The sequence below is a fragment of the Quercus suber genome, unplaced genomic scaffold (genome assembly GCF_002906115.3).
Source record: "Quercus suber isolate HL8 unplaced genomic scaffold, Cork oak 2.0 scaffold_41, whole genome shotgun sequence".
Lineage (NCBI taxonomy): Eukaryota > Viridiplantae > Streptophyta > Magnoliopsida > Fagales > Fagaceae > Quercus > Quercus suber.
Genome location: NW_027069506.1, coordinates 251,309 through 314,171, shown reverse-complemented (window position 1 = coordinate 314,171; position 62,863 = coordinate 251,309). Strand labels below are relative to the sequence as shown.

Sequence of the window (62,863 nt, the reverse complement as noted above, 5' to 3'; positions counted from 1 at the left end):
AAAAAAAAAAAAAAAAAAATTTAATACCCTTCAATAGTTGGAGGAGGGAAATTTCAAACAATTGAGCTATTATTTAAAACTAGCCTCTAAGCACGCGCTCACGCGCGTGCTTAGAGGCTCTTCTATTTTTTTGATAAGGGTTAATTTATAACATTTATTATAATTTGGGATTACTATATTTCCCAATCACGAAAAAACCTAGAGGTGTGATGAGTATTATGTGTGGTGAAATAATTTTTCATCACACCCCTAAGTTTTTTTTTTTTTGTGATTGGAAAATGTAGTAATCCCAAATTATAATAAATGTTATACTTTAATCCTTACCCAAAAAATAGAAGAACCTCTGAGACTTGGTCTTAAGAAAGGTTTTAGGAACGGCCAAGAATCCAGCATGGGAAAAATTGGGACCCAACTGGGAAGGGTCATATCGTATAACGTCAATAACTGAAATAGGTGCATATTATCTGGAAGATCTAGAGGAAAGAGCTGTACCATGCCCCTTGAATGTAAATAACCAGAGAAGGTATTATTATTATTAATGAAATCTCTCTTCACCATGTTCAGGTTTGTTATATTGCGTATCATGCATTCTATTTAAGTATCAAATAGAACCTTGGTCATACTAGCTCCTCGAATCATATACCTTGGAAAAATTGATATATTTTAATCATTGTATTAAGTATTAAACAGAACCTTAGCTATGTCTGGATCCTCGGACCACATGCTTTGGGTAAATTAATACTTTCTAACATTTATCTAAGTATCAAAAAGAACCTTGTTCATGTCTGGCTCCTCGGACCATATACCTTGGCAAAATTGATATCTTTTAATCATTGTACTAAGTATTAAAAAAAAACCTTAGCTATGCCTGGATTCTCTGACCATATGCTTTGGGTAAATTAATACTCCCTAACATCTATCCAAGTATCAAACAAACCCTTGATCATGCCTATCTCCTCGGACCACATACCTTGGGGAAATTGATATCTTTTAATCATTGTGCTAAGTATTAAATAGAACCTTAGCCATGCCTGGATCCTCGAACCACATGCTTTGGGTAAATTAATACTTCTTGACATCTATCTAAGTACCAAATAGAACCTTGATCATACCTGGCTCCTTAGACCACTTACCTTAGGTAAATTGATATCTTTTAATCATTGATACTTCCTATCATCTTTGACAAGTGTCTGAGCAAAGCTTTAGTTTATCTCTGACTTTTTGGATTACATACTTAAGATAAAATAAGTACTTCTTATTGATTACTTAAATATCAAATATGATTAGCTACTTTAAACAGCAAAGATCTTCACTGTGGTAACAAATTCAAGTGGATGTTCATGAGCACTACTTAAAGCATTTACAGGCTCATCTATATTTGTTTAAGAATTGATTATCCCTCTGCTCCTTTAAACTTACTAATAAGTAGGGAGCAGAGTAAATTAAACCTATATGCAAATTTTATTACTATGTATGTTCTCGAATTTGAAATTATGCCTTGCCGAGATGGTGGACTTCATATTAGATGGGATAAATCTTCTACTACTTATGCGGATTAATGAGAAGAGTTTTGCCTCATTACTACTTTCATTGAGTGTTAGGGAAAGATAAAAATTATATCAACACTTGTGTAAGAATCATAGAAATAAGTAAAATGTTCATAACTTTCATTAATAAAAGCCTTGAAGCAAGGCAGGTTGAATACAACATGGCAACTTGATTACAAATTATGAAAACCAAAACAGAAGTTGCCAGACAAAATAAAAAAGAAAAAAAAGAAAGTAAAAAGAGAACTATTTTAAATCCTACTTCTTTTTTATCACAATTTTTCCCTGAGGTGGGACCTGGGACTATGGAATAGTAGCTTCCAAGGATCCTTGGCCTGTGCCTTTAGGGTCGCCTTTGGCAGGTACCTGAAGAGTTGCGAGAACAAGCTCCATCTTAGATGCCTCCTTGTCTTTATTTGGATCTTGGGGAACAGCCAGGGGCTTGGTGGCATCAGAGACCACTCCCTTTGTCACCTTAGTCACTTTTCCATTCGCCCCAGGCTACTTAGCTACCTTTGGAAGGCTGCCAAAAGAGGGGGGGGGGGGGAACTTTGCTGGGGCTGCTCTTCTCAGGATTTACCACCTCAAGAGGGGCGTCTATCTTGGAGTTGCTTAAGGAGGAGGCACGAATGGATGGGGGGTAGTAGACACTTTCTATCTTCCTAAGCACAGAAGAAGCCTCCACCCCAGCTTGGTTGAGGGCTTCATACCATGTCAGGGCATAGTAAATCCTACATACCCCTGAGACCTCAACCCTAAGGGTTTTCTCGGTCTCAGCCAGTCCAATATCATATCGCTGCTCTGCCTCCTCCCGAGCTTTCTTCGCTTCCTCCCTGGCCTTCTCGACTTGATTTTGGCCTTTTCGACCCCTTCCAATTTTTTCTTCAAGGCAACTATCTGCTCCTTAGAGGCGGCAAGTTGATGCATTGCGGAGAAGTGTCCACTTTTTTCTCTCTTTCTACCTTGATCAACTTAGCCTTTAGATCCTGGTTGCTCTTCTCAACCATGTAAAAAGCATCCACAGCGGTAATTCACCTCGCTTCCTCTTCCTTCATCATACGATGGGAACTGTTCACAATCTTATCAGCCTTGAAAAAGCCTTGAACGGCTTGGAAAGGAAAAAAGGCATATTAAGGGGGGGAAAAAAAAAAAGAGAAGGGAAGAAAGAAAAGAGAAGAGATAATGATAAATTTCAATAAAAATAAAAAATAAAATAAAAAGGTATGAGAAAACTTACTATGGCCAAGTCCCTCTTAAGGCCAATGAAGACCTCATGTTTCCTCAAGGATCTAAGGTCGGCCATATCCTTGGGCAGTTGTAGGGTTTGCTTCACGGCATTGGCTACGTACCCAACCATGCCCCCCTGAAAGTCTCTGATGGAAGCATCACTTAAGAGAGGGGCTCCATCCAGCTCCAAGGGTGGGGCCCAGGCTGGGGTTGCAACGTGTTGCTTACCCCTCCTTTCTCCCTCATAGGCCGACCTTGTCTGCATGCCCTTCGGCTGCTTAGCCCCCCTCTAAGGCTCAACATCTTAGGAGGAATGGACCCTTCTAGTCTCCATAACTTCCTTGCCCTTGTCTTCCCTCTTCCTTTTATGGTTGGTAGGGTTGGCTCGGGTAGGTTGGGCTAGTGGAGGAGTAGGAAGCCTGGTCTAGGCTGTCTTTCCAGACGCTTTCCCTCTAGGCTGGGACTCAAGCAACTCTTAGAGGGTTGATCTTTGCTTGCGCTGGATTCCCATTTCCCCGGGAACAATGTTGCCTTCTTAAGGGTTGTCTACCTGCTTAAACCGGGGAAAGGTGGTTAAAGTCGCTGACCTGTGGCTCTAGAGAGAGTGGCATGTCGAAAATAGCAAACTCGTCTTCAAAATCAGTCAACTGCACCACTTCTTTATCTCCTTCCTCTTCCTCCTCCTTGACAATTGGTTGTGATGAAATGGCCTCCTCGGCAACGCGTTATGAAGGTGGGTCTACCTGTGGTATTCTCTCTAGGATAGGTGTGGTGGTAAGAGTGCATTCTGGTATCGGTCCAGTGATCAAAAATCCTAGAGCTGCAATGCTGATTCATTGTAGCCGAGGGTCCTTCACCTTAATAACGCACTTAGGCGCTAAGAAACTCTTGGAGATTGGGGTGTAGCCCAATATCAAATAGGCTACCCTAAGCTGGCCGTCTAAGTGGACAAAGACCTCGGCCTTCAGGATCTTGTCCAAACTCTCCTGGTTTACAAGGTTGAAGTTAGGCATAGCAGTGTGTGGGTTTGCAAAACCATCAAGAAAAACAGAAAAACATCATTAGCGAAATGCAAATCAGAGGAAACTTTAGGTATGAACAAAAGTTAAAGAAAAAGAAAAGGGGAATAACTTTGAAATTATGAATCTAAACCTAGAACCCCACCTGATTTCCCCTCCCTAGTTGGACAAGGGAGGCCATCATGCCACTCCCCTAATAGGATCAAAAATCTTTTTTCAGACCTTTATTGGAGTCGGGGAGGCATTGGATGAGCCTAACCTCAGGATACCTAAATTTTAGGTAGTACCCTTGCTCGGTTAGGTGGTGGAGGTTGTAAATCCAATTTATATCATGGTGGGTAAGGTTTAAGCCCATTCTCTCATTCAAGGTGTCTACACAGCCTAATATTCTAAACATATTAGGAGCACACTATGTGGGCGCTAACCTATGGGCCCTAAAGATAATCCCTAGTAACCGTTCCCATAGGGACTCTTATTCCCCCTTCTATGAAGGTGATCATTGGGATTGCTACCTCTCCCTCTCGCCTTTCTTCAAACCATTGTCCTTTCTTAAAATATCTAACGCTTACTTCTAGAGGGATCCTATATTGAGCTCTGAAGCTCTGTAAAGCCTCCTTAGAATCTACCAAGCTTTTGAATCTACCCATTCTTAAGAGGGCATTGGAGGTATTGAAAGGATAATAAGAAGGAAAAGGAGCCGTGGATGAAAAGACACCAAGAAAAGAAAATTATACAGAAAGATAAAGTGAAAAGATTTATGGAGACTTATAAAAAGAAGAAGAGTATCTTCAAACAGGCTTTTGGTACTTGTAAGGTTATGAGTGAGCTGGGGAGGTTTGGGAATTCAGTGTATATGCATTAGAACGAAATGAATGCTAAGATAAGGTGAATGATGCTAAGCTGTTGGATTTGCATCATGTCGTAGAACGTAGGGGATAGGGAGTAGTAAGAATTTAATGAAGACACGTCTCGAATGCCGCAGTGCCAGGAGCATGACTTGGGCAGTTAAAAAGGCATTTTCATAGGCAGAGGTGGGATGAAATAAACACGGAACCAATATAGTGACATCGAAATCCTCCTTTCTTCCCGACGAGCCAGAAAGAAGAATCTCGAGAGGCTATTGTAGGGATATTGGGCCCTGGAGTTCATTATCTATTTGTATATTGGGCCTATGGCCCAAGCCGAGGACGAGAGGTTGTTCGAGGAGGATAAATCTTTGTCAGAAGAGACTATGTTAGTAAATAAAGAGGTTAGTTTTGGTCATAATGGCTCAAGAGGGTGGGCTGAGGATAAATGCCTCATTGGCTTGCTTAAGCCGAGATCTGAAGAGGTAGTCTATTGACCAGGGTAACGTTCCAGGAAGTTTTGTTGGGGCAGATAAGCATTGCAGAGACATTAGGCAAGGAGGAGTCCTAAAATATCTTAGGGGAAAACTGCTACCACTACATTAAATGCTCTACAGCTAACTCTCTGGCCGCATTAATGTGAAGGTGATACCTGAATAGTGATCTTCAGCCTTACAGCTACTACACAAAAACTTCAAGAAGATGCTGATGGAACAAGTATCAACACTAATGATCTGACATACACGTGGAAGATAGAGATGAAATGGGAAGATAGTATGAAAGAAGAAGGAGGCAATGAGAGAAAGGGATGGAGAAATAAAGAGAGAAATATTGTAGCATCAAGAACTGACATTGTAATCAAACTTGAAAGAAATATAGAAGAACAAATCTCCTCAGACTTTGCCGAGGATGGTTTTCTTCAGCGTAAACCTGTCTATTTTCATTCATTTGTCATCTGAATCCACTTTAGTGTTTGTTTAATTCATTAAAGTCCAGTTTTCCAACCCATTCTCTACAAATTCATTGTTTTGGGCTTTTTGGGTCTAAGTCCATCCACCTTTTAGGCTAAGGACTCAAATCTGGTCCTTACAATACCATTTTGAGGACTCACAAAAATACCTCAAACTCGAATGATATCACAATCTTTTTTACTAAAATGCTGTGTGGAGGTAGAAGGTGATGGAAATAAGTATGTACGCAATGGAAAATTAACGGATCTACTTCATTCTCAATCTATAATATGCATTATGTAAATTTCAAATTTCAAGTATAAGAAAGCGTATCTTAAAGCGGTGAATTTCAAAACTCACAGATCGAAGCACTTGGGAATAATTTTAATCTTCACTCCAATTCCGCTAACGCCTAAGAAGTATGAACTCTCAATTAGTTACAAAAGGAGAATTAAAAGGTGACTTACACTCACATACACACCATTTTACAATGATATTTTTCTCACTTTAAAAATTCTGTACGTTTTTCCTTTTATATCTAACCAATTATCTAATTGGGCTGGCCTTTTGGGCCTTTCCAATTAGGCTTAAATGTGTGGCTCAGAGTGTGACCAAAAGAGACCAATAAGACACTAGCTCCAATAGGCCTTGAGTTTTTCTGTCAACTCTTGACAAGTTCAAAGTTACCATTAACTATATTTAATAACACTATATAAATATAGTTGCACTCTAGGCCTTATCTATAAATTATATCTCAAGAATTTATTGTACATGCAAACCCCTTCATAAAATATTCGTAGTAATACAAAGTTATAAATGTGGACTGCTACCTTGGAGATTATTACATCTTAATCCTTGAGTACCCGATTTAATCCTTTTAAGTTATTCATCATATATTTATGAAATCTAATTTCATAAATATATACTTTAGTAATTTCTCACCAAAGTAGTTAGGCCTAACTCTCTGAATAACAAACTCATTAAACTTATTTCAAGGGAATATTTTATATCTCTGTTAAGAGACTATGAATTCTATTTTGAGAATATATGTTTCATCATCACTAAATGTGGATGTCCAACATACTGAGATTTTGACCGTTACTTTAGATCTCACTCCTGATATATCAAAGCAACCTATAATTCATGATCAAGTTCATTATTCTTTCAGAATTAAGAGTTCATGCAAATATAAGTCATGAGATTTATTATTCCTTTGACAGTCCTTAGGAGAATAATAAATCTCACAACGGTCCAGTTCAATATGTTTTAATTCTTAAAACATATCAACACATCAACTAGAAGCTTCCACTTCAATGATCAAGACAAATCATCGTAGTTGATATGTTATAGTCTTCGCAAATGAAATGCTCAATTTCATCACCGACTACGAACTATAGTTCTGAGTTTACAAAGAACTTGTGACTTATATCTTCTGTGACCACAGCACATAAATCACATACTATGCATCTCATAGACTATGTGATAATGTTTGAATATTCATGTTACAATTATTTCAGATAATAATAATAAAACAACTTTATTTAACATAATATTAAGTCATACATAATATCATACACAATGTCACACTTAATATCAAAGCATCATACAATAGAATTTAAGGGCATTAATCCTAACAGAAGGCCTGTAGGTCGTGAACTTCTTTATATGCACTATTCTTTTAAGGTTTTGTTAACTAGTACTTTTAGGGCATTTGTTAATAGATAATTTAAGGAGAATTTTGATATCACTATCATTGCAAATATAAAAACTATAAAAATAAATAAATAAATAAGTCGATTACTTTTTTTTTTTTCTTTTCCCATAAAAAATTTCTAAAATTATTCTTTAAATTAATGACTTCAGGACATCCGTTAACTTTTCTTATTCTTTTTACCAAATAGAGATTTAGGGGTTGACATTCTTAATTCATATTTGTCATTGTGCAAACCAATCATTTTGCCTCATAAATTTAATATAAACTGATTTGTCAAATGAGTGAGTATTGCAACTTGTGGTTCTCTATGCGTAAACATCTTAAGATTATAGATTATCAATCCGGCCGTCTAGTATAGTTATGTGGTGGAGGTTAAAGTCCATAAAAGAGTCAAATTGTTACTTTGGAGGATTAAGGATAACATACTACCAACTAAAGACAATCTTCAACAAAGCTTGGGGATAGGTGAAATAGGGTGTGTGTTGTGTGAGGAAACAGTGGAATCTGGCCAGCACATGTTTTTCGATTGCCCTGTGACAAGGGAAATATAGTTTGAATGTTGGGGAATATATGCTGATAAACTAAATGTATCTAACAATTTAGATATAGTGAAGGTGATCTTAGATCCTCCAATCCAGCCTATGTCTTCTATTCATCAGTTTAAGTGGCAGAGTTGTGTACATTGCAAATAAACTAAATGTATCTAACAATTTAGATATAGTGAAGGTGATTTTAGATCCTCCAATCCAGCCTATGTCTTCTATTCATCAGTTTAAGTGGCAGAGTTGTGTACATTGCAAATGACCTTAGGAGTGGAATCCATTTGGATCCTTTGAAATAAGATCATTCACGATGGTGAACAGGTAGTTAATATCACAAACCATATTTGCAATCTCAGAAACAAAGACAAAGAGTATGTGCTGGCCTTAGAACAATCCAAGGATTTATAAGTTGGCAAGGTAATCTCTTGGAAACCTCCTATTGCTGGAGTAGTCAAACTTAATGTTGATGTAGCTGTCCAACAAGATTTTACTACCCTAGTTTTTGTTGCTCGAAATGAAGTTGGAGATGTCATTAAAGGTTGGGCTAAAGTTTATGAAATATGTGATCCTGTGCAAGCTGAAGCAACTTCAATTTTATGGGCATTACAAATTGCCATGGCAGAATATATGGAGAGAATTCAAGTGGAGGGTGATGCTAAAAGTTGTTTTGATGCTATTAAAGAAGGCTGCTCCATCGCTACTTGAACTATCCAATCTATTATTTGTGATGTTGTAGAGTTTAGCAAATTTTTTTCTTAATTGTAATTTCAATTGGGTTAGAAGAGAGTTTAACACTGCAACTCATTATCTAGCTAAATTTACAACTGTATATAGGTCTACTGTTTGTTATGATTCGCATATTCTTCTTGCTGAAATTTTGGATTTTTGCAGGAGGAAGGATGTTGGTTCTACTTTGTTTTAATAATATGATCGGTTTATTAGCAGCAGCAGCAGCAACAACAATAACAACAACAACAACAACAACAAAAACTATAAGATGAATTAGATATAAGATGACCAGTAGTAATTAACTTGGTTGTCCAAGTGTTTCTAATTTGTTATCATAAAACCGTCAAATCATTATTACTTGAAATTTATTGGCATAATTAGCAAATGTATAAAAATAAGCTTATTTTTACTTATGAACTAAATTACTTATTGAGAAAACCAAGCACCATTAAGTGGTAAGAACTGACAAGTTCCGTTGGCTTTACAAAGCCTAAACTTAAATTTCAACAAAGTACTCACAAGAAAGAGAGGAATGAAAATTTTATTAGTGTACTTCAAACTCACAAACAAATAGATTAGGCTACTATCTTAAGAGCTCACTACAACATTTTCTCTCATACACTTTCACATCATACATCTATCTCCTTTTATAGGGTGAAGTTACAAGAGTTGTCATTATTGTCATGACTCTTTGTTTCATAACAGAAAATTCTAGAATGTGGAAAACTCAAAGACACAAATGTTTTGGAATGACAAAAGGCACAAACAGCTATGAAAAACAAAATACACAAACTATTATGAAATATCAAGAGGCACTTTTTGGTTTACCACTTCCAACACTCCCCTTTAAACCAAAAGCATCTTCACACCAAGCATTTTCCTTAATCTTCTAAATCTATATCAACAGGTAAGGCTTTGGTAAAAATGTTTGCTACTTGCTCTTCTGTATTGCAATACTAGAGCTTCATGACTTTTTGTTTCACATAATCTCTCAAGAAATGATACTTCAAGTCAATATGTTTGCTCCTTCCATGTTAAACTAGATTTTTAGAAAGTTCTATGGCAGACTTGTTATCCACATAAATAATTATGGATTCTTCTTGTGGATGATCAAATTCTTTTAATAAATTCTTCAACCATATAGCTTCACAAACAAAAGAGGATACTATCACATATTCAGCTTCACATGTTGACAAAGCTACAATACTCTGCCTTTTAGACATCCTAGTGAAAGTTGTTGATCCAAGATAGAAAACATATCCAGTAATGTTTTTCCTTTCATCTTGATCACCTTCCCAATCACTATTTGAATATCGATATAATGCGACATCATTATTACATGAATATAAAATACCGAAATCCATGATATTTTTTATATATCTTAGGATCCTCTTTGCCGCAAGCTAGTGAGATTCCTTTAGTTTCTCCATATATCTGCTCAAAAAACCAACACTATAAACAATGTTTGGCCTTGTGATTGAGAGGTACCTTATACTTCCAATCAAACTCCTAAATAGAGTTGGATTTATACATTTCCCTTCTCCTTTTCTTATCAATTTTAGATCCACTCAAATTATTGACAGCATTGCAATTTTTCATATTAAATTTGTCAAACAATTCCTTTGCATATTTTTTCTGACATATGAAAATGCCATCTAGTTGCTGCCGTACCTTAATCCTAAGGAAAAATGACATAAGTCCAAAGTTGGTCATCTCAAACTCCTTAAACATAGCTTGTTTAAACTCATGGAACATTTGCTGGCTGTTTCCTATGAATAACAAATCATCAACATAAAGACAAGCTATAAGAATTTCACCATGGGCATTCTTCTTGATGTAGACTGGATGCTCATAAGGACACTTGAAAAAACTACTTCCTTGAAAATAACTGTCAATACGAGAATTCCAAGCTCGAAGAGCTTACTTTAGCCCATATAGAGCTTTCTTTAAAAGATACACCTTTTCTTCTTCTCCTTCAACCACAAAACCTTTAATTTGCTCTAGATACACCTCTTCTTCAAGTATGCCATTTAAGAATGTCGATTTGACATCTAGTTGGTATATTTTCCAACTATGATGTGCTACAAGAGAAATCAACATCCTCACTGTGTTAAGTCTTGCTTCTGGAGCAAAGACTTCTTCATAGTTTACCCCATACTTTTGCTTGTGACCTTTAGCTACAAGTCTTGCCTTATAGTGCTTAATCCTTCCATCAGTTGTGTGCTTAATCTCTTACACCCATTTCACACCAATGGTTCTTTGACTTGGAGGAAGTGTAGTCAATTCGCATGTATTGTTTTTCTCAATGGCATAAATTTTTTCTTGCATGGCATTCCTCCAACAATTCTCTTTCACAACTTCTTTCAAAGTAAAAGGCTCATGGTCCACATGCAATTCTCTTCAGTTTATGCATAGATATCTTCTAGGTTTCTCATTTTGACTGGTGATGGAGATGGAGAAATGCTACCTGGGCTTCGGATTGATGAACTTCCTGTTAATGATGCATAACAGTGGGGTGTTGAGGAAGGTCTCTCTAAACCATCATAATTCACATATTCTTCTTGCCATTCTAACTCAAGTGGCTTCTCTTTACTTGTGATGTCATCATTCCATCGTCATGACTCATCTTCGCTGAAAAATGACATCTCCACTCACCACTACCTTGTTGGTAAGTGGATTGTAGAGTTTGTAAGCTTTTGACTCCTTACTATACCCAATGAAGATGCACTCCATGCCTCTTGTGATGTTATATTCTCAACACTTTTTGAAGGACATCGATTGAGTAAATAGCATGTACATGCCACTGCTTCTGCCCAAAAATTCTTTGACAAACATTTTTCTTTAAGCATGGTCCTTGTCATATCAAGGATAGTCCAATTTTTCCTCTCTGTAATGCCATTTTGCTGTGGTGTGCATGCAATTGTAAACTATTGCTTGATGTTAATTTCCTACAATAATCTCGAAATTCATTTGAGGTGTACTCACCACCTTTGTTAAATCTAAGTATTTTGATCTTATAACCACTTTCCACTTCAACATGTACCTTGAAATTTTTGAATATAGTGAAAGCTGCAAATTTTTCTTTGATAAAATAAAACCATAATTTTTTGTTGAAATCATCAATAAAGGAGATGAAATATTTGTTACCTCCAACAGAAACTGGATCAAATGGACCACAAAAATCCATGTGCACCACCTCTAATGGTTTAGGTGCTTTCCATGATTCCCCACTTGGAAAAGGACTTCTGTATTGCTTGCTAAAAGTGCATACCTCACATACATATTCTGGCTTTTTAATACTAGGTAATCCATGCACCATGGTTGATGTGGATAATAGTTTAAGGCCACTGAAATTGAGATGCCCAAGGTGAAGATGCCACTTCCATGACTCACTTTTTCCAAGCCCATGGAAACATTTCTCCATTGTTGAGTTAAGATGGAGTGGAAACATACGATTATGACCTATTTGAATTTTTGCAACAAGCCTTCCTTCAGCATCCTTCAAAACAAGAGAGAGTTTCTCCATGTGTATAATATACCCATTTTCTAGGAGTTGCCAAACACTAAGAACGTTGCTTTTCATGTTGGGCACATAGTACACATTGGAGATGAATTGCAAATCTGCCTCTAAATGTTCCTCTTCCACAACCTTTGCCACGGTTGCTATTAGCATATCCTTTACAAAAGCCATCAGGCTTCTCCTCTCTTAGAGTCAATTTTGATTCTAATGCTTGCTCAATGACTACAAAGCTAGAATTTTTTTTTTCCATACACTGCTCATACACTTGAAGAGATCCTATTAATTCCTTAATTGAAAGAGTCTCCAAATCTTTGGACTCTTGAATAGCCACCACGACATGCTCAAATTTATTTGCAAGAGATCTTAATATTTTCTCCACCACAAGAACATCTTCAAGACTCTCTCCATTACTTTTCAAACGATTAACATTTACAAGTAATCGTGAAAAATAATCAGAAATAGCCACCATCTTTCATGTGAGCAACTTCAAACTTGGCACAAAGTGTTTGCAAATGAACTCTTTTCACATGAGCGACACCCTTGAAGAAAATGCCAAGAATCTCCCTTGCTTCTTTACTCGACTCTGCTTTGGTAATTTTCTCAAAAGTTGACTCTGTGTTGTAGGTGGCTTCTTGCTCACTTGTGGGTTCTACATACCCATTAGTGACAAGCTCCCATAGCTATTGTGATCCTAACAACGCTTTCATTTGAATTTGCCAGCTCCCATAATTTTCTTTTGTCAATTTAGGAATTTGTGGTTGCACCATGTTAGAAGACATCTTCACTAATGGTGTAGACAAAGACTCTAGGCTTTAAGAACTTGACTATGATACCACTTTGTTGGATTTACAAAGCCTTGACTAAAATTTCAACTAAGTACTTACAAGAAAGAGAGGAGTGAAAATTTTATTAGAGTACTTCAAACTCTCAAACAAAGAGATTGCTACTGCCTTGAGAGCTTACTACAACTTTTTTTCTCATACACTTTCACATCATACATCTATCCCCTTTTATAGAGTGAAGTTACAAGAGCTGTCATTATTGTCATAATTCTTTAATTCGTAACAGAAAATTCTAAAATGTGAAAAACTCAAACACACAAATGTTATGAAATGACAAAAGATACAAATAGTTATGGAAAAACAAAAAACACAAACTATTATAATATATCAAGAGGCACATTTTGGTTTACCACTTCTAACAAGTTCTACCGTCTAGGACATCAATAATAGCTCCACCAACTGACTAAAATCTTTTGCAGCGGTGCCATTCGGGCTAGCAGCGACTTGTACAGTATGTTTGAGGGCTTGGGCCTTATCTCTCAACACCTTCCCTTTTTCATGTCCCAAAATGAGTTCCAAGCTATTAAGCAATCCACTCTTAGTGAGAATTCCATCCTCAACTTTAACACCAATCTCCCACACTTCCTCTACCATTCTTCCAGTCATGTGATGGTCAGCAAAGAACGGCCTGCAAATCAGTGGCACACCATTTGCAATACTTTCGGCCACAGAGTTGCTACCACATTGTGTCACAAACACAGCTATTGAAGCATGCGCTAGTACTTGGGTCTGAGGTGTCCATGCCACTATTTTCCCTTGCATCCCAATTCTCTCAACAAACTCTTTGGGCAACAGATCTTTTATGTTATCCTTGAGAGACCAAAGAAATGGAATTCCACTCACTTCTAGTGCCTCCGCCAGTGCTATTAACTCATTATGCGGTGGTGTAGCCACAGTTCCAAAGCTTATATACGCGACCGACCTTTCCTTTTGCTCATCTAACCATGCCATGCACCCCGTTAAATCCAAACCCGACTGTGATGGCAGCGATGCTGTGTAAAAACCCACATTAAGTACCATTCGAAACTTCAATTTGAGATCACGATTGAGAAGAGGAGGGTTTAGTTCTTCATAAGAGTTCAACACCACAGCAGTAGCTCGTGGTAACACCAATCCAACTTGATTGAGCATGCGTGAGAAAAGTGACCCTTCTATGTTCTCTGACAGCACCTCCTTAGGTAAGTCCGAAACACGCATCTGTGACAATCCTGGAATGAATTCCAAGGTTGCACCTTTAACTTCAAGTTCAGCACCAGACTTATTGACAAAATGTTCGCGGATATGGTCTTTATAAAGGTGAGCTGAAAGAGAGCCTGGCAAAGGAGCCCAAACTGGGATCCAAGGAACATGCAAATCGTCAGCAAGCTCCACAGCAAATGTCAAGAATCCATCGGAGATCAAGCAAGAGATTTTCTTGCCAGTCTCTGACACTGCCACTTCTAAGCCTCTTTTGAAGTTTTCTGGCGAGGCCTTAATGAAAAGTTCCACAGCCTCAATTGGATTTTGGGAAAGAACATGGCCCTCTGGCACTCCATCGGCCACATCATAGGCTTTTATGTTGGGGGAGATCATCATGTCTGGTTTTGCTGTAGAGAAGAGTGAATGATTGGACTTTTGTGTGTTTAAGAATGAGAAGTGAACGCTTGGAGCAACGTTTGCTAATTTGCGAGCCAGAGTCAAGAGAGACAAGGGGTGGCTGCCGAATGGGAATGCCAGCACAGCCACATGTTTGTGCGGAGAGGTTTCCATCGTCACTGACATTATGATGGGTTAGATAGACTCTGTTGAATCAAGTAAAGTAGAGTAGTGTGCGTGAGATATTGCTCAGTACTCTTCTCTTACATCAGTTTTATAGGAAAGATGAGAGAAGCTCATAACTACCAGTCCTATACAAAGATCATGACCAATTGGTGGAGACATGTTACAATTACCTGTCCTATACAAAGATCAAGGGACCATTTTATTGATTATGTTTTTTCAACTGTATTTAAGAACTGAACCAACTTTATACTATGTGGGTTTGGATAGCAATTAATTCCAAGTCTTTTTTTTTTTTTGTCTGCATTTGTTGTCTTTAAGAGACCATATTTACTATTTATGAACAGTGTATTATTTATATACTATGCATATACTGTTCACGCATTAAAAAAATATTAAAAATGAGTCTCACGGTACTATTTATATATTTAAAAATTATTTTTTTATAGTGTTTTCAACAACAATAAGTTTTCAGCAGTAATAAATTGTATCCAAACAGACCTTATATATGAGCGAAACGAGTAGGTATTTCATTGGCGCCCTTGTTGAGCCCACTTGCCAATGAGATAAAGGTTTCAGGCATTCCACGTATACAAGAGTTTTGCATGAATGAAGAGAGACAAAACATAAAAAGTGGCCGGGGACGGTGAGTTGTTTATGAAAGCTCAAATCACGGTTTACAGTTTATATGTGTTTTACCCCACACCAAAAAAAAAAAAAAAAAGAATTGTTTATATATTTTATCACGTGTATGGTTATGAGCCATAAATTGTGGCTCTGGATGAAAAAAATAAAAATAAAAAGTTGAAAAAGTAGAGATGGTGTAGAGGTAGCAAAATGGGCGGGTCATGTCAGGTTCAAGTCGAGTCAATCAGGTCACGAGTTAATCGGGTTGCGGGTTATTTTTAAATGGGTCAATTGTGTTGCAGGTTAAGTCGGGTCGCTGGACGAGTCGAGTTGACCTGTATTTTTCAAACAAGTTTTTTTTTTTTTTTTTTTTTTTTTTTTTTTTTTTTTTTTTTAAATATTTNCACCTCAATCTCAATCTACTCAACGTCTTTTACGTCCAAAAAAAAAAAAAAATCTACTCAACGTTGGTAGACGTGGCAAAATGAGCAGGTCGGGTCGTGTCGGGTCAATCGGGTTGCGGGTCAATCCGGTCGGGTCGGAAACAAGCTCAAAAAATTATTATTATTATTTTTTTAATTAAGTAGAAACAAACTCAAAAATTAGAAGTGTTTTGAATGTAAAAAGTTAACTGTCAAGGTTGATGGCTGAATGCATCAACAAATAATTCTAGTTATGTGGTGGTCCTGGTAAAGGGAGATTGAGGAATCACAAATTAGTAATTGTTAAGCAATAGTGTGAGACCAAAGAGGAAATAATGAGGTACGATATTGGCAAAGGAAGATTAACCCTCATCGGGCTCTGAAAAATGAAACTTTGAGAATAATGAGTCTGTTTGGATAAATTGTTTTAAAAGTGTGGTTTAAAAAAATAGTATTTTTAAAACATGTGCTTTAATAACACAAATTTTAAAACCACAAATACGTGTTTGATAAAAATATAAAAAAGTGTGTTTTTTACTTTTAAAGTCAAAATAAGTGTTTGGATAATGTTGATATAACATATAGCTATATTGGGTGTAAATTTCCAAAAATGACTTAACTATTCTTTCTCTCTTTATCATCTTTCAATCTCTTCTTTTCAAATCCCCCTTGACTATGGTGCTACTCCATATTGAAGTTTTGCTTCTTTCATTCCAATTTTTTACCATGCCCACAACTTTTAGGTCATGAAAAAGGTGAGGATGGTGACAAGGAAACAACAAGCTAGAGAGGAGAGACGACAACTAAAGAGAAGATAGACAACAACAAGGCATGGTGACAAGGCAATTCAATTGTAAGAAAATATTTTAAGAATTTCACAGCTAAATGAAACTTTGATCTGGAAATGCAGTTTGGGTTTTACACCAGTGTTTTCTATGGAACTACTTGTTATTGCATTTTGAAACCGTGCCTTTTTGCCGTTTCAAAAACATGATTTTTAGTAAAACACAAAGCCAAACACATGGCTTCTAGTGTTTTCTTCCAATAACGTGCCTTTTAATTTAGAAAACAAGGGCCAATTGAGAGTGAACAATTGCCAAAAAAAAAAAAAACCCAAAATCATGAGAGAAAAATGAGTTTTTATCTTTAAAATATAGGTAAACTTGTTTGACAAGCAAGTTAACCCTAAACCAAGCCACTTTTTAATGGTTAGATTATGACAAGTTAACATATTTGGGTCAATTTTTTTTCTAGTTTACTAGTGATTCATTTACATTAATCCATAATGGATAGCCTTGTTGTAACTTGGTTGTCCAAGCTTTCTTTAACTTGCTATATCTCTGAAGTTTCCAAAAATTATCAGGTACATGTAGATAGTTTCTCTTAGTTCGAGCAATACTTCTTAATATTTTTAATGGAGACATCTCGTATTTGAATTCTCTTTCCACTTAAAACGTATAAAAGGTCATTACGATGACATATAAAGATATCTTGAAATCTCCTAAAATATGTAAGTATTCAAATCCCTCCCCTCTTAATTGTCAAATTAAAAATTAAAAATTAAAAAAATAAATAATAAATAATTTTTTTTTAAAAAGGTCAAAGTTCTACAAAAAGCAAGCCGTATTCGTGGAGCCCATTGAAAAGGAGACACGAAAATTGGTGGCCACAAAGGCAAAACGCTCATTGAATGAAAGCCGTGAGTTGCACACCTACCCTTGGGAATTCATGAGATATTCAACTACTCTGTGAAAAGCAAAGAATTTTTACACTGAGTCCCACTATTAATATTTTTTTTAGGTGCTAAATTCATAATATTTTTATAATATTTTCATAATAAATTATAGATGATTAGTTGTTATAGGTTTAAATTTGAACCTAACACTAAGATTACTTTTTTGCCCCAATAATAACAACCAGTAACAATCTGCCACTTAGAATTTGTTGTAAAAATGTTGTGGACATATTTTTTTTTTTTAATTGAGAAAAATGTTAAAATTATTACAAATTTTACTACATAAAAGGTTTATAAAATACAAATTGACATGACAATTAACGTAATTGGTAGATTTCAAAATATAATAAATGAATGTTTGAATTATTTTTTATGGTTGATGACACATTAATTTATAATATTCATGTAAGTTCTAGTTAGCTCAACTGGTAAAGTCTCTGATGGTTGTATAAGAGATCTGGAGTTCAATCTCCGCCTACACCAAAAACTTATTAGTGTCTTAGTCTGATGATAAAGAGCTATCATCGGGAATGAACGTCATAAGTTGAAACTCTGAAAAAAAAAATTATAATATTTCCAACATCATTGTATAAAGTATGGTTTAAAAATAAAAAAAAAATCATTTTGACTTCAAATATGGGATATTTCTAATTTGTTATAGGGGCAAAAAATTTCTAATATAATAGAGCATTATGAGGTCCAACCAAAGTCTGTCTTTATGATCAAACGTAATACAGTATTTGTGTGTGTCTTTATATATATATATAAACTGATTTGTCAAATGAGTATTGCAACTTGTGGTTCTCTATGCTTAAACATCCTCAGATTTCTAAAAAAAAAACAGCAGCAACAACAACAACAACATCCTTAAATTATAGCTTATCAATCCATCCAGTATATTATGTGGTGGAAGCTAGAGAATATAAAACTGTAAGATGAATTAGATATAAGATGACCTGTAGTTACTTGGTTGTCCAAGTGTTTCTAATTTGGTATCATGTAACCATCATATCATTATTACTTGAAATTTATTGCTATAGTTAGCAGATGATAAAAAATAAGCTTATTTCTAATTACTTAGTTATGAGCTTAATCTATATTATATATATATATATATATATATAGGCTGGGTTCAAGTTACACCATCCAATAACTTGTTATTGAATTAATATTTTGAAAATCCAACCGTTAAATTATATGTTCTCTATGTTCTTAACATGCATACCGATTTTCATATCAATCGGATGCTATTTATTATTTAATCTATAAATTCATCTTTTATGCATTATTTTAAACTCCAAAAATTTGAATTTTAACAATTGATTGATGACATAACTATTAATCTTTAATCACCTCAAAATTTGACAAGCATGAAGAATATACAAAGATCATGTAATTTAACGGTGGATTTTTCAATATTCGCATCCAATTAAAAAATATTGAGTGGTATAATATTGCTTAGAGTTACACCAAGTGTAACTTGAACCCAACCTTATATATATATATATATATATAAGCTAAAACATAACACTTATTGTTGCTACGCTCATATTAAGCCAAATCAGTAACCACGTCATTATTTCCATTAATTAAAAAATAGTTTATTTCCATTATTTTTCTATTAGTGTTTTAAAAGTTTCCACTTCAGCTTCCATAACACCCCTGACTCTAAATCTTCACTGTTTTCAACTTCCCATGTAACTTCTTTAATGTTTGAGACTCTTCATCTCCCCCTTTCTTGTCTCTTCCTCTCCTCATTGAACCCAACCAGTTTATACATGTTCAGTTGCCATTGTCCCTATAAAATTCCTCACAGATTAGTCTTGCAGGGAGCTCTGCAGTTAAAGCTCTTGAAAGGACAGAACTGTTATGCCTCAGGTAGTCCAAGATAGTCTAAATGATGAGCTTCATTGGAGAATCCAAAATTCAATCATTTCTTCCTCAAAACAAATTTGCAAACAAATGCAATCAGTTACTCTTCCCATCTACATATGGATAGCAGTGAATCACAACTGGCTGTAAGCAATTAGATTTGACCAACCCCGTTCACATGAATATGTATCCTTCATTACTCATTACTTTAGGCTTTTGCTCACATGAATATGTATCCTTCATTAATCATTACTTTAGGCTTTTGCTGTTGTAGCAAGCTAGATGATATTGTCGGTGATCATGATAACATTAATTAGCTGGTGTTTGAAATTTCTATTAAGAAAAATAGGACTTATGAATTAATTAATGAATTAGCTTTTAAGTTTTTTTTTATTTATTAAAAAAAAAAAAAAAAAAGATGGATTATCCAAGTATAGTCTCTTTTCAAAATGTTGTTTGGCTTGGTTTATTTAAAAAGTCTCTAAATGAATTAGCTTTTAAGTTTTTTTTTATTTATTAAAAAAAAAAAAAAAAAAGATGGATTATCCAAGTATAGTCTCTTTTCAAAATGTTGTTTGGCTTGGTTTATTTAAAAAGTCTCTTGTATTCTAAATGTCCTCGGAAAGTTACATTCTGACTTCAAATGTCAAATTGCTGCTCCTCAATCATCTCTAATTAGCCTGCCATTCTTTGTGTTGTTTTGTGAACCATTCATGTTGAACAGGGGTGATTCTCCCCCTGGGCCATTTAGTCAATTGTCGAATGCTCCAAGTGGATGGTCCCATGATTTTGCATTGGCTAGATATGTTCATGTCCAATCACATTACACCATCTAGCTAATAATATTCTACTTTCATTTCAATTTTACACACTCTATCTCTCGCTGAGGCTTAGCTTTTATTTTATGGTGAGCTATGGTTTTGAGGTTTTTAAGTTGTGACCTACAAAGATAAACTTTTTCTTCTTGGTCTCTTTGGTGCTTTTTGGGTGGTTTTGTGAGGTTTTCCCATGTGGGTTTTTAGAATCAGGTTTATTTATAAGGTATGTGTATGTGGGTTTGTTTCAAAGTTGTGCTTTTTGTTGTGATTTTGTGGCTGTAATATTTGAAATTTTAAGGTTTTGTTATGTGGGTATTTGAACTTTGACCTCTACATGAGATATTTGTAAATTGGTGCCCTTCAAAAACTTCAAGAGCTATTTTTTATATTCTGTATTGTTGGACTGCTTTGGTTTTGAGGATTTTTTATCCTCTGAAAAAGGAAATATCGAATGAATGGTTTTATATTGTAGTTGGTACATAACGAATGAATGGTTGTACATTGTAAGATCATACGATTTCTGCCTAGTTCTTAAGAAGATATTAATTGTAGAGAAAATCAAATTTTCATGATATAATTTGAAAATTCAAACTTCTATTGTACCCAAAAAATTTATGCTGGTTAGACTCATTAGCGAAAGTCATCAAATAATTTTGTTTATACATTGTTTGCAATACTTATGTAGGAGACTACACTTATAAACAAGTACAATTGAAAGGTTGCGTGGTTCTACTCATTTGCTGTATGGTTTTGTGTGGTAGGAGTTTTGAATATGTGTGTGCTCCATTCAGTTTCTTAGAATGTCTAATTCGGTATATTTCCTTTAGTTTTATTATAACTTAGAAGTGGAGAGGAGGAAAACAAATCAATTTGCATATTGGCTTTTTTGAAACTTGGGTTTTGGAAACCAATGCGTTATAGAAACTTAGGTTTAGAATATGTTTTGCCTTCGCTATATAAGTTCTCTCAACTACCTTATGTGAAATAGGGAAAATGTTTTGTACAGAAAATATTGTTAATGCTCAATTTATTATGTCAATTTGAATTTTTTGTAAAATCCATGTTTACTCTACACTATATTTAATTATGAAATTTCTAAGGTATACTATATATTTGATGGCTGATTGAAATGATTTCTTGACTAAATTTTGTTTGAATAATTTGATAAGTTCTATTATACTTCTTTGATTTTTTTTATTTTTTTTATTTTTTTGGTAATGTAAGTTTATTAACTTATGCCGTAAGAATTTTCTTCTGACAATTCACAAAATGATTTTTAATAAATTTTTATTATAAAATTTTTATTTTTAAATAAGTTTAACTACAAATAATCATTAATAATATTCTCACACATAACGTGGGCGTGCGGCTAGTTAGCTTAGTTGACAAAACCAAGCCACATTAAGTGGTAGGAACCAACAAGTGCTACAGTTTAAGACCCAGATAGTAGCTCCACCAAATGACTCAAATCTTTTGCAGCAGTGCCGTCTGGGCTAGCAGCACATTGTACAGTTTTTTTGAGGGCTTGGGCTTTATCTCTCATCCCCTTCCCTTTTCCATGTCCCAAAATGAAATCCAAACTCTTGAGCAATCCAATCTTGGTGAGTATTCCTCCCTCAACTTTGACACCAATCCCCCATACATCCTCTACCATTCTTCCAATCATGCGATGATCACCAAAGCATGGCCTTCCAATCATTGGCACACCATTTGCAATACTCTCGACCACAGAGTTGCTACCACAGTGAGTCACAAACACAGCTATTGAAGCATGAGCAAGTACTTGGCTCTGGGGTGTCCATGGCACTATTTTCCCTTGCATTCTAGTCTTCTCAACAAATGCTTCGGGCAAGAGGTCCTTTATGTAATCCTTGAGAGACCAAAGAAATGGAAGTCCACTCTCTTCCAGTGCCTCTGCTAATGCTATTAACTCATTATGTGGTGGCGAAGACACAGTTCCAAAGCTTACATACACTACTGACCTTTCTTTTGCTTATCTAACCAAGATATGCACCCTGATACATCCGAACCAAACTGTGATGGATTCAATAGTGTGTGGAAACCCACGTTAAGAACACTACGAAAGTTTGTTTTGAGATCATCATTGAGAAGAGGAGGGTTTAGTTCTTCATAAGAGTTCAACACCACAGCACTAGCTCGTGGCAAAACCGATCCAACTTCACTCAGCATGCGTGAGAAAAGTGACCCTTCTATGTCTCCTAAGATCCCTTCCATAGGTAAGTCCGAAACACGCATTTGAGACAATCCTGGAATGCATTCCAAGGTTGTATCTTCAACTTCACTGTTGACAAAACGTTGGCGGATAAGGTCAATATAAACGTGAGCTGAGAGAGAGTATGGAAAAGGAGACCAAACTGGGATCCATGGAACATGCAAATCCTCAGCAACCTCCACAGAAAATGTCAAGAATGCATCGGTGAGCAAGCAAGAGATTTTCATACCATTCTCTGCCTCGGCCATTTCTAAGCCTCTTCTGAAGTTTTCTGGCGAGACCTTAATGAAAAGTTCTACACCCTCAATTGGATTTGGGGAAAGAACATGGCCCTTCGGCACTCCATCTGCCACATCATAGGCTTTTATGTTAGGCAAAATCTCGTCAGGCTTTGCTGTGGAGAAGAGTGAATGGTTGGACTTTGGTGTGTTTAAGAATGAGAACTCAACGTTTGGGGCATCTTGTGCTAATTTGCGAACCAGAGCCAAGAGGGACAAAGGGTGGCTGCCGAATGGGAATGCCAACACAGCCACATGTTTCTTAGGAGAGCTTTTGGTCTCCGCCATGATGATGGTTAGACTGTTTTATCAAGTATATTTAAGGGAGAAAGATGAAGCATATAAGTAGTACAATAAATATCTAATTAATGGAAGCTCCTCCTTTGTCTACTTCTGTACTGCTTGTTGAATCAATAAAGCTTTTCTTTTCATCAAAAAAATAAAATAAAATAAATGGTTGAGATAAGAGTGAATAATGTTTAGATTACAGGAGGCTTTTTGGATTTTTGTGTGAGAAGTTATAGTACCCAATAACTTGCCACAATTTTTACCACAATTATCTTATATGTTGACTAGTTATCTGTCACTTTTACATAAACTTATTACTTTTTCTTCATTATTTACAATTTATCATGTGAATAGTTGTGGCACAGAATGTGTCATATTATTTTGGTTTTAGAATTTTTCTTTTTGTGTAGTTATCATATTTTTAAAAGAGCTTAGCTAGGTTATTTAAAGACTACCAAAATTAAGAAAGCTAAAATAGATTATTTAAAAACCCACCAAAATTCTTAACGTTTAATTATGTTCCTATAAATTAGGATATGAACATTAAACAATCACAGCCTTCATTTTATTCCTACAAATTAGGACATCAACCTTAAAAATACTTCAACATTCTCTTATCCTTCCATTTCATAACTTTATATCTTTGAGAGATCTCAATTGCATATTTAACCAAGTCAAATCCCACACAGCTAATCATGGCCAAACATGAAATCCTATTATTCATTCTTACATCAACTTTATAGGAAGAATGTCCATGATTAACGTATGAAGCCAATTAACGCCACGTTGTTGCTTCCAAAAAAAACCTATCCTAGATATAAGAACTTTTTTTTTTTTGGGGGGGAACTAGTTAGAAATATTACTACAATTTGACTCAACTCACCTGGCCTAGATACAAAGAGCTTGACCATTGGAGTGATTGCTATAAATGGCATTGTGAAGGAGATATTACTTCTGTCTAAAGTAAGATCATGATGTGATTGCAAATAAAAAGGAATATGCTTTTTAGAAAAGAATGAGATGTGTTTAGGGGATTGAGATTCAGTGCATCCTGCAATTATAAATTTAGGGTTGAGAATGAATGTTAATATTTTCATTATTAATCTCAATCCTTTGATATTTAAAAATTAAAAAAAAAATTTAAAAAGCTTTTTACCTTTTTATTTTTCTTAAATTCTCTCTCTCACATTAAAAGGCAGTTACATCGAATCCAACTCTATGTTGTTTATTAATAATATAAAACAATCTATTTGTAGTAAATATTGTATACCATTTTTAATGTGAGGTTGGTGAATCGAATGTTTATAAGTTCATAACTGAAAATCATTGTATCAAATTAACTAAAATAATATAATTTCAACTATAAATTAGTTAACATTAATTATTAGCATAAATTTATGAAAGGTTAACAAATTTTAGTTATGATTTTACTATATATGAAAAAAAAATAATCAAGTACTTGTAAACAAGTTTGAGCTTATTTGGCAAGAAAATTAACCAAATTTAAATATGTAATCTTATTTAATAATGAATTTGAGCTCGATTCATACTTGAAATAAAATTAAATAAACAATATTCAACTTGGCTCGGCTCGTTTACTTACTTACGCATTTTTATAATAGATTGTGATATCTCTTAACGGTAAATATGTAAGCATATGGGTTTTTTACTTTTAACAATATTGACATAATTATCCACTTTCAAAAATATTGAATTGTTTTAGTAATAGGATAGGAAAATAAAAATAAAAATAAAAAGAGCACCTACGAAGGATCAACACAAATAGAATTTTCAAAAATTATTATGATTGGTATATATGTATTCCCAAAAAAATTCATACGCACCCCCAAAATATATACTTTTGGCCACCCTCCTCCAGAAATATTTACAAATTGACCCAATAGACCCAAAAAAAAAAAAAAAGTATTTGCTGGTTCTTGCCCAATTGCCCCATGAATAATAATATAAAAATTAAAAATTAAAAAAAAAAATCCTCTAATAAAAACAAACCCAATTATCCCAAAAACAATAAGAATGACCTCTAGATAAACTAAAATTAAAAACAAAATAGAACATAAATCTATTTTCTTTTTGAATCTATATCTGAATCAATTCAGGAAACTATATTTGAATCTAGCTAGATGCCAAATAAATTCCTATAAACCCCTATAATTAGTATGACTTTTATTTTAACAGGAAACTAAAATATTTTCTATTGATACATTTTTTTAAAACAAATCATTCAAAAGCCAATATTAATGATGTAGTGTTGCTAGTATCTAGTGTTGATGTCCCAAAATTTGAAAATCCTTAAACAAAATTTCAAAAATTCATCACTGATGGAATTGGTATTAGTTTATTGCCACATGATTTTTAATTGTATCGGCAAATATTGGATTGTAATGTTAATTAAGGTGATAAAATTTGAAAATTCCTCAAACTTTTTTTGGTCTATTCTTCGCCTCCCCCCCAACTTGAATCCTGGTTCCGCCCCTAGACACAAACGTTTCAAAACATGCATAACATGCATATACTACTAAGTTACTATATAATTTACCACTGCCAATATAAATCGGTCGGTTTTAGTTTGGTTTAGTTGAATATTTATAGGAACAGAGACTGAACTGTAGAATTTTCAATTTATAAAACCGGTCTAAATTGAACTATGAAAAAAAGTAGACAAATTAGTTCAATTCATGGGACACTCACCTACTCGTGCGGTGCCCCTGATTTTTAATTTCACCCATACAGTAATTTCAATGTTCATGCTACTCTCTAATCAAAATTCAAGTTTATAGTTTCTCCAAAAAAAAAAAAATCAAGTTTATTGCACGTTTTGCTGTATGGGCACATGGCACATTCCCATTGTATGGGCACATGGCACGTTTTGCTGTATTTGACCACACTTCTCCAAAAAAAAAGTATTTGATACCACGGTTGCCCAAACTCTTAACAGTGTAATGGGTCTATTGTAGAGCCCAACTAGAGCAATTCATGGATTGGGCCTCTAACTAATGGATTTTTCTTAATGATGTGGGCTTTATAACCCATTAACTTCATTTCACAATATGAGGCTTTGCAACATGACAATTTTTCTTACTATCATGGTTTGGATTAATCATTAATGGCTTGCTGTCTTCTCTTGCTTCATAAATTAGGCTTATGAGTGGGTCTCGCTTCTACACATGATTTGGGCTCACAACTCACAACTCATAATGTTCAATTTAGACAGATATAGCCCCACTCTAGAAGCCATTGCTTTCACAAAATGAATTTGTTTGAGAAATGCCCAAAACTTCAAATGCTTCACAACAAGAAAACCATTTGGGCTTACTCTTACTGGGCAACAAATCTACAAAGCTCATTAGTATTCTAGATAATAGTAGGTTAATCCTAGACTACTCATAGTCTAACTCAACGTTAATTTGCTTGTTTTACAAGTATATGAACTTACAATTGGTTTGAACCACCTTAGTCAAATGGGTTACGAGATTTATTACTACTACTATTATTATTTTATAAGTATCAAAAGCATTCTTGGAAAAATGCAATAACAAATTGTACATTAAAGGAACCTAAACTTTTCTTAAATATCATAAAAGCTTTTGCTCTAATACTTCCTCGGAGCACTTGTCTATTATAATTTGGTTTTAGGCATGAAGCAAACTCTTATTACTTATGGATCATGGTGGCTTCCTATACATGTAAATTATGCATGGTGGCTTATCCAAAAAAGCCATATAATAATTCAAACAAAACAAACAAACAAATTGGCCCTCAAGTCAAGCCCATCCCTGTGGGACTTTCCACAGATTGATAGGTCTAGTTTTAGCTACAAGATACCATTAATCATATCTATAGTTAGATTATTTGGGTAGACAGCTGACCCTACTCTGATAATGAGTAATGACAATCATGCAAAATAATAATAATAATAATAATAATAATAATAATAATGAGTAATGACAAATGACTTAAGGAATGGTAGGAAAATGAAATCTCTCAGTGCCCTTGAATTCTGAATGCCTTGTTTTCTTTACTATACATGACCGTAGTTGGTTCTCCCACACCTCCATTTGCATTTTCTTTTACCAAATTTGTGATATGGATAAGCACCTAGCTTTTTTTGTGTTTGTTTGTTCTCCAACTACACAACTTATTTTTTGGTGACAAGATTTGTATCACACAACAGCACCTCTTTTAAGCTATTGGAGCACAACCTGCATTGCTATGAGCTTCTTCCAATTATCATTTTCCTATGTGATCTACAAAAAAGTAAAAACCATTTATTTGTATCACTACCTTTTATTCTCTTCCTTACTTTGACCGCATAGGCCAATAACTCATTGGTGACTTTAGTAACGTAATTTTTTGTCACAATTTTGTCATAACTTTGATATAACAATCTGTAAATAGTTATTTATCATTTTCAAATGAACCCACTATTTTATTTCCATCACTCACAATCTACCATATCACAGTTATGGTAATAAAATGTTTGTGGTCATAAATTTTCTCATAATTCATTACAGGCAATGATTTTAATTTACTGACCATTTAAAAAAACTACAATTCCATTCTTTTTATTTTTAAATTGTTGGTAAATTAAGATCATTGACACAAAAGAACGGAGGAACCTTCCCAATTCATTCTACAATATCAATCGATCATTCAGGGGCTTGGATTGGAATTGGATGTATGACTCCAAGTGCATCTCCTTCAATTAATATATTTGTCAAGTCCAACTCCCCGAGAAACTACTTGGAGTGCTGCCTTTGCCTCAGCTTTTAAAGGTTTAGCTTTCTTTATCAATTTTGTGCACACACAGATTACTCATTCTCTATGGTTTCGGCAAATTGCAGATGGATAAGCTTCACTTGGTCTCCAAGCAATGTCAAAGTTAATTTTCACAAAGGATAAATTTGCCTGATGATATTCTTTAATTTTTCAGTCCTGGTTGGATTAGAGGATTGAAAGAGTTCATTGAAATAACTTACAAAGAAATTGCCAATATCATCCATACTTGAGACCCAATCCCCACTATCCTTTTTGAGAAATAATAGAGTTTCATTTTCCTCTCATTATGATTGTACTTTGAAAGAAATTTTTTTTTGAGAAATAATAGGGCAGTGCTGCATGGCTTGGTCTTGGATGAGTAGAGTGTGTGGTTGAAGATTAATATTATTGATTGAGTTTGTCTTTTAGTTTAGAATATCTTTTTTCAAAGATAAATATAAAAATAAAGAGTCCAGAAACGCAGAAAGTTTTGCTTCTTAGTTTAAAATACTTCATTAAAGACATAGATAAAGATTAAGAGACAAAAATAAAATAAAAAGTCAATAATCAAAGATGAAGACAACTACAATTGCATGATAAAATAAGAATGTCACTCAAACTTAAAATAATAAAATTGTCATGCCTGCCTACATTCTTAACTCATTGTGCTATAACTCATTGTGCCTGGATATAAGTCTATTGCTAGCAAGTGCTTTACATAAGCTTAATATGAGAATAGACTCTTTGATATTGTGACTTCCTACCCCTTTTTTTTTTTTTTTTTGATAGGTCCTACCCTTTTTTTAATCCTGTAAAGACAATGATTTGCTGCAAAAAGAAAACAAAAAACATAGATCAATTAAATTGGACTCATTCATGACTATTAGTACCCATAGGAAATAAAAAAGATAGGAAAGCATATGAAATTTATTGTTGGATTTGAACCAATCCAATGTAAAACGTTTTCCACCTCATTTTCTTAGCTCAATCACAGGTGATCATTACTAACCAAAAATTATAATATCATAAAGATTCTGGTAGCATACGTGTATGGCACCCATTTGCTAAGTGGAACACGTGACTGTGACCAAAAGTGATAGAAAATCACGTGAAAAATTCCATTTACTTGCCCTGAAAGAATACAGTCAGAGTCAGATCACTACTGCGGAATGGAGGATGACACAGAGTTCAGACCAAAACAGCAAAAAAAAATTCATAAAATTTGGCATAGAATTATGCATGTTTTGTGACTTTCTGTCTATTCACAATTACATAAGCACCCTCTACACCCTAATATAATTGGTTTTTAGGTTCTTAATCATAATTTGAAACCTTAATCTGGCCTTATTGACCATTTTTTTTTTTTTTGGGAGAAACTATTGACCATTTAATCTTAACCCATCATGCAATATTTTTTATTATAAAGAACTTTCTGAAAAGCCTATAGTGGTATACCAGGTTTTTTCATTTGTTTAATGGGATAACTTTTTTGGAAAGAGCAACCCCATAAACTTCCATTACCACTTTTGACAACTTCCATACCATAACAACTTTTTCATCATGGTGCCTATCTACGAATTTGAAATGATTAGGACAGTGATACATGTGTATCAGATAATATATTTAATTATAATGGTTAAATAAGATATTTAAGATTCAATCTTCGCCTACAACTATATAAAAAAACTAATTAATATCTTGGTCTGATAATAAAAAACATCTTCAAGAGTAAATGCCATAAGTTAAAACTCACTCATAAAAAAAATAAAAAATAAAAATTATAGAAAAAGTTAGAGGATTACCTAAAAGTATTGGTTTAGAAATATTTTTAAAAACTTTTTCTAAGAAAAAAAATAATTGATTTATTTAATAACTTTTTATATTTTTCATAAAAGTAGTATAAGAACTTTCTGCAAATACTTTATTAACAAATGCCTTAAGGGCACTTATTAATTAGACCTTATAATTATATATATACAATGAGCATATGACTATAATTTTATAGTTAAAATAAATTTTTAGTGTCTAAAATATAGGTTAGGTTGATTCATGGCCCATACAGAACCTATTAATCTTAAGAAAAAGGCAAATCCACTTAAAAAGAATGCACAAATGATGACAACCGAACAAGCATACTCCTTTAAAGAGATGTTGTTCTAATCTGACATCCCTTTATCGAAATCTAGGCACCAACCCTACTGATAAAATTGTATAAACACCTCATAACATCCCACAGGCAGGTATGGATTTTTCCTTTAAAAAAAAAAAAAAAAAAAAAAAACAAACAAACAAACAAACAATCATCATTGTTATTGCTTAATCTAGATATCTAAAACACTTAATTTTGCCATCGGAGGTTTCTCCCTTAATGCTTCTTCTATGGCAACAACAACCGCTACCTCATGACGATACACCAGAAGCTCCCTCAATGCCATGTACCACCTCAATTTAATGGTAGTCTAAGAATTTGTTACTTTTGTAGATTTGGGTTTACAAAATTTAGGATGTTATGCATTTGTACTTGTTACTGACTTCATTTTTTTGTGTTTGATTGGTTCTTGTAGACTGGTAGTATTTTGAAGGAATTATAAAAAGTGGGGGAAAATTGGAAATTATAAAAGGGGAGATCAATTTATGATTTGTCCTTTGATATATTACTTTTATCTTTGTATTGATGGATTGATTTTTTTTTTTTTTTAAAGATAATTTGATAGTTATAAAGATGTCAATTGAATGACAAGACTCCTAGCATATTGATTGATTTATGTGATTATGCACAAATGTTAAAGATTATGTTATACAATGCCTTATACCTCAACTGCCACATTTTGATATTTTTAATAGAAACGTTTAAAACTAAAATCTTCATCCCTAACTCACAAATTATTAAAAAAAAAAAAAATCCCAGCTTGAAACAATAGAATACTCTATGATTTGTGTCAGTCCAAGACTTAGAGGAATAAATCGTGAGAAGATTTTTTTTTATATTATAAATTAACATAAAAAAGTTATATTTTAAATAAATAAATAAATAAAAGGCCTAGCAATTTTCTTACTATTGAAAATTGAAAGGTAAAATGAAAATGTTATTTTAGGAACGTTAGCTTTTTAAAACAATAGAGAACTAAATGATTACATTGAAAATGTCTGCAAAGTTAAGGACGAGAGAACTTCACACATATACACTTAAATTAAGTTAGAATAAAATTTATATTACAGATGATGATGATGATGATGATGATGATAATAATAATAATAATAATAATAATAATAATAAGAAAACCTATAAATATCAAAATGACAATTACCTCAAATTGAAATGATGTAATTTGAACTCTAACCTAACTAAAATTATTATATGTTGAACTCATAAGAAGTAAAATGCTTAAAATTGATAGTCCTCTATAATTTATTCCATGTTGATTAGTATTTAAATTAATTTTTATTTTATAATTATAAAAAGAAAGTAGAAAGTAAAACAAAAATAAGAAGTAGAAAGTAAAACAAAAATAAGAAGTAGAAAGTAAAACAAAAATATTTTGGTGTATTTCTTCCTAACAATTGATTGTCTTACACTTTATTTTCTTTATTATCCTTCTTTATGAACCAAACATGGAGAAAGGGAAATTTATTTAAAGTTTTATTATTTTCTTTTGTATTGGGTCCAACCAAAGATAATATGCTATACAAGTGTTAGTTGAGATTAAAAGAATGTATTAGTATATTCCACTAAGGAGAGATTGGCTATACGGATTTCCTTTTTGCATGTTTTTTTCATACAATCTTCAATGTCAATATAATAATTCATTTTATTTTTAGTGTATCATAGACAAGCGAAAATCATAATTGTGAGACATGCTTTTCTTTTTTTGGTTATTTTAGTCTTGGTAGAATAGTTCCTAAAAATCAGTTGTAATAGTAATGAATATTAATATGAACCCCAAGATTCACAGAACAAAAGAAAATGGTTTGCCTCTCTTCTTGTGAATTTTGATCCCTCAAGATTTAGTTTTTTTATTTTTTTTGAATTCCCACCGCAAAGTTTAGTCTATTCTAATTACCCAAAATGAAGAAGGTACTCTGTGACCCCTCTTCTTTGCAGGAGTCCCTATTTGATTATCAACATTTTGGCTTCAAAATTATATGGAATTCATTCCATCATGATGTCATAAATAGGACAACACAAGATAAAAAAATCATTTCATGATATTGGCCTATCTCTCTCCTCCATAATTGGATTGAGACTACCATGGAAGTATATAGATAATAGATCCTTAGTGGTTTTCCTAGTTATCAAAACTTTAGTTGATAATAGCAGGAACCACAATGGGCAAATGGGAATAGTCACAATGAAACTTCACCAATCAAAGTCAGAGCACCTTATAATTATATGCTTTTAAAGTGGTTGGAAAACTTGGAATGTTATATGCCAATGAAAAGGAAAAGATTATGACTAGGAGTAACTATTATGACTAGGAACAAAATTATGCTTATTAATTTTTTACAGCTTAGCTGAACGGACTTGGATGAGTTGTGATTGTATTCAACAATTTCAATCACCTAAACTTTTTGAGGAAAAGATATTTTTGAAGAGATATTTGACAAAAACAAGAACATATCTTTTATCTTTTTCATACATCATAAACTGTTTACTAAGGAATAATTTTTACCCTTAAAATTTGGGATTGTTTTCATTTGTCACGTTTTAAAATTTTTCACTTTGACCTTTCAAGCTTGATTTTGTTTTCATATTAACCATGTCATCCATTTCTGCTAGTAATATGATCATTAAATGCACTTTGTGTTTCACTATTTTCCACATTTTCTAGAGATCCAAACACTGCAATTACGAAAATCCTTCAATCTTTCATCTAAAAAAAAAAAAAATTTTTTTTTTTTTTGGCTGGGTAATTGCGGGGCATAGAACATTTTATTAAAGAGGATATAATAACCCGTCATTCTTATAAAAAGAGTATCCATCAATACAATTCGTAGCTTGTGAAAATGTCTCACAAACCGCAGAAATCAAAAGTAAAATGTCATGATCAAGAAAAGACAATGATTAATCACTTGTGTTAGCTAATTTTGTACATACAAATTTAAAAATAAAAATAAAAATTTGAAAGGACATCAGTAAATGACAATAAATATTTTTGTTTTGACCAAAAATAATATGGATAACAAGATATTTTCCATTCAAAAATCAAGATGGAGTAAAAGTTGTAATAGTATATAATTTGTTTTATCTTTTCAGTTTCAATTGTGGTTACAATTTTCCTAACACCGTTTCTTCTAGGGCATTGAAATATGACAATTGACTTGACTCATAAAGAAACACGTTGTCATCGAAGATTCGAAATAGGGGCTATGTCATGTGTCCGTCAATTAGCAGGTGAGTGACACATTGTGGACCAAATGGAGGGAAAAGGAGAGAGTATTGGAGCCAAAAGACATGGAGCCTTTGATAAAATCAAGTTTTTGTTTTTCATTTTTTATATTTAGAAAAACTATTAGTTACTGTCATTTAAGTTCAATATATTTGATTCTCAAAAAAACATGTTCAATATATTAGATTCTTCAATACTAATAATAAAAAAAGAGTTTGGCCAACAGGTACTTTTAGAACTTTTGTTAATAGAATAGTTTAGAAAAGTTTTGATATCACCATTATAGAAAATATAAAATTTTATCCAAAAATAAAAAATTTTCCTATAATTTTTTTTAATAATTTTATAAATCTTTAAGGCATTAGTTAACATTTTTCATAAAAAAAATGTTATTTTTTTTATGCTTTATTAGCTAATACAATTATATATTTAAATTTAATAAGAGAGTTTAATGTACTGCACTTAAATTACTGGACAGTATTTACACAAGTTTTATTCCTTTTTATTTATTTATTTTGTTGAGAAATCTAATTAAACCTCTAGCACGCTTGTCAACTACATGTGTGTTATATATTTCTGTAGAAGAACATGGAGAATAGAAGGCTTGGAGAAGCCTCCCTCTTTGACTAATTCTTCTGATAATTTCAAGAAGTTGTGACCCACAAATTAAGTTCTCAAGGTTAGGGGTGTGCAAAAAACCGACGAACCGAACAAACCGACTGAAACCGACCGAACCGTTGCCAAATTTTCGGTTCGGTTTCGGTTCAGTTCGGTTTCGGTTTCATTTTTTAAAAACCGAAATTTTCGGTTTCGGTTTCGGTGCTGGATTTTTTCACCCGAAACCGAACCGAACCAACCGAATATATATATATTTATGTAGTGATAATACACAACTGACCAGTTGCCTTAATGGTATGCTCTTTATGATTCAGCTACCTGATCCCAGGTTCTAGCCTTCGCGCTGGACGTGTGGGTATTTTTTGCTTCTTTAATTTTTTAAAACCCTAGTACTAGCATAAATACTGAAATACCCTTATTTATTTTTCCCTTTTGCTTTCTTCAGCCGTCCCTCTCTTTCTTCAGCCGCCCCTCTCCATTCTTTCTTCTCTCAATTATTTCTTCAGCCGCCCCTTTCCCCATTTTTTTTCTCTCAATTCTTTCTTCTTCAGCTTGTTCCCTTCGGTCCTTCGATTTTTTTCTCTCTACCCTTCGGTCCTTCCCCAGTTTTCTCTCTGGTCTCTGCCCTTCTCAGTCCAGCCGCCTCATTCTTTTCTTTTCTTTTCGCTCTCTAAGTCCCATTGGCCATGGCCATGCCTTTCTCTTCTCTCTAAGTCACATGTCTCTGTTCTTTCTTCAATTCAGATTGAAAAATCATTACAGAGACATGGTGGTAGGCTCAAGCATGGTGGTAGGATCCTGCTATGGTGCAACAACGGTAAAGTTTTGTCTGGACCCTTTTGCTAATTAAAAATATTTTCAATTTTTTGTTGGATTCTGTATGTAATACTGTAAATTGTTGAACAAATATTGTTGGAAATTTTTCTTTCTCTGTCGTTCTGATTTGTTCATCAGCTCTCTCTCTGTTGCTCTGTTATTTTGTTTTTTATATGAACTTTAGTATCAATTAAAAGAAAAAAAAAAAACACACAATATAAAAAATAGAAAGCTTAAAAGTCATCATTGCATACTAAAAAAACAAATAATAATAATAAGTTAATGCAAATAAGTTATCATTCTACCCTAATAAAAATTCAAAAATTAAAAAACTAAAAAAAAAAATTAAAAAAAAACTTTTTTCTGTACCGGCCGGTACGCCTAGTACCGGCCGGTATTGCCCGAAATTGGCCGGTATGGCCGGTACATAGCCGGTATTTAAACCGGTACAAAACATTAATGTTTCGATACCGGTATGCAACCGGTACGGTACCGGTACGGTATCGACTTCCTTGCTTATTATACATGCTTTTTAAAAGAATTCGGGCAAGTCGGTTTCAACAGGTTTTATCCATGGAAACCTAACATCTGACTGGTCTCAGGCGGGTCTATTAGTCTGCTAGTTTTTAATCCATTGCCAACTGATTTTGCTTTCAAATCCAACTACTTCAAGTTGAATAGAGCAGGGTCGGACAGTTTTCTTCAGGTCACAGTTACCTTGGACAGGCATGAATGTCATAAATTATCATCAATTTCAAAATTTTCCTTCACGTACATGTTGATTGAATTCTTCTCATATGGATTTTCAGGGAAAAGTTCTATTATCTTACTCTAATACCATAGGTCCAAAACGCATGTAAGTGAAAAATAAAAAAAATAAAAAAAATAAAAAAATCAAATAATCATTTGTATTATACTCTTAACAACATATGACCATAGCAGAGCGTGTACTAAACTACTAATCATTTTGTCGACATCAGAACTAAATACTAAATGTTTGCTGAGCCCTACCTGAGCCTCTCAAATGTTAATCGAAATATTTGATACAATGATGCCTTCCTTTTCCGGCCAAAAATGCACAATTGTACCAATTGTCATTGATAAACATGGCAAGGTGTAACAAGAAGAGAGGATGAGTAAAGAATATTTGGCCTAATGTACCTAAGACAATAACATAATGTCATAAACACAAGGATGTTAAAATTTTTAAAAAGTTTGATCATCAAATGGACATATGGTTGACCACTGAGGACATATGGCACAATAATAAAAATTTGAATAATATAACAACTCATTTTCGAAGGGGTGGTCAGCAGTGGATTGGTGGGTGCCAAATGTAAGCCATTGGGACTAGTTATAGTATTTCAAGAATTATTTAAACTAGTCGCAGACCTACACGATTCATGGGAATAGATCGTTATTTTATAATTGTGGTATAAAATATAATTTGTTTTCTAAATTTTGTTGAAGGTAATTTTGTTCTCCATAAAAATTAAACAATTTCCCAAATTATTTCATCTTTCTAACTCTACCAATATATCATTCTATTATTTTGGGTTGTGTTTGATTGATATTATTTTTTTACGAGGTGGTCCATATTATTCAAAATTATGTTATATTGCACTATGTTTTTCTAATTTTTTTTTTTCTTGTGCAATTAAAATTTTTAAGTTTTGAATAAATCATTCAAATTCCTCATTCTCTTAAAGAAGATTATTATGATAATAAAAAATCATAACATAATTGCACTTAATGTTACTCAAATAATTGATAAACACACTCAAATGCATAGCCAAGACTTTTTATATTCTTATATAAATTCAAATTCTCACTTACAAAATAACTAAGTAACTCAAACAAAAATCAAACCAAAACTATAATAGGGAGAGAGATTACTTGTGATGGAAAACTCGTAAAATTAACACTTAAACATACTAACCCAAAAAAAAAGTTATAAAAAATACAATGATTCATCAACCTAAAGTAGAATTGCAAGAAAGAATAAAAAATAGAGAGAGAGAGAGAGAGAGAGAGAGAGAGAGAGAGAGATTTGTAAAAAATAAGCAGAAACTCATCCAGGGACCTAACCACTGTAGAGACACAAATTGTTCATATTGCGCTGCCATGACGACCTTTTGAGGAAGAATTCTTTTCTTGGGGTGCTGAAGCTGAAGCAGCCTTTAATCAGTTGAAATTAGCTATAGCCAGCCCACCTGTTTTGGCCTTACCTGATTTTACTAAGACCTTCACTGTCGAGTGTGATGCTTCTGGCAGTGGCATTGGTGCTGTTTTGATGCAGGAGCACCATCCCATTGCCTTTCACAGCCAAGTCCTTAAGGGTAGTGCTCTAGCAATGTCCACTTATGAAAAGGAATTTCTTGCCTTAATTTCTGCAGTAAAGAAATGGAGGCCTTATCTTGTGGGAAGACCTTTTGTCATCAAAACGGATCAACAAAGTCTCAAGTACTTGCTGCATCAAAGGATTGGTACTCCTCTCCACAGAAATGGCTGTCCAAATTGTTGGGATATGCTTTTGTGGTTGAATATAAAAGGGGGTCTGAGAATGTAGTGGCAGATGGCTTTGTCTAGACGAGGAGAGGGGACAGAGCATGAGGTTCATGAGGTTCCACAGATGTCAGAATGATCTTGAAGGTACTGTTTTTTAACCTTGATGGATACTGATCAAATTAATGAAGAGTTGGACAAGGCTGATGCGCCTTACCTTCTCTCTCTGGTGCCTTATATATAATTTCTTTTCCTACTCCAACTTGGGTGGCTGAGCTGAAGGCAAGTTATGAGACAGATGCAGCCATTCAAGCTATCTTGTCTACGTTTAAGGAGAGTGGTAATCCCCTAAAGGGTTTCTTTAGTGGACGGTTTGTTGTTCTTTAAAGGCAAGGTATATTTGGGTCCTAATAGTTCTTTAAAGTCATCCATTTTGCACCATGTTCACAATGGGCCCTTGGGTGGGTCATTCAGGATATGTGAAAGACTTTGTATAGGGTTAAAACAAGATTTTTATTGGCCTGGTATGAAGAAGGACTTAAAGCAATACATCAAGGAGTGTGATGTGTGTCAACGGGTCCAAGCATGAGAATTGTAAACCAGCTGGTTTACTCCAGCCCCTACCTATTCCTTCCAAGCCATGGTTGTCTGTGAGTATGGATTTCATTGAGGGACTGCCTAAATCTCACTTGAAGTCTGTCATACTGGTGGTGGTGGATAGGTTGACTAAGTATGTTCACCTCATGGCTTTATCCCATCCTTACACTGCCTCCAAAGTTGCTTCTGTTTACATGCAATTTGTGTTAAACTTCATGGTATGCCTGCTTCTGTAGTAAGTGACAGGGACCCATTTTTACTTCTCATTTTTGGAAGGAACTAATGAAGTTTCAAGGGGTAGAATTGGCTATGTCATCAGCTTACCATCCCAAACAGATGGCCAAACGGGTGGTCAATAGAAGCTTAGAGCAGTATTTGAGAGCCTTTGCAGCATCTAAACCTACTGCTTGGGTAGAGTGGCTGCCTTGGCTGAGTTCTGGTTTAACACCACTTCCATTCCTCAACCAAATGACTCCCTTTGAAGCAGTATATGGGTATCCTCCTCCTAGGCTCTTGGATTACATCCCTGGTACCACTTTGGTCGAATCTGTGGATGATCATTTGCAAAGTAGGCAGCAGGTCATATCCTTACTTAAACAAAACTTAGTACTGGCTCAGGAGAGAATGAAGCTTCAAGCTGACAAGCACCGGGTAGAGAGGAGTTTTTCAGAAGGTGATTGGGTCTATTTGAGATTGCAAACTCATAGGCAGAGGTCTTTGAAGTCTGCTGCTCTTGGAAAGCTTTCTCCCAAGTTCTATGGGCCCTTTCAAGTGCTGCACAGGTTGGAGAAGTTGCCTACAAGCTGGCCTTCCACCTGAGTCCCTTAATTCACCCTGTTTTCCATGTCTCTTGTCTGAAGGCTAAGATAGGACAACATATCACTCCTATTTCTCATTGCCTCTGTCTCACCTGAAGGAATTCCTGTGCTTGAACCTGAGGCAGTCTTGAAGAGCAGGTCAATTCAGCTGAGACGCAGGACCATCACTCAGGTTCTGATTAATTGGCAAGGCTGTACTACTGATGATGCCACTTGGAAGATTTATATCAGCCCAGCAAAGATTTCCTCACCTTGTGGGCAACGGTGCTTTAAAAGGGGAAGTATTGATACATGGCTGAGTTGGGAGGCACGTGAAGGCTGAATGAGTTGAATAAGGAGGCAGTGATGAAGTGTTGATTTAGTTAGGCAGTTACACAGACAGTTATCAAATAATGTTAGTTGCTTAGTTGCTCATTTACATATTCTGTCAGTTGCTTACCGTTAAGGAGGGATAATCAAGCATTAGGGAATTAGTTACACCAATTGGTTGCACCATTGCTCCAATGATTTGGGGGATAAAAGGGACTGATCTGTAATGGTTTTGGGATTATGAAATAACAGAATTCTTGATTTCTTAGACTCTGTTTCTTCCCTTTCTCATCAATTTCCTTTTCTTTCTCTCTCTTGGAAGTTGACTGACTTGAATTCAGTTAATTCCTTTTAGGATCTTATCACTTTGATTGCATATGTTAATTAATTGACCAAGCCTTACCTAATAACAACTCATCCTTTATGAATAATGAAAATATTTGGATCTATGAATGCTTTAATTTTGTTTTAGAATATTCGTTGGTGTGTTTGAGAAACAAACATTGAAACACACCTGTCGTATTAGGTTGCAAAGTACAGTTAACGCTACAGTGTTAAAATCTTCAAGTCATGAGCTAACTACGTGATCACTATTGTACAAGTGTATTCTAAGATAGTTAGTAATTGACTTTCTGTTAGTTTCTTGGCTAGATTAGTTAGTTTGTTATTTTCCACCTCTTTGTATTAGAGTATATAAATAGAGGATTAGTTGAAATTATTCACTCTTTTTAATTCAATTAGTCAATTAGCTTTGAGCTTTTGTACTAGCCTTATCACACTAATTTATCATGTTAGAAATCATTACATCCAAACTTAAGCCATTACAAAAACAGAGGATTAGTTGTAACTATTCATTCTTTTCAGTCCAAAATCTTTAACAAGACAATGCTAATAATATAATCAAACATATTGTAGACATGTAAATTTGTTGGTGAAATATCTTTTAATGATGCAAAGTTTTTTTTTTTTTTTTTTATAATTTTTTAAATTTTATTTTATTTTATAAATAAAGATAAAAATGAATGCAATAACCATTCATTTAAAGATTAAAAAAAAAAAAATAATAATAGGATTGAGAAGCTACTACCTTCATGAAGCATTTTGAATTACTATCAGATGTAGTGCAACTTTGGAGAATCCATAAGTATACCACTATTAATTGTCAATTACAGTTGTTGTTTATGTTATCATTGTTATGTGTTGAACTGAAGTAATGAATTTATATACTTGGCCTAAATTGAACATGACCGTGCCAAATTTTGAGATGCATATCCTTTTTTTTTTATTCAAGATGCATATCCTTTTGAGTTATCAAATATGCCTAGACCATATGAGTTTCTAAGTTTTCATTTTTTTTTTCCCTTTGGTTGAGACTATGAGCTCCTTTCCAAAGTATTATTAGATAATTGTAAATTGAAAGTTTCATAATTATTTTCCTTTTTTTTATATATATATTTTAATTTCTTACATCTTATAATGTGGTTGATGTGGTATGGCTGGCCTCATATTACACTATAAAAAAAAATGCAAGTATATTTTCAGTTATTGAATAATTAATGTTTTGTTGTAGGTTATTGAATTATTTCAGTCTCATATTATCAACGTAAGCTGTTTTCAAAGCCTACTTTAAGTTGATGAATTTTATGATTTTTAAAACTTTACTTTAGATTGATGTGATTTAGTTTTGTATTTTAATGATGGTATTTTTTTTCTTTGATTTAATAGATGTCATCTTATTACATTATAAAGATAGTTTATAAGAATATATCATTATTATATTATATAGAATGACTTGAATAATTTGATGTTTATTATTATATCTTATATTTTTACTCTTTTTGTTCTTATCTTATTTTTTACAAATCTCTCTCTCTNTATCAAAGTGCCCTTCAGATCTAGAACTATGTCCTCGGCCAGGACATATTTCAACCATAACCAAACCCCAATCTCTCAAAGCTATTAGGGATATCTTGCGCCCATATCGGGTTTCAATACTTGTAAAAAACTTGCCACCATAGGTAATCGTATAGAAATTCCGATAGCATGGGTGATCTACTCTAGTAATTTTGATTGCTTAATGAAGGTAGTAGCTTCTCTACTATAGAAATTTGATACATACACAGATTTCTCATCCCACGATCACAAAGGAAAGCTGCTATAGTATTGAAAACTCTAATCGAATTACCTTAGGTATTCAGAACAAAAGAGGCAGCGATAAAATGTAAAAAGGGAATAAAAAATATCAAGCAAAAGAATAGAGCACAAAACAAACTGGGATTTAGATATACCTCAATTGAATCATCCAACTTCTGTTAGTATTTATATATTGTGAGGAGAGAAGGAAGGAAGACAAAGAGACTGCCATTAGAAGGTGGGGAAGGGAAAGAAACTAAATTTGCATGAGAAACAAAAGGCAAGAGAAAGGGGAAGGAGCAAAATTTGACACAGTCTATATATAAAGTTGAGGTAAGCGTGGTTTTCAACAAATTAAAAGGGAAGGAAATACAGAAACCTGTAACCATGATTTTCAAAGGGTTTTCTATTGAAAAGGCTTGGATTTGAGTTTTATGGTGGAATTAAATTTATAACAAGTGGTCTAGTGGAATTAAATTTCTACGAAGTGGACTTCATGGTGGAGATAAGTTGGGATTTATTTTAATTTTATTAGTATTTTAAAATTGATAAAAACTATTTTAAAATTGAAGGAAAATTTTAGGAAAGATGATGGGAATGACATGGCTACTGGCTCAACGTGAGTGTATCAATATTAAATGCTACGCTTCAGTTTTTAGTATTATATAGATGCAAAACCATTTAATATGTGTTCTCTAGTAGTTTCAAAGGGCTCTTTACTCTTTAGTTTCATTTTTTCAAAATAATTTATTTGAATTCAAGAAAACAGAAAACTAAGTGAAAACACACTACAAAACATGTTTCATAAATTTTTCATTATCTTTTCACTATATTTAAAATATCAAGTACAAGGATCAATTAATACATAATCTCTACAATTTGATCAATCACCTGAACATTTTAAATCCTACATATCCATTGCTTGTAGTCAAGGAACAAAAGATTATCAAAGATGTACAGTCTACTTGTCTTTCTTAATACTTAGAGGTGAGGGTTTACAATATAGTCCATCAAATTATGAGAGATTTTGGGCTCATTGAAATTCACCAACTCATTACACACCATACACCCTATAAAAGAAAGGATTGTGTATAATAAGGAGCTTTCATACAAAAAAAAATAATAATAAAAAATGAAATTTATTAGTGTTCTTATCAAAAGGTCAAGAGCAACTATTATAGAGCAAACCCGATAGATTTTAAATCATCTTATCGTGTGTGTATGTATATATATATATATATATATGTACATACTTTTTTATAAAGAAACTTTGATTCAAATTTTTTTTTTTAAAAGTACGGTTCTCACTCAAGCGACAAGAATAGGATGACAAACTCAGTAGTCCACCTCATATTCGCATAACGCGCGGTGTGTTGTGACAGACATAGAACCAAACAAACACAGTGACAAGGTTGAGTTAAAAACACCATCAAAGAGCTGACTTCCCATTAACAAATCAATTGGCCATGCAAATTGAGTCAAAAACTCTTTCTTCTTTCTTCTTCTTTTTTTCTTTCCCCTCTTTCTTTCTCCCACTAATATAAGAAATCAATTTTCCACACGGTTTGTGCAACTACTAAACAATAAAATTTGAAAGGAAAGCCAATGCCATCAAAATTGGTGAGCCGTGTCATTTTTGCATGGTTGCTTCTTTAGAAAGCAATATGCTGTAACTTACTAATCATACAACAAGCAAATAAGTCATGTTGTTTTCCGTGTTGGACAGGGAGGGTTTGGAATAGGGATTTTACAATTTGTGCCAGCCTCCTCATTGTGTGCAAAATGATAGGGTGAATATATATATATATATATATATTTTCAAGATTTGAACAGTTCTAGTTTCAATCTGCACCAAAGTTTAAAAAAAAAAAAATTTATTTTCTTCCCTCTTTTATTTTTTTATCTAAATTTAAAATTTAATAATTATGGTAATTTTTAATGGGTATTTTTTTAGTCAAAAAAAAATAATGGGTATTTATTATGGTTATGTTTGTATGTAGAATTATATAAGTAGGGTCTATTTGGATACCGCTTATTGCTGAAAACTAAAAATGGTATAACAAAATAATTTTTAAATGTGTGAATAATGCCATAGGACCCATTTTTAATGTTTATTTTGCTAAAAAAAGATGTTTACGGGTCTCATAAACAGTGCACGAGACCCATTAAAAAAAAAACATACTGTTGGGAAGTGCAAAACACACTTCCCAAATTCACACGTAGTATATATCTACTATTTAAATAAAATGTGGTTGGTAAGATTTTAATTGACTTTTTAATTATAGAATGGAATTTAAAATCAATTAAAAATATATAATAGAATTGATTTTTTTTTTTTTTATAAAAAACGACTAAATATATATGGGTATTTTGGGAGTTTTAGTGAACATTCATCAAAGTTAATTTCATTCCCTTCAATTCTTTCCAATTTTAGGAGAAATGAAAATTTTGAGCCTTGAGTTTTCAAGTGAAAATGAAGGAATGAGTGTTCTCTCCTACTAATTCCATTTTCTCTCACTTAAAACATGAGAATGATCTTTCCATCAACTCCATTAACCTTCCCCTGTGGATGGCAATTTTGCCCCGCCTTGCTTGACCCGCCCCTCCCTGCTTCACCTCACAAGGGTTTTCCCTTCCCACAAAGGTGGTGGGGTAGGAGTGGAGAGAGATTTTAGTCCCACACCACGGGGCAGGATGAGGATGGGTTTAGACTTTTTAGACACAACATGGCCCACCCCACATTGATAAGGTTAAATTGTAAAATTTTCATATCTTAAATCTCTACGATTTAAACAAACATATCATGAGCTTATTTTATTCTACCCAACAAGGATTTCTACCCCTCTTTCTTTTCTCTAGCAAGGTTGGAAATAAGGTATCAATTTTAACATTTTCTTTTGTCTTCATTATAAACAAATTTATATACTATTGAATCATTAATTTTGTATTATGAGTTTTTTGTGCTGTGATATTGTCTTGTTAAACACTTAAATAATATTATTCAATTTTTGCTAAAAATTAGTTTGATTTAATGGGATAAATTTATTGTTAATTTCAAGTATATTTTTTTTAACGAAACAAGTTTTATTAAAAACAATTGCAATAGTTGTGGGCAAATTAACAAGATATAGAGTTTTACGGAGTGGGACGAGGTTTCGCAGGACCCCAAGGGGCGGGGATGGGGCAGGAATATTTTCCTCGTCATTCGGGGTGAGGCGGGGGGAGATGGGGTACGACGAAACCATGCGGGGCAGGGGCAAAAACCCTATCCTTTGGACTCACCCCGCCCCATTGCCATCCCTACACTCCCCCCGCCCCCCTGTTCAAAGAGTAGGTGGGTCCCGTGCACAGTGCACGAGACCCACTGGCAGGTTTGTGTCCCATGTGAATGCGCTTCTATTTAAAAAATAAAAATAAAATAAAATAAAATAAAAAAAGAGAGAAGGAAACGTGAAACGCAAAACGCTGAAACATTTTAAGCTATCCAAACTCTCATTTAGGGTATATTTGATACACTAAATGATTACATTAGGGATAGTATAATTATTCAATGTAATAAAATTCCAATTATTTTTTTTGAGAACCCCCTTAGTGGATATTGGTTTTTACATTGCCTTGAAGTCTGTTTGTTTCAATGTTAACATTTTGTTTTTTTTTTTTTTTAATTTCAAAAAAGTATTATCTAAAATACTATCTCATTTCCCATGTTTGGTAGCACTTTAAAAATGAGTTAGAAAACCATCTCTTAACTTCCTTTGTTTAATTTCATATGAGATAAAGTTATTTTCCTTACTTAGTTTTATGTGAGATAGAGTTGTTTTTAGAAATTTTTAGTGGAAGAGAATTCCATCTCATGCCAAGCTAAATAAGAGAAATTAAGATATTGCTTCCTTTTTACTCATTTTTTTATGGTACTACAAACACAAGAAAATGAAGATAACTATCTTCACATTAGGCTTTCCATATCTTCACATTAGGTTTTCCATTGAAAAAGAAGGAAAGTTTAGTTTTCTTTTTACGTTCATGATGAAGACTTCATTAGGTAAATTATTTCTAACACTCCATTTGGGAGGAGATATAAAATTATTCTTTTAGAATATTCTTTCTATTCTATTGTTTGTTTGGGAGGGGGGAGGGGGGCGGGGGGAGTGTAGGGATNTTTTTAATTAAAAAAAATATTAACTTTTTTTGATAATTTTTTTTAAATTTTTATAAAATATTTTTAAAAATAAATAAATAATACATGCATATATTACCGGAAAGTAAAAAACTACTAGAAGTGACAAGTTTGGTTTAAAAAAAAAAAAAAAGAGAGAAAAGTTTACCTGGTGGCCAAAGCAAATACCCAGAATAGTTTTCTTCATGGAATCCAATTTCTTGAGGAGATTCAATAGCTTGCAGATCCAAACGTCATTGCCATGAGCATCATTGCAGCTTCCAGTGATGACAAACCCATCGAACAGTCCGATCTCATCGTCCTTAGGAAACTCACCAGAGGCAACACGATACACGTCCCATGTCTCACCTTCCTCAGCCAGCATTCTCACAAACACACCAAAATAACCTCCGTACACTTTCTTCACATAGTCAGAGTCCTCAGCACATAGAAGAATAGCGAATCTTTTGCCACCCATTGCCATATTTTTCTTTCTCTCTCTCTCTCTCTCTTTTCTCACACACAAGCAACACTCACTCTCCAAAAAAAATGTGAGTCTCTCTGTCTCAAATCTCTCAATCCCTCTATTGGGTTTTACAGAGACACACTTTTAGAGAGAGAGAGAGGGGGAGAGGAAGAGAGAAAGAGAGGCTGTTCTTTCTTCTCTAGGCCTTTTGGGATGTGTGTGTGTGTTTTTTTTCTATGGGTTCAGACAAACAACATATGAAGCTGTTTATAAAGAGGTTGGGTTTTAGAATTAGAGGTAGTGTTTGGCTACAGAATTTGCCATCGTTATACCAAATTTGCCCCTTTTTTAAAACTGTCACTATTTTTAATTTTCATTGGTTGGCTAAACTGTTCTCGTAAAGTAAACTCCCATTATAAACAACAAAACCAAAAAAAAAAAACAGTAACACTATATGAATCTGACCTGTTTAATGACCCGATTAAGAATTGCAAATGAATCTACGTCAAGTTCCACACAAGTCTGCCTTTTCGATCAACTACGTCTACGCATATAGCTTCCGACTTTCTTAGTAGGGAACCAAAATGTGTGCTGTGCAAGCAAAGACCCAATAACGTAGGAGTGGAGGAGAAAGCTAAGGTAATGAAAATAGTCCTTATAGTTATTAAGACCCCAAAAAAAAAAAAAAAATCACAATAATTTTATACTATTCCCAAATTTATTTAAATTTCAGGTTATGATGGGTTTATGTGTGGTAAGTTTATTTTATTTTATTTTTAATTTTTAATACGGGTATTAATTTTTAGTTCCATATCTTTTACAATAATTTTTTTTTTCATATTTAAGGTCTGTTTGGATACGCTTATTTTGCTGAAAACTGAAAACTGAAAATACTGTAGTAAAATAATTTTTAAATGTGTGAATAGTGCTTTGAAACTTATTTTTACTTAAAATTTTGGCAAAAAGAGATGTTTGTGGGTCCCGTGAATAGCACACGAGACCCACTGATTGTGCTATTCTAGTAAAATGAGTGGATGTTCAAAGAGTAGTGGGTCCCGTGCACAGTGCAAAAAAAAATTTCTAACATAATTTAATAATGTATGCATTAGTAAAACCCTTCTTCCCTTCTTTGTATGGAAAAATTGAATTTATTATATAGGTTTTTTTTATAAATATTTGGTGTAATTGCCTTCACAATTAGTTTAGCTGTCTTTTTCAAATGGTTTTATGGTGCTTATTTTCTCAATTTGGAATTTTGGGAAAAATGTGAGTGATTGTTATGGATTTTTGAGTTTTCAAGGAAAAAGATAGTTCCCATCGGTTTTTGGTGTCCACGTTTAGAAACACTCGAGATTAGTGCGATCCACCTTCCACCATGTAAGTTGCACTAACAAGCGGTGAGATTGGCACATTACGCGTACCCACGTTGTCGTTTTAGAAAACCCCTTACTCTTACAACACCATTGTCCTTCTCAAACTCAAAGATCTCTTTATTTGGCAAAAATAAATAGTAAATATGTACTAGAAAAAGAATATTTGCTTAAAAAGAATATCTTTCTAAAAAGGTCAAAAAAATATAATAATAATATTATTATATTATTATTAATAGTTACTATTTGAGTTAGGATTAAAAACCATTAAAAAAAACAAAAACCATTGGAGAAGGGAGAAGCTGTATGTAGACTGCAGCTGGAAATATGAATAAATTACTCCCAACTTGTACATTTGACTTCGAAAGGGCATTATGGTAAAAAGGAGACTGCTGATGTTGTGGAGTAGTCAATTTGTCAAAAGTAAAATGAATGCAATCTTTTACTTTGACTCATGGAAATAAATAATACTACTAGGTTTTTCTGAGTTAGTGGATATATAGCAAACTATTAATGGTCACTTCTAAATGTCACGGGGAGAATATCTATTTCATAGTATAAATTTAGTATTGAAATGTATGAGGAATTTAAGATTGAATATCTATCACCACATCATTCTCAAACAAAAAAAAATCTATCACCACATTTAGAATTCAATTTGATTCATTATTATTTCCATTCATCTCCTCTTTACTGTCTAGGATTTTTTTTTTTTTTTTTGGCATATATATAGTAAATCATTCCAATGAGCAATAACTTTCTTGAAATAACTTTTTGGTGCCAGTTAATTCAAATGATAAAATTCTTATCTTTAAATCAATTTCCATTCATCTCCTCTTTACTGTCTAGGATTTTTTTTTTTTTTTTTGGCATATATATAGTAAATCATTCCAATGAGCAATAACTTTCTTGAAATAACTTTTTGGTGCCAGTTAATTCAAATGATAAAATTCTTATCTTTAAATCAAGAGATTTGAAGTTCGATCTCTATTTACACCAAAAAAATTAATTAATTTCTGATAATAAAAAATTATTATCATGAACAGACATCATAGCTTAAAACTATCTCTTAAAAACTTTCTTGGAATATTTTTTTTTTTTTACAAAATGTTTTCACACTTTGGTATGTTATCATTAATAACATAGGTAAAAAGTCATGACAAATATCTCATAAAACAATCATGGTAAATATGACTGGACTATTATTATTCTTCAAATAAAGAAAAGAAGAAAAAGTTTCTATCCGGGATCGTTAGGCCGTCATGTTTCTTAGTTTTGTCCTTGCATAGTTAGCATGGTCCTGAAATGGCTACTTTATTATAAATGTCACTGATGCAATTAAGATTCTTTATTGCCTTTAGTGATTTACCAATTAAAAGTAGTGAAAAATATTAAAAGATAAATTATTAAATAATAAATAATAAAATGATATGAGAATTTATAAATACCCCTATTAAAAATATTGTTAAAAAAAAAAAAACGATGTCTCTGTAACATTAATCAAAAAAATATACTATAAATAATAAAAATTTTAATAAATTAGGAAGGAATAGAATAGTAAATGGGCCGCTGTGTTTGTTAATTCTGACTGCGCGTGGCCCAGAATTGGTCACTTTAGATGAAACTGAAAAAGTCATAAGCTGGTTCATTAATTAAGTGTGGTCCATCAAACAGTAGTTTACGTATGAATGGTTCGTAACCGTACAATAACCTCTGTTAAAGTGTTCTGATCGCTTGGTCCCTCTCTCTGATTTGGAAGACGCACGATTCAAAATGTTTATTCAATCTTTGCTATTTTTTATTTACTTAAAAATATATATATATATATATATATATGACTTATTTACTTTACCAAAAAAAAAAAAGACTTATTTATCTTTATACGGCTGAGAATAAACCCAACTTCGTGGTTTCATTTGGAGGTTGATGAATGTGACATTTTGTTTTTAGCTGCACAAGACAATGTGACATGATGATTTTTTTTTTATTTTTTTTGGCTGAATGCACATGACATGATGATTAGTAGGCTGATATGTTACGTGTACATTATCCTTGCACCCAATTAATGGGGTTACTACCTCACATATTTTGGGACCTCCAACAAGTAGCGTGAGTTATAAAAAACCATTGAAACCCAAAAATCCCAACATTAATTTTGGAGCTTGGGTGGTTCTAGCTAGTGAATTTAATTGTACCAGTAATTGCCACATTAAAAAAATATATATTTGACTATAGAATTTGGGTGTACAAATTGAGTAATTGACAATCTTATCAAACTTCCAACCCCTATTTTTGGTTTTTGCTTTAATGCTTTTCTAAAATCTTTAAATATTAGTTCAATGCCATTATTTGTGCTAGGTGGGCTTTGCTAGCATGCTATTGGATAAGCTTCCACCTAAAACGGTTGGTGGGTTATGAAAAAAAATTAGCTTATCAATAAAAATATTTGGCATGTATTGAGAAAAAATAAATCAAATAATTGACATGAAACCATAATGCTTGGTCGAAAATAGAGTTGAACAAAATGCGAAACTATAAAATGCATGTGCAATGCTCCTAATGTGGACAAAGAGGATATCTATACTCTACCCCATACAGGCCCATCCCCATTCATGGCTGTCACAAGTCACAGTCCGTCTCTTCAAGAAAAAAAAACGTGGTGGCATTTCACCATTATTAAAAATTTTGTCTAATGTGTGAGTGTAGGTAGCTAGCCACTTTAGTCCTTTGATTTAGCCATTGCCATCTTTGCTTCTTGACTGATAATGGTACATAAACGTCCCATATTGGATTATCCAAAAGAGAAACGTCCTGTTTTGTCCCCCATTGTTGTTGTCCTACGAAAAAGATGTGTGACATAACATGACCTAGTTTATCTTACTTTTTAATTTCCAATGTGAAAAAACATTGCTTTTGTTGGATGATGTTTGCTCATTTCATAGCTTTACGCAGAGTCTTTTTTGTAGCGTAGTCCATACTGGTTCCCACTTTGCTCAAAGTGCATACAATGCTTTCCAACACGCATTGTCGACTACACTATTACATGGTCAAATTTCAAATTTCAAATTCTGATTTTTCGGGTTCTTTTGACGACAATGAGCCTAATGTTTTGAACATCTAAATAAACTAGAAAGTTTTCTATCCTGTGTGGCTTTTGTTCAGATAAAATAGAATTAAGGAAAAAAAAAAAAAAACATATGTGATTTGTTAGAGGACCTCAAAAAATTTGGGACTAAGACCTTGTTGTTGTTGTTATTCAGATACTAGCGCGTGCATTAGGAGGAAAGACAGGCAGGAATGTGGCAGGCTGGGACATTGGAGTTAGAGCCATCCATTTATCATCATCATCATCAAATCACTTTTCGTCTTTGAAAATTCCAGCAACTCTATCTGTTATTGAATGCCATCGTGATGAGGTATTTTTCTTGTGAAAGAAACTTGGTAACATGGTCATTACATAAACAAAATTTTGATGTTAATTTGATCATGTTTCAACTTGTTCTAACTTATTGTATACTAGGTCCGTGAACTACCTCCTAAGGCTGAGGTCATTGCATGGTCTGAAAAAACTGGGATTGAGATGTTTAAGTATGGAAACCATATTATGGGCATCCAAGGTCACCCTGAGTACACCAAAGACATTCTTCTGCACCTTATTGACCGCCTTCTCAATCGTGATTTGATCGTGGTATGTCCTCCATCCGATCAATCTCTCTTATCATTTCCCAATTGAATGATCCAAAATATTTTGCATGAATTAACCTCATGAATTAATAATATGTATGTGCAGGAGTCTTATGCTAAGGAGATGAAAGAAAAGTTGGGGACTTGTGAGCCAGATAGAGAGGCATTGAGGAAACTTTGCATTAGCTTTCTCAAGGGTGGATTATGATGATGAAGTACTCCAAATATTTAGTAATAATATAAAATGAAAGTGTAAATATGAAGTTTATTCAGAAGTAGACGGAAAAGATTAAGAGAAGTGAGTTATTAGGCAATGAGCTAGCAAGAAATAGGTGTCATTAGGAGGCAGGTTTAGCTGTGTTTCTATTGGCATTTTAAGATTGTGTAACTCCTATTATATAGAGGAATTGGCAAGACTTCAATCAAAGTCAATAAAATTACAAAGGTTCTGACTTTTGCCCAATGCAAGTTGTTTCATTTTTGCCCTCATGTTTTATACCATCACAAAAGTCCCAAGTGCAAACTTGACTAAGCATGATCGTATAACCTATTGACATTCACCAATCTAATTTGAAAATTTAATCAATTCCATAAAAAAAATATATTTTTATTTGAAAGTGAAAAAATCTTAAAACCACTAAAATAGTTGAAAAAGGAGGGACAAGAATTTTATGGGGGAAGCATAAAATTTAGAAGGAAACCATCCTAGTCAAAGATTCCGGGATTCATGGTGTTTCTCTTTTGACTACAATAGTATGCTTGTTGTTCACATTAAAGATTCCAGGATTTTTGACGGTTGTACATTTTTTGATATTTTAGAAATGGTTTTACTAACGTGTACTTTTTTTTTCTTTTTTTCTTTTTGAGAGCCTTTACTAACGTGTACCTTAAGGGAAGGTATACGTGCAAGTATTTTTATGCGTATCAAGAAGGTAAGTTGCACATCAAACAGTTAAAGAAGTACAATTTGATTTCTTGTTCTTGTTCCTTCTCAATGCAATGGCCCATTGAATTTCTTTTTACTCGTTTACAAAAGTCATTGTTAAAAAACAAAATTCAAATGATTTATTTCTTTTGTGTGATGTAAATAAAAGGCATTCCCTCAATTCCATTCTCTCCTCACTTCTTTTCTAACCATTATTGACGAAGAAAACATTTTTCCCCCTTTCGAAACCTTCCCTTCCTCCATCTTTTTTAAGTATAGGGTAAACACAGCTGCATTAAGATGGGTTAACTGGCATTTTGATGTGATGAAATGTAATTCCTATAAAAAAGGATTTGACAAGTTAGTATATCAATAAAAATCTAAAGGTTTTTGACAATTGAAATTCTCTAACTATCCATTAATTTTTAGGTAACAAAATAATAAAACGAATTTTGAACGTTCACTCTAAAAATTAACATCTAAACCCAGGACAGAAATTATAAAATTGTAGAAGGATTTATTAAAAACTCCAGGACAGAAATCATAAATTTGTGGAAGAATCTCCCTCTCCGAATCTAAATTAGTAAAATTCAAGTCCTTGTGATGTGATGCATGTTACCATCCTTTGAGATTTCTCTTTCTGATCCTGAAAACTATCCCATGCTTGCTATTTTCTTTTTTTCCTACACTTTTTGTGCACGTTTTTAAAGTGTGGTTGACCAAAATTTACTGTTAGAGATAACAAAATAAAATATATTTAATCCTATGGGAAACATGACTATTCACGGGTTGGCCAAAATTAGGGGTGTGCGCGGTTCGTTCGGCTCGGTTTTTTTTTTTTTTTTTTCAAATTTGTTACCGAACTGATAGAGATCGGTTTTGTAATAATTAAAACCGATGCATATCGATTAGGGTCGGTTTTCCGATCTACAGTGGTGTGGTTTGATCGGCTTGGTTTAATCAGTTTGGTCGGTTTGATTTGAAATATTAACAATTTTTTTTTTTTTTTTTTAATCTGTTCAACAGAAACTTTATTAAAAAAAAAAAAAACTGTTCACCCAAACAGTAATGATCCAAAATCTGTGCAAAAAATCTGTTCACATAAAAAAATATATATATATATGTTCATCTGAAACTTTATAAGTCATATTAAAGTAAGTTAGTTAAGACATATTAAAGTAAGTGGGACTAAAGTAAGTTACTTAATACATATTAAAGTAAGTTAGTTATAACCCTAAGATATAATAATTTATTAAAGACAGTAAGACATATTAGAGTATAGCATTTTTTTTTTTTTCTGGGGGGCTAACCGGCTAAGTATTAGATTATATAATATAGAGAAGAGAATTGTTTACCCAAAAAAAAAAAATAGAGAAGATAATTTTACCTTTTACTTTTAAAGCTTCATAGGCTCCTTTATCAAAAAACTTTTTTTACTTTAGAATTAGAATTTCTAAGAGCATTCACATCAAGAATTATAAAGAATAACTTTTAACATCTTAAAACACTATTTTATCTATTTTAACACCTCATTTTATAATACACTCTACATAAAAACTTTTATATTTTTTAACACTTTATCAAAATATCATTTCTTTATTATTTTTTATTCGTCATCTTAATCTTTTCCTCTCTCTTTCTCTATGTATATTTCTTCTCCCACCACTCACAACACCGTCAGCCACCACCACTTTAGCCATTGCAAAATCAAAACCCAAGCCACCACCCACTGAAAGCCCAAAACCACCAAAACCCAACCCACTAGAAAACTGAAACCACCAAAATCGAAACCCATAGCAAAACCAAAACCACCGAAATCCAACTCATTGGAAAATCCAAACCACCAAAATCCAAACCTACAGCAAAACCATAATCACCAAAACAACCCAATAGAAAATTGAAACCACCGAAATCAAAACCCATAGCAAAACAATAACCACCGAAACCAAATCCATAGCAAATTTGATACCACCAAAATCGAAACCCATAGCAAAACCATAACCACTAAAATCCACTACAAAATTGAAATCCAAGCCACCACTTACCACCCACCGTCCACCACCTACCTTTTAAACCCACATCACGAACCTAGAAAACCACACTTAAACCCATCAATAGTGAGACAAAACTGGCACAACAAGATCCACAACCAGAACCACCACCCACAACACAACCAAGAGAGTGAGTGAGGAGCTAGAAAGCATGGGTATGGCTCTAGGGCTGCCGCACTTGCACCCAACTATCATGGATAAGCCATGCTGCCATCGACGCGGCTACAAGCGCGTCCATGGTGAGTCCTTTTTTTTTTTCCCCTGTTTTCCGATTCGCGTCGATTCACTCCAAATCAGGCCAAAATGGGCTTCGAATCAGGTCAGAAAAACATGTTAAAAAAAATTAATAAAAAAAAAAATTCTGCAAAAATCACCATTTTAAAGCAACTTTAAACAAACAAACAAACAAACAAAAAAACCCTAATCCCTATCTCAAAATCTCTATCACTCTCATTCTCTCACTTTCCATCTCCCCTCTCTTTCTCTCTAACCCATAGCTCTCACACCCACTCACTCAGATTCCCTCCATCTCTCCTTTACCTCACTACCTAAGCTCACTGTTCATCTCTCGATCTCAAGCTCACTAACCCAATTCCTAAGCTCACTCAGGTATTTTGCTTTCATTCTCACCCTCCATTATACTCTCACATGCTCTATTGCTCATTCTATATCTACCCCTCAATTTGTATTTGTTATCTTATTTTTTTAATTTTTTATATAAGCTGTAATGTTGAGACTTAAGTTGATTTCTTATTTAGTTATTATATATTTGTCAAATTATTTGTAGGTTAAACAACTTAAATTGAAATTATTGAATTTTCAATAGATGAGGCTACTAGCACAGAACCTTCATCAAATGAAGGTCCTCTTTGAAAATATGTAACTAAATTGGAAAAACCTACACATTCTATTTCTAAGTCAAGTGGAAACACACATTTTAAGTGTAGCTATTGTAATGGAACTTTTGTGGGATCTTATTCTAGGGTTGAGGTTCATTTAATAAAAATAAATGGTCACTATTTTAAAGCTTGTATAAAGGTGACACCAAGCCATAGATTGGAAATGTAAAGAGTGCATAATCAAGTTGAGAATAATAAGTTAGAGCAAGAATGCAAAGGTTGAATTCCCTTACCTACCCCCTCCCCCCCGGTGGACTAATAGAGTCGCCACCTAGATTAGGTCTAAGAACCATAAGTATAGCGTCTTTACGTGGAAGGACTAGTCTTACTACCAGAGTATGGGTTCAGAGTTTAGATATGGGGATGAGAAGGTGTTAGGCACCCAATCCCACCTGACCCGTGGGTTGATATGTCTTAATCTCATTAAAGACTCATTCAATATTGTTATCTATACTCACACACACACTAGCATACATCTAGAAATTAACATGGCATCAATCATCCCAAAAACCCTAACATATATCTATCATGGCAACTCACATCAAGCCTAGCATACATCTATCATGCATATCATATCATCTCATCCAAGGCAGCAAACAACAGGATATCACAACGGCAAAAACATAGACATGGCAACATCAAAGAAACATGTGATTGCATTTTAGACATCAAGAACACATCATCCAACCAAGCATGTTCAACTCATCATTAAATATATATATATATATATATATCCAATGCATGTTCATGTGGATGCATGACTCACCTTATTTACCTTCCTACATCTCAGCACCTATGCTTCAATGAATGGACATGTAAATTGCATGATCATGGTATTAAAGTAAGAAAAGAAAAGAAAACTCTAATCTAGCATGTTAAAGACAAACAAACAATTAAAGAGAGGAGTAGAGACTCAAAAACATAAAATGAGCCAAAACAGAGGCATATGAGTCTATGACACAAGAAAATAAATAAAAAGAAGCAGAAAACTCAGATTAGGGTTTCTAAGCTGAAGTATGCATATGCATACATAAGCTGGCGTACATATGCTAGTTGTATGCGTACGCATACTTCAAGCCTACGTGCACATATAGAATTATGCATACACAGACATGCCCCCAGAAACCTTACCCCAAAAACTCAGAAACACAAAAACAAAGTAGAAACAAAAACTAAGGAAATTAACAAACTAACATGCTTCTAATATTAAAAAATAAACAACCTAAAGTAACAACAAAAATATCCAAACTAAACAAAACAAAATGTATTCCTAAACATGTATTGGATCTAACAACAAACATGAACACACTTAACACATTAAAACATGTTCATTGAAATATCCAAACATTCAACTCTCTAATCAAAATATGGTGAGATACAACAAATCAAAACCGAACAGAATCAAATCATATTTCTATAGAATATACAACATATAAATCAATTAAGAGCAACAAGAACAAGTTATAAAAGATCCAATTCAAGGAAAAGCCAAGAAGGGCGACTCACCTTGCTTATGGAAACACACTTGATTGATATTTAACCAGCCCCTCAATGCCTACAACACAAAGATTAAGTTGAGAGAACAAGAGAATTAAAGAATACAATAGTTTTTAATAACCACAACTCAAGAACAAGATTAGTTTTGAAAATTTTTTTGAGAAATCAAATTGGGAAAATATTTTATGCCTTAGAATTAACTAAAGAGAGGTTTTTAATTTGTAAAAAATGTGAAAAGGTGTTGTGTGGGAGTTTTGGAAAAGAGAATTAAGGTTTTAGAGAAGATGGAGGCCAAAAGATCACTCTCTTTAACTGGGGTTTTGATTGAAGGCATAAGATAAGTATTTATATGTTAAAATTATGGTTGTCATACTTGTTAATGATCTTTGGACATTCTTAAGGGTCCATGGGCCAGCCCACATCAAAGCATATGTTTTGGGCCTTTAAAATGAAATTTTAAAACCCAGAAAATTGAACTATCCAGTTGGCCCAATTTCAGATATTCATAAATCACTTAATATGAGTCTAAATTAGGCTAAATTTATGTTCAAATTGAAGCTTAGGATGTCTAGTTTTCAATGAAACAAACCCCACTCAAAAATTCTTTGTGCATAAAAAGTTATGGTCAAAACAGTGAGCAAAAGTCAGTTTTCAGTATCAATTTCAAAGGGATTTAAGCATTTTTGAGTTGTAATTACTTCCAAACTATTGAACTCTTTAATTACCCTTGGTTGACATATGTCAACCTCATCATTAGGGTTAGGGACCAAAATTTATTAATGGATACAAAATGCGATGTCTACACCCCCCTCCCCCTTTCCATAAGCTTATTCCCTTATTTCGAAGATAGGAAAAGAGTGGTAGTACAGATGCAGTAAGTGCTGGTAAAAGGAGGAAGGTGATTACGAAATCTCCTTTGGAGAGAGCATTCCATTATACTACTAGAGCTGAATTGGACAACAAAATTGCTAGGATGTTTTATACTGGTGGACTTCAATTTCACTTTGCAAGGAACCCAAATTATCATAATTCCTATACATATGCTACTATTCATAACATTCTAGGTTATGTTCCTCTTGGATATAATACCTTGAGAACAACACTTTTGCAAAAAGAAAGAGCTAATGTTAAAAGACTTTTGAAACCAATTAAGAACTTTTGGCTTGTAAATGGTGTAGGTATAGTTTCTGATAGATGGTCAAATCCACAAAGGAGGCCCCTTATTAATATTATGGCTGCATCAAATGGGGGTCCAATGTTTATAAAGGTAATTGATGGGTCAAGTGAGTACAAAGACAAACATTTTATTGCTGGGTTGTTGAACGATACTATAAAAGATATTGGACACGAAAAAGTTGTCCAAGTCATCACTGATAATGTTAATGTGATGAAGGTTGCTAGAGCTCTTATTGCAGGTGAGCATCCCAAAATATTTTGGACACCATGTGTTGTCCACACTCTCAATCTAGCTTTGAAGAATATTTGCGCAGCAAAAAACACTGAAAAGAATGAAATTACATATAAGGAATGTAGTTGGACTACATATATTGCTGATAATACATCAGTCCTACGTGCTTTTATCATGAACCATTCCATGAGGTTGGCAATGTTTAATGAATTTTGTCCTTTAAAACTGCTCTAAGTTGCAGATACTAGATTTTCTTTGGTTATTGTTATGTAGAAAATGTTGAAGTTGATAAAAAGATGCCTTCAAGCCATGGCTACTAGTGACCAATGGGCTTCTTATAAGGAGGATGATGTTGGAAAAGCTTAAAAAGTGAAAGATTTGATTCTAAGTGATCATTGGTGGGATGTTGTTAATTATATCATTGAATTCACAGCACCTAATTATGATATACTACGAGAAGTTGACAAAAATAAGCCTTGTCTTCATCTTGTGCATGAAATGTGGGATTTAATGATAGAAAATATGAAGGCGGTAATATATCGGCATGAAGGCTTGGAAGCAAATGAGCATAGCTCATTTTTTAATGTAGTGTATGACATACTCATTGATCAATGGACTAAAAATTGTACACAACTACATTGCTTGGCTCATTTCTTAAATCCTAAGTAAGTACTTTCATTTTATATTTTCCTTAATTCCCCCTTCTAGTAAAACAAACGATTCATCATCTACATTTTTTTCTTTTTAAATAGGTATTACTCCATTGAATGGCTTTCAGAGAATCCAAATCGCCTCCCTCTACATCAAGATCATGAAATTTCTATAGAAAGAAGCAAGAGTCTGGAGCAATACTTTGAAGATGAGAATGAATTAAGGATGGTGAAAATTGAGTTTGCTACATTTTCAAGAGGGAGGTTTCCTTCACCAAATGTCTTGACAAATAGGTGGCTCTTGCAACCTTTGGTTTGGTGGCAATACCATGGCTCTTCATTACCAACACTTCAAACTCCTGACCTTAAAATTCTTGGACAACCTTGTTTATCCTCATGTGCTGAGAGGAATTGGAGCACATACAAATTCCTTCGTTCATTAAAAAGAAACAAAATGGCTCCTGCACATGTTGAGGATTTGGTATTTATGTATTCTAATCTTCAACTCTTGTCAAGGTGCCGTGAGGAGTACGTAAATGCAGCAACAAAGATGTGGGTAGGAGACTCTTGGAATGAGAGTGAAATACATGGAGGAGCCAGCATTTTTGAGAATGCTACCCTTACACTTAATGAGTCAGAGTTGGAGGCCATGGTTATTGGGAATGCTAGTTGTAATGTTACTACTAGTGAAAGTGAAGTTCAAAGTGAAGCTACTAATCTTGAAAGTGATGATGAAGGTTTTATTTGATTGTCTTAAACACTTATCTTTTATTTTGTTTTTGTTTCAAACTTGTGGGTTGTATTCTAAATTCTGAACATCATGGAATGGTTATGTATTTAGTATTCACATTATTATCTACTATTGCTCTTAAGTTGGTATATGTTTACCATTATATGAAAGAAATTTCTTAGCAATATATAGAAAATATAAATAAAAATATTTTTAATAATTTATTAATAAATGTATCCTGCCGCACCCACACCCTACTTTTTTAAAAATTGTTGAGTCTTGCACCCACACCCACACCCACACCTAAACCCAAATCCGAATCCGCACCCGTGCTTTATAGGTGAGCAAGGAGAGAGTGAGAGATAAGAGGGAATCAAAGACCACTCATGGCCATAGTAAAACTGAGAGAATGAGAAAGGAGAGAAATGAGAGAGAGTGTGAGGAAAAGAGAACAAAAGAGAGGAAAATGAGAAAGTGAGAGGTTTGAGAGACGTTGGGGAAGGCAAAAAGGGTTAGGGAAGAAAATAGTTTTTTTAATCAGAGGAGGAGATATGTATAATAAAATATTAGTTTTTATTTTTAACTTTGTACTATAGTAAGCTATCAAAGATGGCAACTTACCGTAGCTAAGTTGTTTTTTTTTTTTTTTGCTATAGCATCTTTTTTGTGAGCCACATTTTAGTGCTTTAGTTGTTAAAATAACATTTTAGCATTTATACAATCCTTAATGTGTATGCTCTAAACAGTTTTGTTTAGCAAAAAATAAATAAAAATGAATAACTAACTGTGTTCGTTGTTCTTTAAATCCTAAGTAGTTCTAGGACCACACATTGCTTCACAACTTTTTGTCACAATTATGATGTGTCAAACTTTAAGTTGTCTTGTATCACGTACACGTGGATCTATTATTTTTTCTCCACCTTTCAAATTTTACTACATCACAATTGTGACAAAAAAAATTGTGAAATAAGTTGTGGTACTAGATTTTCTCTTAAATCCTACTACCTGATAGGTTAATAAAGTGGTTCTAGGATCATAAATTATTCCACAATTTTTTTTCACATCTCTGTCGTGACAGTTTGAAAGTGGTTGCTTATCACTTAAATGTGGATCCATAGTTTTTTCTCAATCACTCACACTTTACCACTTACAATTGCGGTAAAGAAATTGTATAATAGTTTGTGGTACTAGATTTTTTTTTTTGGGTTATCTAGAAGGGTAATAATAAAAAAAAGGTGTTTTCACTGTTAAATCACCATTCCATCTATCTCAAATTAGATGGGGGGAAAAACATGTAGGCAATACGGAAGAGGTTGAAAATGCATCTCTAGAGGGTTGCCATGGATTTACTTCCCATAAAGGAGGAGATTAGACCAGCCTGGAGATATTGAAGATTGAAAAAGAACCAAGACTACACGCTATTTCAAAAATATACTATTACAAAGGGTAGTCAGTAATGTGGTTTTGCTCAAGAAGAGAGTTTTAAATTGAAGCAACACATGTAAACTACTAAACTCTATTAAACAGCTAATAATGAATTTGATAGCTCATTCACAGCAGGTGCTTGATGGAATTATTACACTTCCAACTAGGTGGGCATCATGCTTAAAACTTGAAACAATTTGATAGGTCAAGAATGTATTGACCCCTTGTGATGAATTAATTGATTAATTAGCCAAGTTTATTAATTAATCAAATTAACACGTAAAATGCATGGTAGCACAAACAAATCACAAATTAAATGAAGTATGCAGTGGAAAATAAATTGACACGGTGATTTGTTTATGAATAGAGAAAATCTACACGGCAAAAACCCTACCGGGTGATTTTAAGGTCACCACTCCCGAAAATCTACTACTATCAAAACAAGTGGTTACAAGTAAAGGAATTTCAATACTTTATACCAACTTACAGTTGAACCCTTATCCCAATACTCAATTGGACTTGTTCTGTAGTGACAATCTCTCATTTTCAACGCACGACTCCTAGTACGTGATTAACCAATTGCGTGGATCCCAGTATGCGACTTGATTACCAACTTGAGAAGGATGTTGGCTACAAAATTCTTCTGTTCATCACACAATGAAGATCATGAAATTGCTTGGTCACAAAACCCTATGTTGTACAAACATAGCAGCTTCTTCATGAGAAAGAAGAATTAGGGCAAACTAGGTTTCTGGTTACACTTTTCTTCACACTTGTGGAACTGTGTTCTTGTGCAACTGTGTGTAACCTTTTACAGCCCTTAAAATAATCCTTATATATGATTAGGATTGTGAGAAAAGAAAGCCCAAACTTACACTCACGGATTGGATGAAAAATAGCTCTGAAAAAATGAGTTTCATAAACCTCAATAGATAACCATTTATTGAGCTAGCTGTCAAGCCACGGGCTTCAACAACTTTTAAACCTCGATAAATGCTAGCTGTCGAACTTTAAAATCTGGCACTTCATCACTTGATTCTTGGACAAACTTTCATGACTTTAACACTTGAACTTGAAACCTTGTTTCTTGAAGTATTAAACACATCTTGGATCTATCCAATTACAAGTAAAGTGCGTTTTGTCAAAAGATTAGCCAATTATATAAAATATTAACATATGTTCCTAACATGATTCACATATATCCTAACATGATCTCTAGAAATTAGAAGGGGTAGAGTAAGAGAATTAGGATATTACAATAAGGAATGAGAGTCTTATTTCTTAAGTATTTAATTACTATGCCAGTAACCTTTTGTACTTAAGGCTACTCAAGTACAAGGTAATTGGCTGATGTCAATTAACCTAACTAATTTCTAACTAATTACTAAAAACTTCTAACTTCTAGCTACCTAATAGTTCACTAAAGCTTGCTAATTGGTCACATGTAGAATTGAATTGATACATGTGCACATTACCAATTAGTTATAGATATACACAAGTTATCACAACCATCAGCTACCATCTAACAATATGCACACGCCAATACATAGACCTCTCACAACCTTTGCCACTGCTAACTCTCCACTGCTGTTGCATCACTATATTACTGATGCACCAGCCCTTGCACTATAGCATAACACCAACACTAGCATCACAACAACATGAATGATACATAGCAGTAAAACATAGCTGCCATGTCATAGCAACATACTAAGCTAGCAAGGCAGCAAAACCCTAAGCAAAGCATGACAAGGCAGGGTCCTAACATTCCTTCCCCTTTCAAAAAACCAATGAACTAATACCTTAGTTAGTTAAGGTTTCTCAATGCAATAGACCTTCCTGTAGTAGAACAATGGGTTATGAGGTCAAGGTACTTCATGGTCTACTAGAGCCCAGAGTAGGAAGTGTAGTGACATGTTGGCCCAACTTGGCCTTTTGGCAAGACACATGGAACACAGTGGATGCACTGAGAAGTCTTTTGACAAGTCCAATTTGTAAGAGACCTCATCAATCCTTTGGGCTACCTAGAATGGCCCTAAAGGACTTTTGCTTTAGGATTTTAGGTTGAAGGACTTCTGATTATATGGTTGGAGCCTAAGATAAACCCAATCACCCACCGCAAAAGTCTTTTTTATCCTATGCTTCTCAGCTTACCATTTCATCCTTATTTTTGGCAACAACCAAATTCTAGATACTAAGAGCCTGTTTGAATTGAGCATCATCCATTACTTACTCAAACTAAAACTTGTTTGATTTCATATCTTGGTCCCTATAACTTAAAATTTTGCTTAAATAGTGGGACCCATTTACCGTGCTAGGTCAAAACAGTCCGATGCCTACCCACGTGGGTTTCTTCGATCAGTTCGTGTCTTCGGCTGGACAACTTCTCAACTTCGAATGCACCAGATTTTTCATTGGAAGAGAGGTGAGAGAAGGGGGAGAGAAGATGGAACAGTAAAGTGAAAAAGATTATGGGTGTGTGATGCTATGACTCCTATAAGAGTGAAGAAGAGAGTGTGTCTAAAAGAAAAAGAAATGAAACAAAGAAAAATAGCACAGCCAACAATCTCATTTACTCTGACATGACAACACATTTCCCTGAGCCCCACCAATGCACCATAATAACAATATTGCCATTGAAACTCAAATCTCATAACTTGAAAACACCAAAATGTTG

At 33.7% G+C, this 62,863-nt stretch overlaps 4 protein-coding genes across 4 annotated transcripts; 1 reads left to right on the top strand and 3 right to left on the bottom strand.

The window, feature by feature from the left end:
- Positions 1-13,175: 13,175 nt before the first annotated feature.
- Positions 13,176-14,751, bottom strand: LOC112012601 (anthocyanidin 3-O-glucosyltransferase 7). Its single transcript, XM_024044977.2, has one exon. The coding sequence runs from the start codon at positions 14,694-14,696 to the stop codon at positions 13,308-13,310; it is 1,389 nt and encodes a 462-aa protein (XP_023900745.1). The 5' UTR covers positions 14,697-14,751; the 3' UTR covers positions 13,176-13,307.
- Positions 14,752-21,489: 6,738 nt separating this feature from the next.
- Positions 21,490-22,968, bottom strand: LOC112037080 (anthocyanidin 3-O-glucosyltransferase UFGT). The gene is given in 2 exon segments (XM_024069898.2): positions 21,490-22,153; positions 22,156-22,968. Coding segments are annotated over 2 exon segments (1,365 nt in total). The 5' UTR covers positions 22,967-22,968; the 3' UTR covers positions 21,490-21,599.
- Positions 22,969-38,489: 15,521 nt separating this feature from the next.
- On the bottom strand, positions 38,490-45,565 carry LOC136066620 (gamma-glutamyl peptidase 5-like). The gene is made up of 2 exons (XM_065771263.1): positions 45,251-45,565; positions 38,490-38,609 (listed from the first exon to the last, which is right to left on the bottom strand). Exons 1-2 carry the CDS (start codon positions 45,563-45,565, stop codon positions 38,490-38,492), a joined length of 435 nt encoding a protein of 144 aa, XP_065627335.1.
- A 4,117-nt stretch (positions 45,566-49,682) lies between these two features.
- Positions 49,683-51,064, top strand: LOC112037074 (gamma-glutamyl peptidase 5). The gene is made up of 4 exons (XM_065771262.1): positions 49,683-49,767; positions 50,155-50,333; positions 50,438-50,605; positions 50,708-51,064. Exons 1-4 carry the CDS (start codon positions 49,683-49,685, stop codon positions 50,807-50,809), a joined length of 534 nt encoding a protein of 177 aa, XP_065627334.1. The 3' UTR covers positions 50,810-51,064.
- The last annotated feature ends 11,799 nt before the right edge of the window (positions 51,065-62,863 follow it).

Coding starts and splice junctions, on each gene's coding strand:
- LOC112037074 (XM_065771262.1), top strand. CDS start 49,683: ATGGTACATAAACGTCCCATATTGGATTATCCAAAAGAGAAACGTCCT. Junction 49,768..50,154: donor TGTTGTCCTACGAAAAAGAT/GTGTGACATAAC, acceptor TTTGGGACTAAG/ACCTTGTTGTTGTTGTTATT. Junction 50,606..50,707: donor TCAATCGTGATTTGATCGTG/GTATGTCCTCCA, acceptor ATGTATGTGCAG/GAGTCTTATGCTAAGGAGAT.
- LOC112012601 (XM_024044977.2), bottom strand. CDS start 14,696: ATGTCAGTGACGATGGAAACCTCTCCGCACAAACATGTGGCTGTGCTG.
- LOC136066620 (XM_065771263.1), bottom strand. CDS start 45,565: ATGGCAATGGGTGGCAAAAGATTCGCTATTCTTCTATGTGCTGAGGAC. Junction 38,610..45,250: donor GTATTTGCTTTGGCCACCAG/GTAAACTTTTCT, acceptor CTGCTCTTCAAG/ACTGCCTCAGGTTCAAGCAC.